Here is a 72,089-nt window from a genome sequence, read left to right as displayed (position 1 = left end):
AAATCACCGCACGTATGTAGGTATGAGGCTGTATGACATATACATTATTTCACCTGTTTTAACCAAAATTATTATGCCCCCCTTCAAAGAAGAAGGGGATATTGGTTTGCACCTGTCAGTCGGTCGGTAGACCACATGTTGTCCGCTCAATATCTTGAGAACCATTCACTTGATCGTAATGATATTTCATATGTAGGTTGGTTATAAAAAAGAAGAGGACCCCTATTGTTTTTCAGGTCAAAAGGTTAAAGGTCAAGGGTCAATCTACTCTGGACATAGGAATATACTGTCCGCTCAATATCTTGAGAGCATTTTGCTTGACAGACATCAGACTTGGTACACTGGTACATCTTAAGGCATAGATGACCCCCAATTGATTTTGAGGTCACATGGTCAAAGGTCAAACTGGACATAGGAATATATTGACCACTCAATGTCTCGAGAATCCTTTGCTTGACAGACATTAAACTTGGTACACTGGTATATCTTTAAAAGATGACCCCTATTGATTTTGAGGTCACATGGTCAAAAGTCAAGGGTCAAACTGTATATAGGAATATACTGTCTGTTCAATATCTTGAGAACCCTTTGCTTGACAGACATAAAACTTGGTACACTGGTACATCATTAGGAGAAGATGACACCTATTGATTCTGAGGTCACATAGTCAAAGGCCAAACTGGACATAGGAATATACTGTCCGTTCAATATCTTAAGAACCCTTTGCTTCATAGACATCAAACTTGGTACACTGGTACATCTTCAGGAGAAGATGACACCTATTGATTTTGAGGTCACATGGTCAATCCACTCTTGACATACATGTAGGAAGATATTGTCTGCTCAATATTTTGAATTGATGATACCACTCTCAATTAAATGATGTGTGTGTATAACTCTTTTCAATTTTGCACCATGGGGGTATATGTGTTTTACAAACATCTCTTGTTTGATTTTAAATCGATGTTTACAAATACCCGCGTCACTCTGCCATTTCAAGTGACAGTCACGTGACCAGTTCAAACTTTCAGATCATCGGTGGTCTTATCTGTGTATTTTGTTACAACAGTACCGTGCCATAAGTTTAATAGAAATAAAAATATCAAATACCTCTTAGTAATTCGTTGTTTTACGCTCTTTCAGCCTTAAAACTAGACAGTTGGTATGAGTTAATACATCATGTTGGGATTCCCTTGACGCGTGTGGGTCTATTTATAGACGTTTAACACTATAATTTATGGGATGATTTATATATGTACCACACTATATTTACTTTCTAATAAATATTCTCACTGTTTTCTTTTACATGCAGATGTTTTCAAGCATGTAATTAAGGAAAAGTTAATAACTTTGTGAAGTAATTAATCTGCTTTAAAGTAATTATATACAACGATAAAAACATGAACATCGGGTCATACAGCTTTACCAAGAGCCAAACTTGGTATGCAGTGTATGTGTAAATCATTTAAAACATCATCTTTGACGCTATTGATATTAAATTGAAACCAAATGGATGTTTAGAATAAGCAGGTAGCCCTTTACCAAAATTGTAAATTCCATGATCCCTTCGGTAGGGGGTTTTGGTATCAGAAAGGGGCCAAAATGATCTGACTACTCAATGATTAAATGTGTTAACAATGGCACAATTTCAACTTCTTGATAACTACCATTCCGATTTTCAAATTTGGTATGAAGCATCTTTGGGACAAGGATGGCATAATTTGAAAATTGCAGGAACCCAGCATTCTCTGGGCCTTAGAGGCGGGGCAAAAATTGACCAATTAGAATATTCTGTTCTACACCTGCATATCTTTAAGGGAACTAAATGCATAGGGATGTAGAGCAGGAAGGCCTCTACCACAATTGTAAATTTCATGATCCCCTGGAGAGTTGTTCGGACTCCATTGTTCATTGTATCTTGCTTAACGTCTCGCTCGAGAATTTTTCACTCATAAGAAGACGTCACCGAGACCGGTGAAGGGCTTCAAATTTAGGCCTATGCTCGGCGCTTATGGCCATTGAGCAGTGGGGGTTCTTTAGCGTGCCACACCTACTGTGACACGGATCATCCGTTTTTAAGGTCATCTCCGTAGACCCGTGACATTCACCCCTGATGCGAGCGTCTGGTTATGGAACTGTCACTACCTGTTTTAAATAACGACTTAGGTCTGTCGCGGCCGGGATTCGAACATCGGCCTTCCGCATGCGGGGCGAACGCTCTAACCTCTCGGCCACCGCGGCGGTGTATTCGGACTCCAGGGTGGGACCAAACTTTGTTTAATTTCGTGGATATGTGCAAATCATTTAAAAGCACCTTCTTTAATGCTCTTGATACTAAATTGAAACTAAAGAGATGTTTAGATAGGGTAAATAGTACTTTAGTACCAAAATTGTAAATTTCATTATTCCCAAGGTAGAGGTTCGGACTCCAGGGTGGGGGTAAACCTGGTATATATACATGTGTAAGTGTTCATGTATAGATCATTCAAATAACATATTCTTTAATGCTATCGATACTAAATTGAATTAAATGGATCCTTAGTATGAGCAGATACAGTAGCCCTTACCACCATTGTAAATTTGTTGATCCCTGTGGTAGCGGGTTTTGGTATCCGCGTTGGGCCAAACTGGGCACTAAGGCCAAATAAAATTATATCTCTGTTTCCTGTTACATGTCAGAAAAAAAATGGGTAGGTAGGTAGGCTTTTTTTTTGTGAATCAAGGAGCGTGTTGTACGGATTGTAGGCACACAGTCCTCTACAAGTGCTAAAATAATTAATACTGGTTTTGTTTTCTTTTAATAAACAATCATTACAGTTTGTAATTCTTATCCAATATGTTCTCAATCTATATAAAAATATCCAACAAGGGATGACACGAAAATGGGATACCGGTTGTAAACAAAGCTAAAAATCACGTTAGTTCCAAGAAACAAATCGAATCCCCCTATCCAAAAGGCGTTAAACATCTCCTAAAACAAGTCCAACCCTTTCATATTTGATTTAATGAGTTTTATAGACGAAAATAATCCAAGCTGTCTGCATTGTCGTCAATCGCGCACAGGAAAAGATAACTTTCGCAATAAAACCTTACTTCCGACTTTCGGAAACTCTCGGGAGTGTCTACAAACAGAATGAAAAACTCCGGAATTTTTTTGTGGTGCAAATGACGGTAAACGGGAATTTTTTTCTTTGGTAGGTAATATTCTATTTCAGCCTGATTTTAAGTGCAAGAAATACAAAATAATTTTTATTAATTGAAAGGAGTTTTAATCACTACGCATTTTAGAATTGGACAATGTCCTACATTTTTCATAACGCTATGCGAGTTATTTCCCCCTGATTACAGAGGGCGCGCAGCAAATTGCGGTCCTCTGTTGACGGTGCCATATAAGGAATAAATAGAAAATTTACAATTTTTGATTGCAATCAATTGCCAGTTAAGGACTTTTTCTAAGAATTAAGTGTAATGACTTTAAAATAGTATAATTGAACAAAATATTTTAGTCCGTAATTACATTTATACGTGTCCCTTATGTGGTTTTCTCTCAAGCAATGTATGGTCATGATGTAATAAAGTATGTAAATATTACCTAGTACTTGGTTTCTTTAGATCAGAATCATGATGTCCTTATTATATCAGCAATTCTTCATTATTATTTTTATCAATATTTTCGACAAACAAAACATAACAAAACATGAAATACGATATGCCTAAAAACACATGTAAAACCAACGCATACCGGTACATGTACATTTTCAATTTATGGTTTCATACTGAACAAAACTACTTGTTGCTAAATGTACACTAGGTGCCAATAAATAAAGCATGTTAATTATCTCGAATTGGTATGTCTAGTGTAATATTTTTGTTAAATTTTAATATTTTTTTTCGCGTGATTTGATTTTTTGAAAGTTAGATTTTGTGTACATTGACTTACACCTCTTCTTGCACTTCAATTACTTAAAGGAGCACAAAACAATCATCAGGCTCCTAGCAACAATGGGTCTGCCTCCTCTTATTATTACATACAAACTTGGTTGTTTTCACATGCAGAGAAAGACCTATAGTCGGATAGCCCCCCCCCCCCTTAGAAAAAGCATTGTCGTGAATGGTAGTGGAAATGTAAAATTTAACGGATGAATGGAACTGAAAAATCAACCCTTGCCGCCTTCCTTCTCGAGCTTTGGATTATTATTATTTTTAAAATTTACTTGTCAACTCTCTCTCTCTCTCTCTCTCTCTCTCTCTCTCTCTCTCTCTCTCTCTCTCTCTCCTTTTCGATGCTATGTGCCTGATTGTATCATATGCTTTCAATTTATGTGTCTACATCGTTTTTAAAACAGATTACTATTAAACTCCCTGGTATTAATTGCATAATTTGGACAGAAATAAACGTCAAATACACCTATAAAAAAACCCTTCCACAACTCTACAATTTCACGAAGTGCATACTTTAAAAAGTTTTCTCCATAAAATCAAAGCAATTAAACCTTATTTTTGTCATAGATATATTACAACCTGTTAAAACTTGATATACTTAAGAATTTGGTAACGTAAGCTATACTATACACTATTTGTTAATGCTATTTATGTGACGCTTAGGACCGCAATCGTAAGCGCGCTCCCAACTTCCGGTGTAAGGGGAGTAACTGCAAAAATGTAGGCCATTTATAAAGGGAAGAGAGGGGGTTGGTTGAACATTATTATAGAATGATGGATACATTAGAATTCATTTAATTCTAATTATTAAAAAAATAATAAAATCTTCCAGTAGATTGGCAACATCATCAATATTAGCTATAGGAGACAATTTAAAGTTTTGCTTTCATAAGTGATTACTTTTGGATTTAAATTTCAATTGACTTAAATCAATAAAAAAAAAAAAAAAAAAACAAAAAAAACCTTCAGTTGCTATTTGAGCTGTAGTTTGTAATTATACTTGTGTCCTTTCTATGTATTTCATTATTCCTAAGGGTTGTTTTATATGTTATTAGGGCAGTTATATCATTACATTAGGCACTAATATTAATAAAATAATTATATAAAATAGTATCATAAAAATGTACTTTTAATTTGTGAATGCTTTTTATTAGTTTATCATATTGGGCCAAATAAAAAAAATATCTTGTTTTTAGTTGTACTATAAAAAAAAATTGGCAATACAAAATAGGGTCAGTAGCCAGTAAGGTGTTGTTTTTTTTGTTGTTGTTTCTTTTTTTAATTTTGAAATTATTTTGTTTAAAAGAGTCGACACCATGTGTTCTAAGTGAAAACAAACCTGACTTAAATTCACTATGTAAAAGTTTGTCTTTTTGTTTCCACATGTATATATATGATACACACTATAATTGAAATCTTAATTTAAATGTCACAAAACAGTTTGTTAATATTTATTTGATCAGATGAAGTTTGACAAATGAAATAGTTCTGGGTTAGCAGAGAAAAATATGGTCAGTCAGGCATGTCAGGTAACCGTGAACAAAATGTTTTCTCTGTGTGTGAAGATGACATACCATTTCGGTGAAAAATAAGTAGACAAACATATTTTCCCTTCAACTTTTAGAACAAGTTCTGCAAAACCAAACCTCTGGGGGAGGCTATCCAAGTCATCAATATCAATATTCACACATGCAGCATGAAACCATTTTTACAGTTATCACACCCAACAGAGTTTTCAGTAGCTTCTCCACAACAAGCACAGCTGGGCCACTTTATCTGTTTTGGTTTCTTTGTCGCTGTTCTTTTCTTTCTAGTTTCCTTCTTCTTGGTCCCAGAGGCTACAATTTTTCTTCTTACATCCTGTCATTTTCTCTTTGGTCTACTACATGTGTCTGGATTGTCTTCTGATCCTTGTGTTGATACATTGGACTGCTTTGCAAAATTCATCCCCTCTGCACTTAAAATGTAGTCACCCAAGTCAATTGCCATATTTTTCTTTGATTGAACAGGATTAAACTTATAATATTCACAAAGTCTGTTCAGTTCTTTTTTTAATTTTTGTAAGAATGTTTTATCAGACAGAAGCTCAGACTGTAGTCTTTTGTGTGATGTCTCTTTATTAGGAGAGTTGTCATTCTGAATTGTTGTAAAATCAAGCATCCCTTTCGTTTGTCGTTGTGCACGCATCTTTATTTGTTTTCTTGTAGCTTCAGTTTTTTTTACCTTTTGTTGCTGTAGGAAATCTTTCCCAAGTTGGGCTACACTCATCTTGAGGTATTTTAGAATAACATCCTCCAACAGAATGTTAAGGTGCTTTGTTATTTCTGTTTTTATAGCAGTGGACTCATATGTCTGGAAAATATTTCTCCATTGAGCAATCAAATTTTCTGAAAGCATTAATTTTTGTGAGAGGAATGTTCCAATATTTTTGCCTTGAACAGCAATATTTCCCTCAGTTTGTAGTTTCTGCAATTCCTGTTCTAAACACAAGAAGTTAAATGCATCATCTGTGATATGCGTTAATCCTTTACGAGCATTGTGTTTCCTAACAGTTTCATGAAGTGTTTCTACAAAAACGGAACTTTCTAGGATACTTGTCTCTGAGATGGCAATAACATGGTCTAGTAGATCTTTCTCCAAAGTTAATGCATTCACCAGTGCGCCTTTCTTGACATTATATGCATTTGTCATTATTCTCTTCATTCTACGGCGTCGTAAAGAAGACAGACACCAGCCACCTAGATACCTAATCTTACCTTTTCCTGCAACAGATTCTGAGAATTGTTTTTGAGATGTATTGGGAAGTTTTAGGTTTCCATCATATTTTATGGACTTTGCATGCTCTTGGATTATTTGTTTCCTTATGAAGGTGGCAAGCTTAAATGCAACATTGTAGTGAACATCTCAAAGGTTCATTACACTTGGAAACAACTTTTTGTGGACAAGGTCTCTGTATGCTTCAAATGTGGTGATTTCCTGAAACTTTTTATAAAAGCCATTCACCGTTTTATTGTTCACAAGCTCCACTGATTGAATAGTGTCACAAAATGCCTTTTTAAGCCTATCCCACAAATAACTCATGAATTGTTCTACACAGTTCTGATCAGTCATCAGCCAGTCTAATGCTTCATTTTCCTGCAGTTGGATGCCTGTCTGTTGAACATCATGTTTGAGAGCGTGCAAGATGTTATGAACATTTATATGGGGTGGTAGATGATGTTCAAATTCAGTTTCCAATGGGTTTTGTATATGCTTATTTTCATTAGATTCTAACAATTGTACCATTAACTCATCATTGTCATCGTCATCATCATGAACATCATTATCATAATCACTGTTGTCGTCACTTTTTCTCGACATCATCTTCTGGTCCTGTTCAGTTATATTAGAAAAATCGGATTGATTGCAGCATGACAAGTCACTTGCCTGAATATTGTTCAGTCCTTCACTGTATAAGTTTGTTATACAGGCTGGTGGTTTCAAAATAAGTCTTCGTGAAAAATTCAACACTCTCAATCCTTTTTTGTTTACTGACCTGCTTATAGCAACAACAAGTTGCCCATATTCGAACATGCCCTTGGAGTCAATTTCCAGGCGGTTTAATGTCATTCCCTGACACTTGTGTATGGTGATGGCAAATAAAAGTTGAAGGGGAAGTTGCTTCCGGCAGTCAACATCATATTTCAAATTTGGATCAAATTTAGAGAATGAGAATGGTATGATGGTCACTTCGCCAATATCATTGAACTTAACTTTCACATAAGCATTCTTCATTTCTGAAACAAATCCTCGAAGACCATTGACTACAGTGTCACTTATATTGGCTATTAACATAACTGGGGCACCAATCTTTAAATGGACAGCTGTCTCTGTTTTGATTCCAACTACATCACCCTCATTTTTGTATATTTTCTCTTCTCCTGTAAATGAAAAATATTCATAATTAGTTTACATGTTATATATATTGTTAGCTAATGCATAATTTCATTGACATGAAAAAATAATGAACATATTCTCATACATGTATACAAGAGTCCCATGGGCCACATCGCTCACATGAATCACCTTAGGTCTGCAGTTGTTCAGGTACTGAGATTTTTAAAAGATGTTTTGCAATTATTATTTTCATGAATTTTTTTAGCCCCATAGTGTCACGACAAAAACATGATACAAAGTCACAAGGTAAAGGAAAATCAGATGTGAAATGTAAGGTTTTTTCATAAGGAATCTATATACAACACATGAAATCCAAACCTCAAACAGTTCAAAGGATATTGCTCAAGTTCACCATTCTTAAAAGTCAGTCAAAATCCAAGATGAAGGATACAACACAATATCAAAATCTTTGGTACCAAAATGCAAAGGCCTTTTCACAAATGAATGCATCATTCAATATTAAAACGTTATGAAAGTTTTAAAATTTATGTCAAACTTCAGATCAAACATCACGGAACAAACTTGAATCCTCTTTACCCAAAGCATGTTTGGTGGCAAGTTTGGCTGAAATTAGCCTTGTAGTTCTGGAGAAAAAGTAAAAAAAAACCTTATTAAAAGTTTACGAACAGACAGATGGACAGACGCCAGAAAAAAAGTGATCATACAATTTTAAACAATTATTTTAAATATTATCCTATGTTATTAATATATGAAGGTTTGCACGAAATTTAGAAGTAGAGGAAGATGGAAAAGTGTTTGCCAAAGACATTATGGACAGGTATGAAGAATTTGTCATGGAATTTACTGGCAGTGTACAGGGCTGTATAAATACCCACAGTGTTGGAAAGTTACTTCCAAGCTTGTTTCCAAATTTAAAGGTCTCTCGAAGTCGCAGAGTGCATAATGATGGCATGAGCAGACCATGTACAGTATATAATGGAGTCAAATTGAGAGACGCCAACAATGCACAATCACAGATACATGTAATTAATCCACTCAACATTGAAAATGTCCTTCCCCTTCAATTCATGTAATGAATAAACATGACGACAATGTGAATTTAGTGATTTTTACAAATATATTAATAAATACAAATAAGGTTACAAAGGATGTAGCGATAGACTTTAAAAATAACACCTTCAAATTTTTCGGAAAGATATGGATTTAGATGCTCTAGGAATGAAAAATGACGACCATGTTTCATCTGTGAATCATTTTAAAGCTATTTTGACAATGATAGAAAAGTTTAAGGACTGGTAACAAGAAGAAAGCAATACCTCAACACATACGCTTCGAAGATGTATCGGAGTATAAGAATGAGACATCAGAACCTAGGATAAGATCTAGATCCTGTATTGGTGTCCTTAGGTGGTTATGTACTCTAACCACTTGTGAAACTTGTCAGAGAAATTTAAGGGATTTTTCTAATGAGGAAAACACCAAGGTTCAAGTGAGCGACATAGAAGATGATTTTAAATCAATAGTAGAAAATATTCTTCCAACTGCACGACTTGCAATGAAAACACTACTTATGGCACAATTTGAAGCATTAGGTGTTTCTGATAAGAGACAACGAAGGTGGGACCAGGACATAATTAAAGTGTCTGAACTTGTGGTCAAGGAGTCCACAGTCTTATGAGGATTTGAAAAACAGTGGAATATTGATATTGCCCTCTGGAAGACAACTACAGAGGTACAAAAATGTTGTTAGCCAGGAAACTGGGATAAATGTTGATGTACTCAGATGGATGGCAAATACTGCAAAGAAACTGAACATTCCTCAGTCAGGATATCATGGAGGATTAATCCACGATGAGTCACGAATACAGCAAGACTTAGCCATAAATTGTAAAGGAAAACAAACACAACTTATTGGTTGGATAGACACAGGGGAGGAAGGCAATAACATAAGATTAACAAAGTCAAAGTCCATTGAAAATGAATTAGCCACAGAGGTCTTCCAAGTCTCCTTCCTAGGTTTCACTGGTTTTCGATTTCCAGTCGCTCATTATCCCACAAATGGAATCACAGCAGCCGAGATATATTCTATTATATATGATTTAATGTCTGAATTAAGTACATATGTAGTTGGGGATTCAAGGTAACATGCATACTTCAAGGTGGGGGAGCACAGGACATTTCAGAGATGATAACGACGCAAGAGACAACAATTTCTGCAGTTTGAATGTTGTAAATCCAACACAAGAATTAGCACATGCTCAAGATTTCTCACACTGTATGAAAAAGTTAAGGAATGCAATTCTAAGTAGTGGTTTTGAGTCATTCCACACTAAACAACTTCAGAAAGGGTCAGACATTATTACATGGAGCCAGTGGATTGCTGCAGCCAATTGGGATGAACACACAAATTCCAGAAGAATTCATTACAAGTTGAGCATGTCTCATATGCACCCAAATTCAGCTGAGAAAATGCGGAATCACTTGGCCGAAGAAGTCCTGAACGAAGATATGCTGCATTTGATGAAAGAATATCAGAAATCATGAAGAAAGGGACAAGAGTTAAATGGGGCAATAGAGTTACTTCAGCAAACCAGTTTACTCATATCAGTTTTTAGGAACAAAGATCCAATCAGGCATTTATGATAAACGCATGCTCACATTAATTTCTGTCAAAGACTGGTTTAGATCTTGGAAGGAAGAAGGTGATATGTCAAAGGAAAGCAAGATGAAGCCGAGTTACAAATGTTTATATGACATAGACAGTTTAATTTCAACCTTTACAGAGATTACAAAGCAACATCTTAGGAATTTTCCAGGATCCGGAATGTACCCCTCCCGTTTAACTCTGATATAATTGAAAACAATTTCTGCCAAGTTAGAGGGTTACACAATGGGAACACCATGAATCCCCAGATATACAGCATACCAGGCTACAACAAGATGTACTGTGAGCAATGCTCAATAAGAATACCCCCCGTTTACCCCAATCTCCCAAAGGGTGTTGTTAATAGGTATAAACTAGGAACACATCATCTCCATACGATAAAAAAAGCCGTTAAAGAATTTAAATGGAAACCATATTGCTACTTCGATGTCCAGTGCGCGTGACCTTTGACCCTTTGACCCCAAAATCGATAGTGAACATCTTCATCCCATGAGTAGTCCATATGTATGATATGGTGACTGTAGGTGGAAAGGATAACGCTTTAGAACCTGGAAACCATATTGCTACTTCAATGTCCAGTGCGCGTGACCTTTGACCTTTTGACCCCCAAATCAATAGTGAACATCTTCATCCCATGGGTAGTCCATATGTATGATATGGTGAATGTAGGTGGAAAGTATACCGCTTTAGAGCCCGGAAACCATATTGCTACTTCGATGTCCAGTGCGCTTGACCTTTGGACCCCAAAAACGATAGGAAACATTTTCATCCCATGGGTAGTCCATATGTAGCATATGGTGACCGTAGGTGGAAAGCAAAACGCTTTAGGGCCCGGAAACCATATTGCTACTTCGATGTCCAGTGCGCTTGACCTTTTGACCCCCAAAACGATAGGGAACAACTTCATCCCATGGGTAGTCCATATGTATGATATGGTGACTGTAGGTGGAAAGGATAACGCTTTAGAGCCCGGAAACCATATTGCTACTTCAATGTCCAGTGCGCTTGACTTTTGGAGCCCAAAATCGATAGGGAACATCTTCATCCCATGGGTAGTCCATATACATGTATATGATATGGTGACGGTAGGTGGAAAGGATAATGCTTTATAGCCCGGAAACCATTGCGTCTACAGACGGACGAACAGACGGACAACCCGATTCCAGTATACCCCCCACAACTTGTTGTGGGGGGGGGGGGTATAATGAACAGTGTTATTTTGGGACAGTCTTCATTGTCCAGGGGAAAGAAATCAATACAGGCATACCATCAGCCGATCCTTTCAATTTTGATGTTCCAACGAAAATACAAAGGAGAGAGAAGAGAAAACCCCTTACAAAAATTGTTGATAATTCACAGAATACTAGTAAACACAAATTTGTCCCGCCTTCTAAGAATAATACTATCATGTGGTAAAAACAAATTAAACATATTGTTTACCATCCATTTCTCGAAGACACTTCGCATTCCACAAATAGACATCCTCTCTTCTGGCCATTATCTTCACTGGACAGGGAGTGGTCTCTTCATTCGCATAAGAAGTGCTTCTGATTCATTGGAAAGTTGGCCTCTAGAAATGGACATTTGATAAATAAGTAATTTACAGGTATAAATTCCATGTTTGTTATATACAAAAGAATTGAAACTTTAAATTTTCATCTTCCTTCAGTACATTGTGTTGATAAATTTGAAAAAAAAATTATGTCTCTTATGGTATGCAAATAAATCCATGCTTTCTTATGAAAATGTAATTCGTTTTTGTTTAAAACAAATGTCTCCCCACCTCTCCAAATTGAAAGTGTTCACAATTACAACCCCTCCCCTTAAAGTAATGCATGGTATGAAGGAGAAAGCATGAGCAAGAACATAGGCATTATGAAATGAACTTTATGCATCGAGGAATTCAACATATATGTGAACAATGTCATTATTGTATATGATACAAAAATAATGACTGTTATGCTGCAGTATCAGTAGGGAAAGGAATATACCCTTATACATGAAAAGAGTTATAAAACATTCCTCCTAAGACCTTGATTCACTGGAAATGGTAGAAAAATATTAGACCCGTGGGTCAGAACAATGTGAACATCATTGAAATTAATGATAATGAAGTATTGTAAAACATTTCAAGGCTATCCAATAAGCCATATATAGGAGGAGTGATCACAAGCTATTTTACACCCTCCACCACACTTAAATACACTATAATTTGAAGGATAACAATTGGATTATGCACATCTGAAAATGGCAATGAATTTCGAATCTACTGGATAAGCCATAGAAATGTTCACAATCTATTTAACATCCACCACCCCTCTTAGATCCACAATAATTTGACTGTTATGAAAATAATTGGATCCTCGTGTCCCGACAATATGCACATCTACAAATGGTAATGACGCATGGTACAAATTTTCAAGCTTATTGCATAGCAAAAGTGTTCGGACGATCTTGTGACAGACAGAAAGTACAAGAACAATATGTCTCCCTCTGGAAGAAGGGAGACATTATAAAAAACAATTAATAGTAAAACCTGGTAATTTCATGGATAGCCTGTACCAAGTCAACTTCTTTCTGTCTATAAACATGGTCCAAATTGACATGGTGAAAAAAACTTCAGAAGTTGACTTTCCACGATACTACTGCCAGGGTCGTCATACTTTGAGTTCGGTACTGGTGGAAGCTGAAAAAAGTATCCACTGAAAATGACCTGAAAGGAAAAAATCGAAATATAAATGATAATTTTCAAATAATACTACAAAACACTATAAAAATGATATACTTACCAATACAAACTTCTGAATAATGTAAAACAAAAAATCTGCTGGTAATGACTACATTGATGCTATCAACATAATTTTCTATAAGGATATTGTGAAAACTTAAACTGTTTACTAAAATTTTCTTTGACAGACCTGACAACCTCCAAATGGCTTTGTGACATCTTTCAGGTGCCGAAAGACATATTCCACCTGCTCAAACAGTCTTTCACTTAACATTGAAACTTCATCTAAAACAATAAAAAAAACCATTATTGATCAATGGAAACATTGAACACAGGAGCTTCTAATCCATTTTGTTCTCAATGCATGTATTAATATATATATATATATATATATATATATATATATATATATATATATATATATATATATATAGATTGAGAACAAAATTGATCAACGCCCTGTGCATTGAACATGTTTTACAGAATTGATTCATTAGGCCTACTATGTCTTGTTGGTTTACTTACCTATCACCAGGACATCACACCTAAGGATATTAATTTTGGATATTTCAAAACGCTCAGAGGTTTGAAGCAAATCCAAAAGTTCTGCATTTTGGTAACGGCCGTCTTTCAATCCACAGAATTTATGTATCTATTTGAAAACAAAAGTTTAATCAAAACAAAATATCTTCTACAAACTTTTCAAAACTGTGTTATTACCACTATTTAGAAGTAGTTTCTAGGTCTTTCATTAATTTGTATCCCATTTTATACTCCTATAATTAACACGTTTCAATACATAAACTTTATGATAAAGCATTACTGACCTTGTTGATGTTCGCTTGGCCTCTGAATCTGACGCAGCAAAGATGCAGAAAGATCTGTAGTACTTGTTAATGTCACCCTTTTGGTCTTCGAAATGTTGTCGACAATAATACCGATTGTGTGACTCTTTCCTGTCCCGGGCAAGCCTGTTAGAAGTACATTGTGCCCCTCTTCTGCGAGCAGAACTACATTTTCTTGTTCTTCCATTGCTTTCAAGTTTAGCTGGAATACCTTGCATTTATCGCTTAAGTGTACAACACTCCCGAGAGTTTCCGAAAGTCGGAAGTAAGGTTTCATTGCGAGAGTTATCTTTTCTTGTGCACGATTGACGACAATGCAGACAGCTTGGATTATTTTCGTCTATAAAACTCAATTAATCAAATATGAAAGGGTTGGACTCCGTTGGACTTGTTTTACGAGATGTTTAACGTCTTTTGGATAGGGGGATTCGATTTGTTTCTTGGAACTAAGGTGATTTTTAGCTTTGTTTACAACCAGTGTCCTATTTTCGTGTCATCCCTTGTTAGATATTTATATATAGATTGAGAACATAATGGATAAGAAGCCCCTGTGATTCATTTATAAACATTAAAGGTCACTTTAGATCAACAACAACATCCAAAAGTCACTCCGAACTGCCGTACAATCTGGCCACGACAAGTTTTTTGCCATCATTTTCACATTCATTAGATAGAGGCAGGACGGTCTTGTACAGTTTTTTAAGTTCTGTTGTTTGGGTCTGCCCCAGTACAGCCACAATGAGCACAGACATCAACTGGTCCTAAGGCAGCGGTGTAGTAGGGTAGTTCAATAGGACTCTGACAGGTAATGTTCATCCGTGTAGTTAGCATGTTATACATGTGATGATCATCTGCCAGCATAATTGTCCCACATGTATAGTCGAATTCCGTGATGGCAACAGCCAGACTGCATAGCTGCATCTCTGTTGTTAGCTGAAAAAGTCAACAAACAAGTTTCGTTTTACATTAAATTACTTAAAAAGTAACATTAGACCATAATGAAGAAAAAAACACCTAAATTCCGATCTAATTTTTCTGAAAATTTGGAACAGGTATGCATTTCATTAAGGGGAGTTTAAATTAGGGTGGGTGGGGATGAGAATCTAAGATTTTTTTTATTAAGACCTTTGTAAACTTTACTATTGAAATCAAATAAGACACATTTTACTACAGGCTAGTATCAATCTTTTACAAACTAAAACAGGCCTCATGCTTTGAAAATTGAAAATGTAACTGTCTCAAATGCAGAAATTTTTGTTTTGGCTATTTCCGCAAATTTTATTTAGATTCTTATTCTTAAGTAACAATTGCCTTTTTCCTGCTATAAACCACACGAGGCTTTCTACATTCTACGCAGTTAATTACTGCTCGTGCATTTTGAAGTCCCGGTTAATATCGGCAATTGTCAGGTTTGGGTTAACATCGAATATAGTATGGTCATCTGCCGATGTTTTGACAAGACTGCAATTTTTGGGCAACACCCCATGTTCAGATTGAAATACATCAAGTGTCGTTCTATCCTCAACCGTCTTAAGCACGGACTTTTCATCTTTATGCTGGCACTTCTTAAACCTAAGAGCAAGCAGGCTGCTCACCGACAACATATGGGCAGCCTTGATGAGCTCCCTTGAAATGTACCGGAAGTTGAGTACAAGCAAGTTCGGAACCGTGATTGCCGATTTCCCGGTCGATCGGGGACATTTTTTTTAAAACAACATTTTCGCCCAGTCAAGGCATCAGTCGGTCGGGTAACAGGAAACAGAGGTATAATTTTATTTGGCCTAATTAAATGTGTTGGTTGATTGAATATTGTTTAACACCCCTCTCGAAAATATTTCTCTCTCTCTCTCTCTCTCTCTCTCTCTCTGCTGTCTGACGTGTTTCATACCGATTGTTAAGCCGTTCTTGGCACATTGATTTGACTGCGGATAACTCCGTTTACCTGATCAGGATATGGGGCGCACGGCGGGTGTGACCGGTCAACAGGGGATGCTTACTCCTCCTAGGCACCTGATCCCACCTCTGATGTGTCCAGGGGTCCGTGTTTGCCCAACTATCTATTTTGTATTGCTTGTAGGAGTTATGAGATTGATCACTGTTCGTTATCTTCACCTTGCATATGGTATTGCGTATGGGATTTATGAGATTGGTCACTGTTCGTTTATCTTCACAACCTAACGGCCAGAGGGCAAACATAATTATACCCTCAAATATTCCCTCTAGGGTTATTAGCAGCTCAAGGTCTAAATGATCGACAACCCTAGAGCTTCTATGCATTTCCGATAGGGCAGAAAATTACTTGGAAATGTGAACGAGTTTAAGCACTTCAATTTGTAGGCATTGGCAAGATTCACTACTTCATGAACGCCACGCATAGGTCAAAATTTGTTACCGTCTTCCTTGGAAGTGCATGAAGTGAAAATTTTCAATTATTTCATTGGTTGAAATGCTCTTCAAGGCAAGGGAGATAATTTTCTGGTGTTCTAATTTTCGTACATGTACGACTTAACAATTTTTCAAGATTTTCAATCTTAAAAAAATCGACAAAACGAACAAAAGAAAAATGCAATTCATGAAATTGACACATTACTTTTGTAAAGCAACTAATACAAAGCATTTATATGGTTACTTCATTTACAGTAATGTTTTCATTTTTGCATACAAACAGAAAAACTCGCCGTTTTTTTTTTTTGTTTTTTTTTTATTGCTTGTGTTTTGGGATAATTTTAATTGACAATCAGTGATTCCAATGCAACCATTTTTGTTTGTATTATCAGTGGCATTTGAGAACTTTGCTAATCTTAAGAAGGAATAGGATAGTAACATTTCATTACATATTATGTTGCTTAAAATTACCCCTGTCTGTATCAGGTAAACTTAAAGTTTTTGTTTTTTTTCAAACATCTGTAATGTTCTAAAACTATCCTATTCCTTCAGAATATTTTTTCCCCTTACAATTGCTCAAATTTGAATAGCAATTATTAATCTTTTCCATCAAACTCTATGTATTTTATGATATAATTTTTGGCAAAACTATTACAATATTCTCAGGTCTTTATCCTGGTTAATTTCTAAAGCAATTGTACTGTACAATATGCAAGAATAATTTTTATGCAAATTTGAGCAATTTAAATCTTTTTAGTTTGTTTTGTTTCATAACTTTGTTAAAAAATAAATATTTTGATATACACACTGAAAATCTCAGTTTCATTTGATATAGAGGCTTTAACCAGTGCTAATACAGGGGACAGTGATTTTGATTTCCAGTACATATACCCTTCATAAATACAAACTTTTACAATGGGAGTCAGGACACAGCTTTGTAGGCATGATGTCCGTGTGATTATCTATTTTAGCTCAATTCAATAATGAAGACAAGGGACATAATTCAACTTCGCTCTATAGAGTTGCTGCTAAAGACGGCAAGCTTTTTTAAAAAGCTTTACTTGTTGTACTACACCTAACGCTGTTGGCGTCTTTATATCGAATGGAACGGAAATCACACCCCCCCCCCCCCCCCATTAAAAAAAAAAAACCCACACACGCACAAAAACAACCTACAACTGGTATTACCCAGTACTTCTATATACACATCATGTGGACAAAAATTAAACATGAGATTCGTTATCTTCACATTTCATGGTAGAGTACATTCATAGATGTTTATTAGCACAAGCATTGTACAGCGCATAGAAACTATATAAGTAATTTTGTGCTTTATAAATGAATAAAAAATACATGCTACTCACAGGTCCAGATCATACTTATCATATTGCAATATCTTTTTTATTGCAAATGTATCAATAAAAAAATATAAAAGAGTATAATTTCAAACTTTAATTCAAATCCTAGAACTTATCTTTCTTACAATAAATAATACTGAACGGTATGCATACTTTATTTCATGTCGAAGTTGAATATACTAGAGACAATTAATTTGCAATAAAATACTGGATCTATGAATTTTTAGGTCACTTGAGTAAACTCAGGTGACCTATTGCAATTGGTTTTCGTCCGCCGTCGTTAACAATTGAACATTTTTAACTTCTTCATAATAACTACCAGTCCAATTCTTTTCAAATTTGGTATGAAGAATCATTGGGACAAGGGGGACATAAATTGTAAATTTCAGGACTCCAGCAGCCCTGGGGCACTAAGGGTGGGGCAAAAACTGCCCAAAATTGAGCAATTTTCAAAACTCTTCTTCTCAAGAACCACTGACACATGTAAGAAAACCTAAATGCTTAGTGATGTAGAGCAGAAAGACCTCTACCAAAATTGTAAATTTCATGATCCCCAGGGTAGGGGTTCTGACCCCAGGGGGGCCTAACTTGTTATATAGCGTTTATGTGTAAAACATTTAAATAACATTTTCTTTAGTGCTATTGATACTAAATTGAAAGTAAACAGATATTTAAAAAGAAGAGGTAGTCCTTTACCAAAATTGTAAATTTCATGATCCAAGGGATTTGGTATCAGGGTGGGGCCAAAATGGTCAGTTATTAAATGTGTGAATAGACATTTTTAACTTCTTGATAACTATCATTCCAATTCTTTTCAAACTTGGTATGAAAAATATTTGGAACAAGGGGAACATAAATTGTAAATTTCAGGATTCCTGAAGCCTTGGGGACGGGGCCAAAACTGTCCCAAAATGACCAATTTTCAAACATCTTCGTCTCAAGAATCACACACATATAAGACAAACTAAATGCATTGTGATGTAAAGCAGGCAAACCTCTACCAAAATTGTAAATTTCATTGGGGTTCTGACCCCAGGGCGGGGCCAAACTTGTTATATAGTGTTTATGTGTAAAACACTTCAATAACATTTTCCTTAGTGCTTTTGATACTAAATTGAAACTAAATGGATAGAGCAGGTAGTCTTTTACCAAAATTGTAAGTTTGATTTTCCTTAGAGTAAGGGTTTTAACCCCTGTGTGGGTTCGAACTTAGTATATAGTATTTTTGTGTAAGTTTGCTGATACTGTATAAAATCTAAATGCATACTTAGGAATAGCAGAAAAGGATGTACAAAAAATGGTGAATTTCACAACCCAGGGTTATGACTTTAAGATGAGTCAAAATTAGTTATATATTTTGATGTTTTAATGTTAATACACCTGTTATTTAAAGCCTTTCATCAGTTTTTACACTTTTGAGGGCAGTGAAGTTTTAAGAAGGCATCTTGTTTTATACTGTTGCTGAACATTAGAATTTATTTTAGATATTCAGAACAAGAATTTTTTTCTAGATTTCGTATCCCATGGAAGTAGTGATACCTTTTCACTAGTATTTAGGTGACCGGTAAGGACGAACGGAGCCCCCTCCCTCCAATTTAGGAGTATGACGTTTGGGCAAAAGAGACATTTTTAGGTTCCTTTTCTGCTCCTCGACATTATTTTAGAAGGCAGTTTCTCCTTCGACTTCCCCTACACTTTGAATAAACGATTGTACGTGTTTGCGTACTATACTCAATTCTTTATTATACCCCCTGGGGGGGGGGGGGGGGTATACTGGAATCGGGTTGTCCGTCTGTCCGTCCATCCGTCTGTAAACGCAATGGTTTCCGGGCTCTAAAGCATTATCCTTTCCACCTACCGTCACCATATCATACATATGGACTACCCATGGGATGAAGATGTTCCCTATTGATTTGGGGGTCAAAAGGTCAAAGGTCAAGCGCACTGGACATCGAAGTAGTAATATGGTTTCCGGGCTCTAAAGCGTTATCCTTTCCACATACCGTCACCATATCATACATATGGATTACCCATGGGATGGAGATGTTCCCTATCGATTTTGGGGTCAAAAGGTCAAAGGTCAAGCGCACTGGACATTGAAGTAGCAATATGGTTTCCGGGCTCTAAAGCGTTATCCTTTCCACCTACAGTCACCATATCATACATATGGATTACCCATGGGATGAAGATGTTCCCTATCGGTTTTGGGGTCAAAAGGTCAATGGTCATCGAAGTAGCAATATGCTTCGGTTTGTCATGCCATTTCTTTTTTACACTCAGAAAAGAAGTAGTTTATACCTATTACCAACACCCTTTGGGAGATTGGGGTGAGCGGGGGGTATTCTTAGTGAGCATTGCTCACAGTACCTCTTGTTGTCCTTGAGTTATACATCTCATCGGAATACATCTACATATGTAGTGCATGTATACACAAGTATATCTAATTGTATAAGATAAACAACAGGTGGGTGGACAGGATAAGATAGGAGGAGAAGAAATTACAAATATAAAATAATATAATGACACAGGTCACATGTAATCACATTATGAGATGCTCATGTTATTAGAATAATACTATAATTACATTATTGACTTACAATGCTAAACTTGGTACTGAGTATTTTCACAGCTGGTACTAAGCATTTTCCCAAGATATTGAGTTCTTTAGTATTGTCTACACCCAGGAGCTTAACTAATTTAAATACACTTGGTTTTGTGCAATAAAAACCCTTCATATATTTCTTTCTATACTAAATCTTTCCAAAATAACTAATCAGCAATACAAATTAAATTGTTTTTGCAATTTGCATCCGCCATGTATAATTAAGAGGCGGCCGCCAGTTAATTTATATGGCTGCATAGATCAGTAAATGCCTTTGAACACACAACTTCATCCCCTTTCATAAGAGCCCTTTTACGCGCTATGTTTATCCTTGTATTCTGTGCTTTTTTAAGAGTGGGGGAAATTACTAAAACAGGCGGTACTAATCAACACTATCTGCAACTCAAAAATATACAAGTAAGTCAAGATATAAACAACGTAAAATATATTGAAGTCAATATCCCACATTTCAAGCACTCTAAAACCAATCATACCACTTTACGCTTGCAAGAGAATACCGGAAACGAGCTTCTTTGTCCCTACCAGGCAGTCGTGCACTATCTTGGTCTTAGGAAACATGCTTCCCACAAGAACCCTTGTTTTCATTTTGTGACGGCTCCCCTATCTCGCGCCAACATTTTACCCAACAGTTACAGATAGCCTTAGCGTTTTGCAAAACTTCCACTTCATAATTACCAAACACATAGTTTCCGCATCGGCGCTGCCTCAACAGCAGCTACTCAATGTTTCACCGAATTGCAGATTCAAACCATGGGTCGTTGGAATTCCAACGCCTTTAGGAAATATATCAGAATCCCTACATTGAATTTGTAGGTGGTTTCGATCTTGAAGGCAGGGGCTTCAGATCAATGTTATTCCAACGCCTTTAGGAAAGGTATCACTATCTTTACATCGAATTTGTAGTTCGGTTCGATCTTGAAGACAGGGGCTTCAGATCAATGGAATTCCAACGCCTTTCGGAAATTTATCATAATCCCTACATTAAATTTGTAGTTTGTTTCGATCTTGAAGACAGGGGCTTCAGATCAACTATCAGAGCCATCTAGTAGCTGACATTACCGGATGATTTTCAGTGTTATCCGTTTCATTTGATTTTTACCACCCAATACCTATGTCAACCCATTTACCAGTCAGGGGCTGTTATTGGGTTTAACTATAAACATTTTGCCATGTGTTCAATTTTCTTTTTTGCCTGTACTCTTATTTATACGTTTATATACTGTTTTATGGGGCGTTAACAAGATAGACTATTTTTGCATATTGTGTAAGGCTCAATTGTATAGCCTACCTTTTTACGGTGGCATGAACGCCCCATTTTTTTGTAAGGTTGCATGCAGATACATGTATGTCGAGTTCCTTTACTATGAGAAATATGTCTAGTCTCTTTACTATGGAAACGTGCCATTGATATTTTTACTTTCTGCAGCACCCATTTTTGAACGTATATATGTCACTCCTATTGAGAGGTATATTATGAGATGATGATGCTTTACTTTTGTACTTTTATATTGGGTGCTAATTCAGGGATTGGATTTTGCTATATATGTGCTTGTATATACGTTACTTTTGGTTGTCATTTATTTATTTAATAAATTACCATTTTTTACTTTTATATGTGTTTGACTTATTTCGGGGCAGGCTGACATAAATAATAAGTGGCGGCCGCCAGTTAAATTAATATTACTTCTATACCCTGGCACCTGTTGGCTAATGAGGTTAGAACTCTGAATTGGACCGACTAGAAATGAAACAATCACCGTGTTTCCACAGCCCACATACATGAATAGTATCGGTATCACTCAACCCTTCCGATGGGACGCTTTAATTGGTTTCGAAGTAGATTAGATTAATTGTATATTTAACGTCCCGCTTGAGAATTTTTCACTCATATGGAGACGTCAACATTGCCTGTGATGGTCTGCAAAATTTAGGTCTTTGCTCGGCGCTTACGGCCTTTGAGCATGGAGGGATCTTCATCGTGTCACACCTGCCCATTTAGTCACCTCTTACGAACAGCAAGGGGTACTGAGGACCTATTCTAACCCGGATCCCTACGGTACGAGGTACATGTCGATTAGACCAATTATACATACTACATAAATCAAGTTATGCTAAGTCTTAGATCTTGTGTTGAATGGTTATTTCAGAATCTTTAAAAATAGCATCAGAGGATACATATATTTCCTTGATTACCACTTAATTGATTGAATCATTATTCGTCTAATAATTACTAATGTTGTTTACTTGTGATTCATCTCACAGGTGTTCGCAGTACCAAACCCTACTGTGTATTGATTATTATAATTTACACATTTTGAAATCTCCTTTTATCACATAATTATCACCCGTTTCATTCCTTGGATACGTAGATACCCCCTGAAAGCATGGAAATAGTTCATCTACAGCATTTATCTTGCACCAAAAAAAAAACCCATATATGTACATCTTCATCACAGTGAATATTTTAAAAGCTGTTTTCAACTTGCTTTTAATTGTTTAAAATCCACTTTTTCTTACATATTTTAAAGAAATCATTGTACAAAGTAAAATTACGTACCTCTTGTAATAGTGGAATTTGTTACAGTATACAATGAATATTTAATTTATTCTTATATAGTACATTTTCAAGATATACTGCATTATACTGTGGACATATTTCATACGACATGCCTGCTGTTGTAGGCACTGTGAAATAAATACAGTACTTATACTTTGGAGTATTTCATCAAAAATGTTTTTACATTTGAATTAAGAATTCGTTATTTTTATGAATGTACACTATACACGCACAAAGATTTATTATGAATTTTTAAACGATAAATCATGCATGTGCTATAATTATGATATTACAGCTTGGAGATAATGAATTTGTATAAAATGTGACGTCGCTTTCGTGATTCTTTTGCCACAATTTATGACGTTATAAGCGCAACGTAAAGTGACACCAGTACCGTGCGCTTAGTGAAAGCAAATATAATATCTTCACGGTGTGGCGATAACAACCGGGACTATTATATTCATCCGCGATATATACGAGCACATTCATTTTTTATTTATGCTTATTTAATTGTGTCATGAATGAGTAACTAAAATAAAGTTAATTGAATTCATGTCTTCATAATAAAATACATGTATATTTATTTTTATAACTTAAGTGGTATATTTTGGCTCAACATTGTTTTGAACGTTAATACAGAGACAGCTAAAAGAAAAACAGAATAAAATATTCATAGCAAGACCATAGACTTTATCAGTCACCTTTTGCACAGGCAATTGCATCGCTTGGGGTCGAATTTACTATATAAAGAGTAAAGGTATAGAACTCTAAATATAGGGTACCCAACTTAGCCGATGTAAAAACAATAAATTAATTGATATAAAATTCTACTTTGTATTTTATTTTATTCATACATAATCAATCTACATTACTAACAAAGTTCATCCCGAAATTCTGTATACTTCCCAAGATATGCAGAAATGAACTCGGAAAAATGCCTATTATTTTTGGTTGACTTTTAGCTGGGCCCTGACACTATACGACTACACAGAGTGTTTGAGCATTGCAACAAGCTATCAAATAGAATGTGCAGCATAAAATATCACTTCTAAAATGAATTTCTTACCCCAATTCATAAAATGAAGTCCGTAATAGCTCCAAGTGATTGAAAATTTTAAACCGTTTCTACTTTCATTTAACACAGTCATTTTCATCGGTGCCACTAACTACCCACATTGACATCATTATTATCAATCGTCAAACACCTGTCATAATATGATTTAGATAAAAATAGACATAATAAGACATTTGTATATTTATAAAGACTTGTTATTAGCATAATTTATGTACTATAATGAATCAATATTGATAAATATTAGTATTTGAGTCTCTAAATCATTATGGGTCCTTCCATCTCTTTTGGGTAATTAGTCATAACTACCGTTCATGGTGGGGATTGTGAAAATACAGATGTTTAAAAATTTATCTGCTATGCGTAGAAGTTTGTTCCTGTGACGGAGGGCTTCTTTCTCGGAAGTCAGCAGTTCGATTGCGGAACTGAAATCCCCTGCAAACAGTTTTTTCGATAAATTGTCTAGCCCTCATAATCTGTCCTGGTTGAAAGTGAATTGGATTTTGTTTCCTTCTCCACGGAAATCCGGATTACTGGGAGACTTGAACTTGACCTGAATTTCGCACAGAATTGCTGATTTTTGCTTTTCAAGAGCCATCTCTAACCTCTTATTGAACAAAGATACGGCGTCTACAGCGTCGAATTCTCCGCCTGAAACTTTAGGCCTGACTTCAAAGTTTTCTGCATGTTCAGCTCGACTGGTATGTATCTCAGGGTCTGACATTACATTGGTGGCTAAGGCATAGCAGTACAAGGACTTCCTTTGTTACTTGTAACGAACTTCGCACTGCCCGAAAACTGACCGGGGCTAGTATATATACTGAGCGCGAAAGCGCTCGTGCATGGGCTAAGAAGCCAGCGAAATGTATTTACGGAAAGTAACGAAAAATGACGAATTGTAAAACGTAAAGAAATAAATTTCTTCACTGCCACTTTCAATCTCACTCGTATCAGGATTTTCACTACCTTGCTCACTTCTTTCAACTGACTATCTCCTCTGACTCTTGCACATCATCTTCTATCTGCTCTATCTGTGTCTCTCTATTCTCTTTCTCCACCAACTCATTTTCAACTCTTTCTCAACATCTGCACTGACTGACTTCTTTCTTTCAGATGGTCTTCTTACCACCTTTAAATGAAAAATGTTAACAACATTTTCAGGTTCAAATTTGCTAACAGATTCTGATAAATATTTGATTGCGAGCACATCATTCAAAAATGTTTGTCTCATCCTGTTTCGCAAATTAGATTTGCTCAATTTTAATTGAGAAAATCCCCTTTCTGCTTGACCACTAGAAGGTGACATGCAGAGAATGAGATCCAAAGTTGAATGATTCATGAAATACACAATTTTAGAACACTAAAAAATCAATATATGCACCCAGGGGTGCATGAGCCGAGTTGCATGGGATACATTGTAAAGTCAGGAATGATGTGGCATATTTATAATTGAGAAGAACTAATTTCAGTTTTAAACTTTTCGAGTTACTGTCCAGAAACCATATTTGTCTGAAGTTTTCAATCTATTTTCGGTCACTGACCTTGACCTTTGTTCTCCAAAATCAATAGGGGCCTTGCTTTGCTGGTATCCAACAATATATCCAAGTTTTATTTGATTCAATTAAAATTTTTCGAGTTATCCTCCGGAAACCAATTTTTTTTTCGAATTTTAAATCTATTTTCGGTCACTGTGACCTTGACCTTTGACCTATTTTCTCCAAAATCAATAGGAGTCTTCCTAACCTGGTACATAACAATATCTTTAGTATCATTTGATTCGGATTTAAACTTTCATCCGGAAACCAAATTTTTCTGAAATTTTCATTCTATTTTCGGTCACTGTGACCTTGACTTTTGACCATTTTTCTCCAAAATCAATAGGGTTCTTCCTTACCTGGTACCCAACAATATCTTGAAGTTTCATTTGATTAGATTGTAAACTTTTTGAGTTATCATCCGGAAACCAATTGTTGACGCCCAACCGCCCGCATCACCAAACCAATAGCCGAGTTCAACGTCGTTGCAACTCAGCTAAATATCAACCTTTCAAGGAGTCCCAGGATATTGGCCAGGCTTTGAGGTCAGCTATCCTCGTAGTTGTCTCAACATCAAGATCTGAGGTGTCTGAGAACCGTTTAGAAATCGCAGAAGTAACCTCCTGTAGGGCTGACTTTTTGGCATGTTCAAAGATTCTTTCCTTTGACAATTCCAAACCTTCGAAATACTTCACATCACTACAAAAATCAAATATCAATTAACTATGTTTCAGTTTTTCTGACACATTGCAAATATTTGATATAATTGGTAAGTATGGATATTAAAATTAATTGGAAACTATTTTTAAAAAATTTAATACCTTGTCTTCAGTTTCTCAGTGCCCTCCAATGTACTTTCTATCATCCGATGTTGAACTGCTAAAACAGCAGTTTCCTCTTGTAGTACCAAAGACATGTTTTTCAAAGGTGTAAGCAAATCCATCATGAAAAGAAGAAATTAAATTACATCCCTAGACTTTAGAAGATGTGGGAAAAAAACCCATTTAGCATTCATATTGGAGTCGTCTACTTCTGCTTCATACTTAGATATTTTGTTGAAAGTAGACATTAACGGGAAACTGACAACTCAACTGTACGACAAACGGGATGAGTTCATCTTCTCTATCGTCAACTTCCCATATTTATGTAGCAATATTCCAGTATCACCTGCATATGGTGTTTATCTCTCAACTGATTCGATACGCAAGAGCTTGTTCTGCGTATAGTCAGTTTTTAAATCGAGGCAAGCTACTGACAAACAAGTTGATAGTACAGGGGTTTCAACAGTCTCGGCTGAAGGCAGCATTTGGCAAATTCTTTGGTCGTTATAACGATCTAGTTCGTCAATACAACCTATCATTGGGTCAAATGCTGTCTGACATGTTTCATACTGATTGTTAGGCCGTTCTTGGCACACTGATTTTGACTACGGATAACTCCGTTTACCTGATCAGGATATAGGGCTCACGGCGGGTGTGACCGGTCGACAGGGGATGCTTACTCCTCTTAGGCACCTGATCCCACTTCTGGTGTGTCCAGGAGTTTGTGTTTGCCCAACTATCTATTTTGTATTGCTTATAGGAGTTATGAGATTGATCACTGTTCGTTATCTTCTATAATCAAGTTGTGAAAAATTGCTGAATTTTGTCTTTAATTAAATAAAGTGTTCCAATTTCTCATCATTAAAATCCTAACAAATTAACAAAACTTGGTACCTGTTCCATATGTGCCACAATGAATTTGTAAGAAGTAATGACATTGGTAACAGCCAAGATGTCCAACCCATCTTGTTCCATCACATCTTGTGGGAATGCGTAACCTCTCCCCATTTGTCATCAATGCAGATAATGTTCTTAGCATAGAATTGTTAAGAGAACTGTTATGGTAAAAGTAATATAAACCCTTTTAAAGTAGTGTTCCAACTGTCTTCTGGTACAGGGGGACTTTCCTCACGGCATTCTTTAAAGAAAGCTCTAAACGATGGGCCTTACAATGCAAAGTGATGATGCTCGGTGGCTGTGTTTTGAGAAGGGCTCCGACACCTGACGTCTTACCTGTGTTTACTGATGAAAGGTGATGCACCATCACAAAACAATGCCATTAATTTTTCACTAAATTCACGCCAAGGAAGTCTGATATTATTCTCCACAACATGTTCTAAACCTTTCACGATATTCTCTGCTTTGCTCGTTCCGGTGCATATATACACCAGCAAACTGCACATTAATAACTCCTGCTACACATGTTCGTACAAAATACATTTCTTGTTCCTTAATGCTGGAGCTATCACTAAAAACACATGCAAAATTTTCCTTGCTGACACTTGAGGAGACTTTCTGAAACTGCATGTGCTATACATTTTACAAATTCTACAGCCGAATCTCTGGTTCTGTATGTATTACCTAGCTCGATTCCCTTTCTCTCATCTAAATCACACATCCAAATAAGTATGTTATTATACCCCCCGCAACAAGTTGTGGGTGGGTGGGGGGGGGGGGTATACTGGAATCAGGTTGTCCGTCTGTCTGTCCGTCCGTCCGTCTGTAGACGCAATGGTTTCCAGACTCTAAAGCATTATCCTTTCCACCTACCATCACCATATCATATATATGGACTACCCATGGGATGAAGATGTTCCCTATCGATTTTGGGGTCAAAAGGTCAAAGGTCAAGCGCATTGGACATCGAAGTAGCAATATGGTTTCCGGGCTCTAAAGCGTTATCCTTTCCACCTACAGTCACCATATCATACATATGGACTACCCATGGGATGAAGATGTTCCCTATCGATTTTGGGGTCAAAAGGTCAAAGGTCAAGTGCACTGGACATCGAAGTAGCAATATGGTTTCCGGGCTCTAAAGCGTTATCCTTTCCACCTACAGTCACCATATCATACATATGGACTACCCATGGGATGAAGATGTTCCCTATCGATTTTGGGGTCAAAAGGTCAAAGGTCAAGCGCATTGGACATCGAAGTAGCAATATGGTTTCCGGGCTCTAAAGCGTTATCCTTTCCACCTACAGTCACCATATCATACATATGGACTACCCATGGGATGAAGATGTTCCCTATCGATTTTGGGGTCAAAAGGTCAAAGGTCAAGTGCACTGGACATCGAAGTAGCAATATGGTTTCCGGGCTCTAAAGCGTTATCCTTTCCACCTACAGTCACCATATCATACATATGGACTACCCATGGGATGAAGATGTTCCCTATCGATTTTGGGGTCAAAAGGTCATAGGTCAAGTGCACTGGACATCGAAGTAGCAATATGGTTTCCGGGCTCGAAAGCGTTATCCTTTCCACCTACAGTCACCATATCATATATATGGAGTACCCATGGGATGAAGATGTTCCCTATCGATTTTGGGGTCAAAAGGTCAAAGGTCACGCGCACTGGACATCGAAGTAGCAATATGGTTTCCGGGCTCTAAAGCGTTATCCTTTCCACCTACAGTCACCATATCATACATATGGACTACCCATGGGATGAAGATGTTCCCTATCGATTTTGGGGTCAAAAGGTCAAAGGTCACGCGCACTGGACATCGAAGTAGCAATATGGTTTCCGGGCTCTAAAGCATTATCCTTTCCACCTACAGTCACCATATCATACATATGGACTACCCATGGGATGAAGATGTTCCCTATCGATTTTGGGGTCAAAAGGTCAAAGGTCACGCGCACTGGACATTGAAGTAGCAATATGGTTCGGTTTGTCATGCCATTTGTTTTTTAAACTCAGAAAAGAGGTAGTTTATACCTATTACCAACACCCTTTGGGAGATTGGGGTAAGCGGGGGGTATTCTTAGTGAGCATTGCTCACAGTACCTCTTGTTGGTCTAACATTCATCATCAAAGCATGGCATGACCTAAACATTCTATTCAACTTTTCAGTGTTAATTTTGTTTAAAGTCATCAATATTTTTGCAGTTTTCTACAGATTTTCTCTCTTCTATGGACTTTGATTTAAATTACCCGTTACTTTCTTCGTGTTTCACCACCGCGTCTAATTTGTATGACATTCACCCCGTTATAAAATTAATTTAGCCTTACTGTCGTGTAAAATGCACCAGTGGCAAAGCATTCCGCTTAAAGTGTCCGACAGCCATGGCCGATTTATCATTCATTTCTGTGAAAATGATCTCGAACGTTTGCTTCGTATTCTGGAAATACTGCTCTCTGTCAGCATTCCTCTTCTGAGGCTTTGAAACTCCTTCGAGATACTGCCACATTGTTTACACGCTGTCTCTATAGTCTTTATCATGTATACGCTTGACGTAACCTATTCATAGCATCTGCTTTGCACACGACACGAATACTCATGATTAGTATAACGTTTTATTGAAAACGAAAGTACATCATAAAATGAAAATGTTCCGGAAAAAATTTGGTCGCCATGTGGGCGAGCCGAATTTTAATATCTAATCGCCCACAGCAAATATAACTCGCGTTGGCGAGAGCTTATCCACAACCCTGTGTATCCTATAGTCTTCTGCATCTTAGGATACCCATCGCTGATTTCGTATTCTACTCACCATGATGAGTAGAAGACGAGATCAGCCATAGGTATCCGACGATGAATTTTCTGTTAGGTAAATATATTTCCATTCAATGAATCTTTTCTCTTCTATTTCTTTTGAAATTGACATTGCTTTCATCTGGGGACAATGAGTACATGTTTGTTGCAAACTACGTGTAAGAATAACTGCATACAATGCACTACTTTTTAGATCTACTTTACAAATGAGAATAAACTTGTTTAGCAATGTAGATAAGACTTCGATTAAAATTTTAGATATCAACTACTCATTTTGGTTTTGTTTTGAACATACAGTTGTATGCATAATCATCTGCAATACGTCTCAATATGAGGGGAAAATTCTCGACGAGACGTAAAAACAATCAATCAATCGTCTGCAAATGTGATGTTTATTTAAATTTATTTATTGAATATTGTTTAACGTCCCTATCGAGAATATTTCACTCATATGGAGACGTCACCACTGTCGGTGAAGGGCTGCAAAATTTCGGCCTATGCTCGGCGCTTACGGCCTTTGAGCAGGGAGGGGTCTTATCGTGCTACACCTGCTGTGACAGGGGATCTCGGTTTTTGCGGTCTCCTCCGAAGGACCGATTTAAATAAAAAGGCAGAAGCTAAAAAGAATCAGGAGTGGGGTAATTTTGATTTGAATGTAAATAGGACTGAATTCGATTGATTAAGATTTTGACCTTGTTACTATGTAACTTGATATTGAATATATGGGGCAATAGCGGATTTTCAGTTCTACCATTCCGTGTTTAATCTGCATTTAGTCACTATTACGTCATATTTTTTTAAGGCATAGTCATTTCCGATTTATCGTCGTTAACGTAAATACACAAGTCTATCAAATTGGATGTTGATTCTATGCAAATATTGAACTTATAGATGAGAGTTTCTTGTTCCTTTTACCGTCAAGGTAACCTACAAAGGCTATGTAAGCTAGCGATTGGTATGAATTCGGAAATTCTTTTTGAAAATGTTGGTGTATTACATACAAAAAAATTTGATCTCAAGCTCTTGAAAGTCAATCGCCGAACGGTATAGAAAAATGATTGAATTGTTGGAAAGCATCAATAAAACTGTGGTTAAGAAATCAAGATATACCAGCTATTGAAAGTTGCGACGTGATTTAATATCTTTACAAATATTGGGCACCATTGGAATGAACGGCGACGTTGGCATTACAAATCCGATAATGGATTGGATATAGGGTCTGTAAGTCTCGGCACGTGATCTGCGAGAATTAGCGATAAATTTCACTTCCGGGCAGTCGTAAATGTGAAAGTCATGGCGCTTTCTATAGCCTACTAGGCGTTGTACGTAAATGGCCAGAACAAGCTGACCAAAAAGAGCGAGGCTGCAGTAGAAAGTGGAAGGGTGTTGAGGTTTACCTTCGACCATGAGCTGCGAGTGATAAACTCGTCGGTGAAGGCCTCAATGCGAGATACATCGTACAAAGTTCAAGTAAGGCCAGAGTTCTTTTATTTTCTGTTTAACGGGAAGCGCCGACCCAATTTTATGAAAATACCGAGAGAAAAAATAAAAGAGACCAAACTCACTTTTATTTTTGAAATTCCCGCCGACTGTGCTGTTGTTTCGAAATAAAATCGGGATCGTTGTACATCATTTTTTATTATAAATCATGTGAACGCTTGTCTATTGGGAAACTTCGTCAAATCATTTACAAGCATCTTACTGATGGCGACTGTGTAATTAGCATTGACACTTGCGCGGGAATGGAGGGCCACATGTACATTAAGATCGAAATTAAATGCATCGATTCATCCATTTGCCGAAGCAAAATTGTCAAGACAAAACTAAGCGACAGTGTGGGTCACGTAATATCAGATCTACTGGAAGAATCCGACGGAACAGCTCTTCAGATATCAAGAATCGAAAGTGAGGGTACAGACCTTGAACTAAAGACACCTGTTAATGTCTTAAAAGATTTCGGTTAAGTCTTTCAGTAGTCTTTAGTAAACTTTATATTATAAGAGGACGATGTTTAACAGTAATTTGCTGTAATTTACTCATCTCGATGATAATTTTCAAATCTGTAGAAAAGTTAGTATTCGTTCATCAGCTGAAGTATAAAGCTTAAAAGAATGGATATTACATTCCGAGCTGTTAAACAGATGTCCCAGAAATTTATGTTGATTGAACAATATTTTAGATACAAATCTTTGTCAGCATGGGTAATTAAACTGGACCAGGACACTAACAATAACAAAACTCCCCAAGAAAAGAACATGTTTGATGTTTTGATGTCAGCAAGCAGAAGTTATGTACATTATCCTGCACAAAGGTACATATATTTCACTAGAAATTTATTTTCAATATGTATTTGAAATTGTGGATAAAAAAATCAGGTCTTGACGGAATCTTCCATATCTTGTTGTAGAAAAGAAACCACTTCAAGGGATAGGTTGTACAATGATGTTATCTCAATACTAAAGAATCACAGCATTGGGTTTACCAGCCACCAAGTAAGTGGTGTAGGCAACCACATAGTTTCTACAATAACTCAGGCACTGTGGTACCTAGATCCACACCATGAGAAATTCCAGAAAAGAGGTCTCCAAATGCCCAAACTCTTCAAAGAGATGTGTGGGTACCGTGATCTTAAAGTGCAACATAAGAAAATTCCACAGGTATTCACAAAATCAAACAGACACACTATTGAATATGTGTTTTATTTGTAATACATTATAAAAATACTCTTATTATTTACATGTATATCAATTTATTTTCAGGTTATTTCTAGTGACCTAAGGGAAAATATTGAAAACTTGTCATCACTTCTGACAATACCATGGACAATGAATCCCCAGTTTACGAAATTTTACACGTCATTAGAAGACTTAATTTCGTATTTTAAGAAGTATGAGGAATACTTAAGTGCATGTAACAAGAAGATGAAAGTGAATCACAACAGTACTGTCCCCGTTCGAGATTTTAATGACAACTGGATGCTCAGAGTTGTAGAGCCTGTGGAAAAAGTGACGGTAGAGTATGAGGCTTTGGACTCGTGTGTTAAAGATTTGGTAGAATATCAACCTATTGATATTATCGATTTTGAACCTGATGATAAGGAGACAAGAAGAAAATGGATTACAAACTTATCATTATCAAATTCTGTTGCATTATTTTCATTCCAATATGGAAACTATCTTGGAAACATGAATGTTTTGTGGAAAATTCCTGGGTCAAGTGAAAGGGATACAGTAAAACAAGTACAAATTATCAACAAAGTAAAAAAGAACATAATGAAGTTTTCAACAAGAAAGATGCAGAAGGAATTTATAGATCGATATAAAACCTGTACTGGCCTGCAACCAGTAATTTTAAGGAACATGTATTTATATCTTACAGATTTTGAATATCAGGCAAATTCTGCAAATGCTGCAGAGATTGATGAACGGTTTATGAAGTTTTTGTTGGAAAGTGAAGATTGTGACTTGATTTTTGATTTGCGAAAAAATAATTGTCGACCTACAGAAGAGAAGTTTAAGCCATTCTGGAAAGAATTGAGTAAATTTTTTATGAAAAGGCTGCTGTTCATGAAAGGCGATCAAATGACAAACTTTATTACCATTTGCCATTTCAGTGGAAGATCTCAGACGCCAAATACTTGATAGACTGCCAGAGGGTTCAGAAGCTCCATCTGTGTCTTGACTAAAACTGAACTTTAGTCCCGCAAATGTGTACAACACAACTGTTAAAAATTACACTGGACAATACAACGTACGGTTTGCAGTTCAGCATCTTGACCCTCATTATTGCGCTGTGTTATTTTTAATGCTGAAGGAATTTGCATGTCAGATGTGAGAGTATTCAACTTTTCAATGCATGGATGATAAGGTTATTGTACCTTTGGGTGAACCTGGTCATCCAGTTTCAACTGGAGTACGTGCCCACCATGGAGGCCTGATAGGAGGGTGCATGAAGGTGGTAGCTTTGGACCTTGACTTTCATGTTGGTGGGATCATTCCATCTGTCTGTTTCATGAATGATATACCGGAAAACCCAAAAGACTCGTTTTATAACGGACATCTTTATGTTACTGTTAAAGACAAGGTTTTCCAAGCCTCATCTCCACTGCGACATTCAACTGAAAGTGTGTCTTTGATGCGACAGTGCTACTCAGATGATGATGTAAATCTTCGAACTCCGGTGCTCATCCGTTACACTGATGGTGGACCAGACCACAGGACAACATACAAAAGTGTGAAAATTTGTGCTCTAATGGAGTTCATTGCTCTTGACTTGGACATGATAGTGTGTGCACGAACGGCCCCATGTGGCAGTTATGCAAACCCAGCAGAAAGAACAATGAGTCTCCTTAATTTAGCTTTACAGAACGTAGCATTGGAGCGAACTGCAATGTCTCCAAATTGCGAAATGCAAATTAAGTCAGTAAATTCACTCAAAAGTCTACGAAACTTGGCAAGTAAAAATCAGAGAATTAAAGAAGAGTACACACAAGCAGTTGGTGCAACACTGAACATTTTGAAAGAAAGATTTAAACGTCTAAGTTGGAAAGGAGAAAGTGTATGTGTGCAAGAGGCAGCTAGTCAAGAAGAGATGAATGCTTTGGTGGAGATACTGAAAGTGCTGGATGAGAATATTCAGTCAGACTCAAATTTGTCAAATCTGCAATCTAAAGCAGTTGATGCTTTCCTTGAGTCCCATTCCAGAAGTCGTCAATATATATTTCAGGTATGTAATTAAACAGTTTTCATATTATGCAGGAACATATAACATGTCAGTATAACTCAAGATCTTAATTAAGAATACAGTGTAACATGGTAACTTTGATTTTTTTATAATTTATCTTTAGATCAAGAAGTGTTTGACAGACAACTGTGGGTATTGTGTACTTAATCCTCCCCGGCTTCCAGATGAAGTATTCCAGGGCCTGCATTTTATGCCAGATCCAACAAAGGATGAAAACGGGCAGTACAAAGGCTTTAAGGATCTGTATGGGACAGAAACTAATGATATGGACAGGCCAAGTCTAAAAGGGAAATCTGGAGAATCATCAGAAAGAGACAAGAAATTCAAAGCTGTATTGGTAGGAAGTAAGTACACATAATTACATGTAGTTTTTTTTTTTTTTTTTATATATTATTAAAATATATATTGCAGTAACAACTCTTGTAACTTCTTGCAGCAAAAGTAAGGGGATTTGTGATCTGCACTGAGTGTGGGAAGAGAAGGGGCATTTATGCAAGCAGAAAATTGAACAGAATGGAGGAAAGAGCGGTGGAACGGGTTCAAGAAGAATTACTTTATATATGTGGCAGTCCTTTATTTCCTGGAGGCCAGTATCAGGACATCATTCTGTGCAGACAGAACATCGATTGTTCATCTCCAATTGAGACACAGTATTACGCAGGTATCAATGTTAAGAATTGAAGATGTACACAGTCTCAACTTCATATTTTTTTCATTTCCTACTCTCTGATATTTACTATTTGACTTTTATTATTACTGTTTTATTAAATAGGAGCAACACAGATTTTTGATGCTGTTTGCTTTCACTGTGGAGACTCGGATGTTTCTAACTCTGAGGAATTTAGGCGATTGCAAGAAGATTTCGCCATTGTCCGGCCAATATGCCAAGCATGTCTTCACGCAGGAAAACAAATTTCTACCCGGAATGCAAAAAAAACGCAGAAAATGATTTATACTCATACACTGAATCCAAATAAATGATAAACAAAATTTTACTGTGTGATTGATTTTCATTTTTATCATTTTATTAAAAAAAAAAAAAAAAAAAAACCTCTTTTTGTGAATTATATATTTTTTATTGTCTCGACTCAACATATTTTTAGCTTCTTTTTTTTTTAATTTTATTTCGCCCCCTCGACTCAATATTTTTGGAAAAATTCCCGTTAAACAGAAAATAAAAAAAACTCTGGCCTAAGTGTATATCAACCATTTGACATTGTCATTTTAGGCCTAGAATTCAGTTTAGGGTATTGAATAATAGTAGAAATCTTCTCAGGATAACTATTTTTTCTTCAAAGACATGCGATACAGTCATGTATTTTATTAAAATTTTAGTGGAATATCCCCACCGACTATATAACATGTATAATAGTACTACATACATGTAAAGACGTACACATGTATCGTGTGAAATTTCAAATTACCTACCTAGGTTTTCTATCACTATTTGATATTTCCTAATGGTTTAACACTAACACAGCATTTCATTAAGCAGTAACGTCTTATAAAACAATAGTCAATTGTGTATTCATTATTTATACATGTACATCATGTGTTTTTCAATATTAGGTTTTTCTGGAAGAAAGTGACAATGGTATCATAAAAGATGCTTCTTGCCAGTGTCCAATGGGAGAATTTAAATGTCACCATGTGGCAGCAACACTAATGTTTGGGTAAGTTTAGATAAAAATAATGACTTGTTTACTATGTACCTGACTGTAATTGTGTAATGAGATTTATAATACATAAACCTTAAAGAGACACTACAGCTCATTTTCCACATTTTAATGAAGTGTTTTTTAAACCATATATTGATAAAATGATAAAATTCACATCGATACTGACAATTTTGAACATTTGGGATGCATCAATTTACTCTCAACTGCGCGTTGAAGATCGTCCGGAATTCAAAGGTTTCTTCATGCTGACTCGGACTTTTGAATGCTTATTTACACCACGTGGTTTTGAATGACAGCAAAGGTGTTGTGTAGGAAATTATCTAAATTCCCCTTCAAGGGGGTCCACACTCACCTTTCAAGTACATAAGATTATTCCCTGCTCGTTATAATAACTATTAAATTATAAATAATTATTTCAACAGAAACCCTTCCATGTTCCCATTGACCGATGTTTTTACAACTAACACGTGTCGTGTTCAGATTAAAAATAGCACGTACTTACTTTTAAACGTAGTATCTTCGCAGCTAGTCTCAATGGCAGATTTAGGGGGCCAGTATCCCCCTCCCTTTTTACGCCACAGATTGTGAATGAAAATCAAAATTTTGCACCCGAATGGCCGATTACTTTGGCTAATCTTTGACTTTCACACCCCTCTTCGGAAATCCTAGATCCGCCACTGAGTTACATGCGTTTCTCCGAGCTCTCTGTTTTCCAACGGTCATACTGATCCCTAGGTAAATTTTATTTCACGCATGAGTTTTATCTCATTCTATTTTTAACTCTTTTCTCACAGAATCTGTCAAAATGCTAGATCTATCAACTACAATTTCTCTCACTGGACGACATGCTGCACTGTTTACTGTCTATGCGCATGCGTCTGAAGACTAAAAGGAGGAGACTCGATATTTTTTGTATAGGCCATCAAAAAGTATTAATTTTTACGTTAAAACGATAATTTTTAACTTTAAATATAATAAGTGTTATTTTCGTAAAGTTCATACTTTCAACAATGCAACAAAAATTGAGAAAGCGCTGGGAAAATTGTCATTTCATGATTTTTGCGCAAAATGAGCTGTAGTGTCTCTTTAAAAAGTGCCAACGGGATATTCTGGCTTGTTGCTATTTTTTACTTGCTTGCATGGTATATATACATGTAGGATCTCACATGGTTTGTGGTTTGATATGATTTACTTTCAACGAGTTGTGTTTTCTATTCCCGAGCCTTGGCGAGAGGAGAGAAAGCACAAAACCAGTTGAATTTAAATCAAATCAAACCACAATCCATGGGAGATTCTTTTTATCACATGTTAACCCCACCTTGGTTATTCATTTACCTTACAGTACTGTATAGTTGGGAATTTTGGTTCGTTCTGACATTGTAAACAAATTACGTAAAACTGACGTTTGTGATGTCACTGGATAAAGGAGTAAACATGTGATAAATTGTAATATGACATGTATATTACATGAATTTATATTAGCATTTTTCTACTCATGAAAAATTTACACATATTTGTAGTTATAAGAGGGCAAGTAAAACGGACGTTAAGTGTAGTTGGGTCAAACATCCCAAGTCAGCGCCACCTAAGGAAACAGTAACTATGCAGGAGCTGTATCCATCAAATCAGCCTAATTACACGTACATATTTCAGTTATGTTTTTGATATTGATTAAAATTATGTTCTCCATTAAACAACTAGTATCATTTGCAGATTGCTCAAGCATTACTTGAATTTTTTTTTGTAATCGAAGAAGTCGAGTCTGTCTGATCCCTTAAAAAAAAACAAGAAAGTTTTAAGTTATGCTTTTTTTTTTATTTTTATTTTTTTATAAATCAGAGCACTCAAAAGAGTTGTAATGGATGACGACAGGTTATTTTTGCATAATCAACTCGGCCAATTGGGGCACTTTACAGGTTGTTTTCATCTCTCTGAAAACAGTTTCCTTGTTTATGAGCAGTTTTCCTGCTTAGGACTGACCAAGAGTTTTGCATGTCTTTTTTTAATAGTTATTAATAAGATTTACTTGACAGATGTTGTTGACAGATTTTAGTATTGATTGATTTTAATATGTATGCAGTATTTGCATTGTTTATTCCAGAATTATTGACATGTTTTATTTTCCATTATTTGAAATACTTTAATAAGAATTTCACTGAAAGTATTGTATTTGGAAGTAATAGATGATTTGAACATATCTTATTTTATAAATAGACAAATGGATTGGTTACAAGTTCTAGCAACTTAGAAGTAAATGGGGAAAAAAACTCCTTGTTTAGTTTGTAAAGATAAATACATTCAATTCTCTACACAATATTTTCATGAACATGTATCAAAATTAAAAAAAAATTCATAAATGCAAATGCATTTTTCAATGTTCTTTCTTTTCTTAAAAGCTCTGCATTGGATTCTGTCAAAGGAACCCGAGATTGAGGCACTACCTGTACCAATTGTTGAGGACCTTCATTTGTGCCAGGAGTACCTTACAGCAAAGGAGCCACTCTCATGGCTGAGGCAGCAACTGATCGTTTCACCTGATAGAATAATACAAACAGCCTTCCTCACAATTGGACAGAGAGATAATGCTACCTGGGCAGCAGTAAGGAAGCATAGATTTACTGCTTCTAATTTTGGACCAATCATTGCAGCTGCAAAGCGCAATAGGTAAACATACCTTTATGGTGAATAGAATTGGCTAACATTTCAGCCCAATTTTAAAATACATTCAGCTGAAAAAGAATCTTATTGGTAATGGCATATGCTTTCCTTTCCACCAGGTTAAATGTCTCCTTAAAGAAAAGGTTATTGAGTGCCTACAACTTAGAAAAAAGAGCCCCCATCCAGTGGGGGTGTTACACATGAGAGTGTTGCTATAAAGGAATACTGCAAAGAAGGAGGTGTAACAGTATTGCCAACAGGTATCTTTATTGACAAAAATTTTTGTTTACATATCATTGATATTATTCTTCTATGAGGACAATAAAGAATGTTTAATTTAAGAATATATTATTTGTAGGTATATGGCTTCATGAGACAGGAGTCTTAGGGGCTTCACCTGATGGTTTTGTGCAAGGAACTTTCAAAGACAGTTTGAATGTGCACCTCCAACATCCTCAGAGGAAAACGTTGCCCGACATAGTGGAGGTCAAATGCCCTTTTTCAGCTAAGGACAACTGTTGCAGATGCATGTAGTACAATCAAGGATTTTTACTTAGGTATGGGTATACACTGTAATTGACTCAGATTAGAGACATCATCTGTATGACATTTAATGACTCACAAACTGTCATTACTTTTTAGCTATTGGTTGTTGTCTGTCGTCATGTGTTGACAATTACACATTTTTAAACTTCTTGATTTGACCAATGTTAAAAAATCTTCACACTGCACATGTGTAAGAAAAACTAAATGCATCTAGTAATGAAGACCAGGAAGACCTCCACCTAAATTGACAGTTTTATGATCCCTGGGGATGGGGTTCTGACCCCAGGGTGGGGCCAAACTTAGTATATATTTTTTGTACAAGTTTGCTGACACTGTATAAAATCTAAATGCATACTTAGGAATAGCAGAAAATTATGTACAAAAAATGGTGAATTTCACAACCCAGGGTTTTGATTCTAGGATGGGTCCAAATTAGTCATATCTATTGATGCTTTAATGTTAATACACATATTGTATTATGTAAAGCATTTGATCATTAAGGTCTTCCGTAACAACGGAAGACCTTCTACTGATTGTGCTGGTTAAGATTATTCTTGTTATTCTTTTTTTTTTCCCTTCTTTTTCTTAGACGCTAACTTTGAAGCTTCATATCTCGCTCATTTCTGCATGGATTTTGCTCAAATTTTCAGGGTTTATAAACTTTACAGAACATTTTTAAAATCATGTACTACATTTCAGAAATACCCTTCTGTTCACGAGTTATTCCCCTTTGAATGAAATTTTAGGGGCTTTGGTTTCCAGACAAAAGGCTCCGAGACTGTAAAAGCTAGAGCAGAAAATGCATTGAAAATGAAAAGTAGGAGCATTGTAGTTGTACACATCGTTTTTTGTTTTTTGATTACAGTGTTCGAAATGGTGGTTGACAGGGTTCAAAAATAAGGACGCCCAAAGGAGCAAAAAATTACACATATTTTCCTTCGTATCTTTTAAACTAAAAATATTTTGTTAACAGATGTAGAACAAAAGTTGCGCAAAATGTTAAGAGCTTTCTTTTGATATCCCTAAATAGGGGCTGGTCCCTTCAATTAGGGATCTGGTGATCTTCAAAGTTTTCGTTTTATAACTCAAAAACGGTAAATATTTCGATATGGCTTTCGCTGGAAAAGTTGTTTTTTAACATCTTATTGATCTCATAAACATAATATTTTGCTCAAGTATTGTGTTATATATGAGTAAAAAGCTTGACCCGCAAACAGGTAACCGTATCATTAAGTAGGTGAAGGGGGGAAAATATGTGTATAACTTAAATAAACTTGCTTTAATTGATAAATCTGACTTCATGAAATGCTAATATTCTTTTAAAACAAGGTTTTAACGTGATCTATAGTTCCTTTTAAAATCATCTATCGACAACTTTCTTTTGTTATTATTTAGTAGCTTTAATATAAACAATCGTTCCAAAGAAAAAAGAGGAAAAGGTTATCTCTTCTACGTTTATTATTAAAACAACGATATATTTGATTGAAAAAACAAACCTTCAAGCATAGAATAACTCAGTCATTAACTGAAAGACAAACAGATAGCGGAATTCAGTTATAAGTTATTGAATAACATATTATGTAATAATGCATATATTAGCAAATGGAAAAAAGATGTAAAGAATGAATGTACACATTGTAAGCAAGTTGAGACTACAAAACATTTGTTCTGGGTATAGTCAGTTTTTAAATCGAGGTAAGCTACTGACAAACAAGTTGATGGTACAGGGGTTTCAACAGTCTCGATTGAAGTCAGCATTTCGCAAATTCTATGGTCGTTATAACGATCTAGTTCGTCAATACAACCTCGCATTGGGTCAAATGCTGTCTGACGTGTTTCATACCGATTGTTAAGCCGTTCTTGGCACACTGATTTTGACTGCGGATAACTCCGTTTACCTGATCAGGATATGGAGCTCACGGCGGGTGTGACCGGTCAACAGTGGATGCTTACTCCTCCTAGGCACTTGATCCCATCTCTGGTGTGTCCAGGGGTCCGTGTTTGCCCAACTATCTATTTTGTATTGCTTGTAGAAGTTATGAGATTGATCACTGTTCGTTATCTTCACCTTGCATACATGTAACTTTTGCATTTTTGTTAAGGTGGTATATTTTGGCTCAACATTCTTTTAAACGTTAATACAGAGACAGCTTCAAGGGGTAAAAGAAAAACGACGAATATATTTATAAAAATTCTGTCTCACTGAGGAAATAATTTCTATATCCAACAACAAAACATTGAATATCCTTTAAATTAATCAGTGTACAGCGGAGAAAATGTAGTTTAGCTCCATAAACCCACTGTCCCAAAATTGATGTTGTATCCACATGTATGAAAGGGGAAGATAACGAACAGTGATCTAACTCCTATAAGGAATACAAAATAGATAGTTGAGCAAACACGGACCCCTGGACACACCAGGGGTGGGTTCAGGTGCCTAGGAGGAGTAATATATGTTATAGGGTTTAAATTAAGCAAAAATAGACAATTGGAAATATTGTTCTGACAATTAAAATACATTTCACATAAAATGGTATGCAGTCTGGGGTATATATATATATGTAGTAAAAGCGCTCCCCAATTGCGAGAGTGAACACGAACATTTACTTGGATATTATCAGAAATATACAAACGAACTCAAATATCCAAGAATGACTAGTGTTTCTTTATTTCATGTCCCTTTAAAAATTCCTCATGAACAGAGAGACGTCTTTAACTGTAGGTGACATACACATGTATGACAAATCTGATCTATGCACGATGCTCAGGGCCGTAGCAGTGAGGGTTCTTTAACGTGTTAATGTCTGCCTTGAGACAAGTGATCGGGGTTGAGACTTTACTCTCACTTTTAAATTAAATTAATTGCTTCAATTACCTGCTTTTACGTCTTGGTTCGGACACAAAGTAAGAAAGGGGTTCAAACCCACGACCTCCTGGTCACAAAGGTGACGCTGTAACCACAACCACCGTTGGTTTTAAAAAATGTTTAAATAAACGTTTTACGTACATGTAAAGTTTGATGCATAATGTTGATATATGGTATGACAGAAATATGCGGTCTTCTATTAGAAATTGTAGTATTGACCGATTATCATTAACTTTGTCTATCTAAAATCCTTGTTATCAGTTTCAAGAAAAATGTCTTATAACATTGTCATAAAAAGTACATTTTTAAAGATGCATTCCAAATTTCTTTCGCTATGATTAATGTATCCGAATAGAAATGAAATTTTCAACTAGAAAACTGACACGGTCAGAAAGGGCCCCGCTGATGGTTATTAGAGGAAAGTGACATCTGTATTTGATATAGCAATGTTTGGGGATGGTATATATTTTAGAATTAATAATATTCAAAGATACATTGGAATGCAAATTTGTGAAAAAGGAATCATGAATCATGTTTATGAGGGACTGATGCAAATTTAAATTACTTCTGTTTGACACACACTCATCCACTCAAACACAATAAATGGTACAAAATGTGGTACATACTATTCGAATAGGATTATGAATCTGACATATTGATGTCTAGGAAAAGGAAATTCTGACATCGGGGGTATAAGTGTTTTCAAACACATTAAATTTGATAGAAGTGTTCTTCATTTTTGAAATTATAAATCTATAGAACATATCTTTACATACATAGGTGAGACAGTTTCCATTGTTCCTAACAGAGACATACCATGTATGCGCTAAAAAATCCATAAGCAAACATCAAAATACTCACGAAACAAGAGATGTTTGTAAAACACATATGTCCCCCATGGCGCAAAATTGAAAAGGGTTATACACACACCTCATTTAATTGATAGTATTATCATCAATTCAAAATATTGAGCAGACAATATCTTCCTATGTCAAGAGTGAATTGACCATGTGACCTAAAATTCAATAGGGGTCATTTACTCCTTATGCTGTACCAGTGTACCAAGTTTGGTACGTGTCAATCAAGCAAATAATTTTTAAAATATAGGAGACAATATATTACTATGTCCAGTTCAACTATTGACTTTTGACCTAAAAATCAATATGGGTCATCCTCTCCTGAAGATGTACCAATGTACTAAGTTTGATGTCTGTCAAGTAAAAGGGTTATCAAGATATTGAGTTGACAGTATAATACTATGTCCAGTTTGACCCTTGACCTTTGAGCATAAAATCAATAGGAGTCATCTTCTCCTGAATATACACCAGTGTACTATTTAAAGTTTGATGTCTGTCAAGCAAAGGGTTCTGAAGATATTGAGTAGACAGTATATTCCTATGTCCAGATTGACCCTTGACCTTTAAACATGTGACCTCAAAATCAATAGGGATCATCTTCTCCTGAAGATTTACCAGTGTACCAAGTTTGATGTCTGTCAAGCAAAGGGTTCTCAAGATATTGAGCAGACATTATATTCCTATGTCCAGTTTGACCCTTGACCATGTGACCTCAAAATCAATAAGGGTCATCTTCTTCTGAAGACATATTGGTGTACCAAGTTTGATGTCTGTCAAGCAAAGGGTTTTCAACGGACAGTATATTCCTATGTCCAGTTTGACCCTTGACCATGTGACCTCAAAATCAATAAGGGTCAACTTCTCCTGAAGACGTACCAGTGTAACAAGTTTGATGCCTGTCAAGAAAAGGGTTCTCAATATACTGAACGGACAATATATTCCTATGTCCAGTGTGACCTTTGACCATGTGACCTCAAAATCAATAGTGGTCATCTTCTCCTGAAGACGTATCAGTGTAACAAGTTTGATGTCTGTCAAGAAAAGGGTTCTCAGTATATTGAACGGACAGTATTTTCCTATGCCCAGTTTGACCTTTGACCATATGACCTCAAAATCAATAAGGGTCATATACTCCGTAGAATGTACCAGTGTGCCAAGTCTGATGTCTTTCAAGGAAAGGGTTCCTCGAGATATTGAGCGGACATTATATTCCTATGTCCAGAGTAGATTGTCCCTTGACCTTTTGACCTGAAAAACCATAGGGGTCATCTTTCACTCATAACCAACCCACATATGAAATATAATTATCATCAAGTGAATGGTTCTCAAGATATTGAGCGGATAACATGTGGTCTACAGACCGACCGACCGACAGTTGCAAAACAATATGCCCCCTCTTTTTCAAAGGGGGGCATAAAAATGTAGACCTTACCGTCAACAAGCTCAGTGAAACACGTCATTTCGAGACTTTCACCGAAGAAAGTTCGGTAACAGTAATGAAAAAGGTACACTCATTTTGTATCTTTCTTTATTAAAAGGAACGGGTTTCTAAGGTGTAACGTGCAATTAGTACATAATTCAATGATTATGAAGCAGTTTCACTTTGCAACCGGATATAAGAAATTTTATTTCTTATTCCGATCCCGATCGAGAGTTGTTGACTGGGATGGACGTGTTAATTTAATATACATGTAACACCAAGCTTTTTTTTTTATATCACATTTTAAAAAACCAAATATACACATACACAATGTTGTAGAATTATTTTTTGTAAATTTTCGACATCAATACAATACATATTACCATAATTCAAATTGAATTATCTCCCTTAGACAGTGGTAAATGGATAGTTATAATAAGAAAGATGATGGCATACAAACAGACAGACAAAGTGACATGACCCCAAAATATATAGGTGTTTTCCTCTTTGTCGAACTCTTTCGCATTTTATGACGTATGGTGGGTAAACAATGTATACATTATATCGTAGAATGGCATTGTACATAACGATTACGTACGATTAATGTAATAAAAGCGTAACTATTGTTTATATCAATCACTGGTATGCATATTCTGGCCATATCAAGCATAATCTGTTTGAATAAGATTATCAAATTGGCTATTGAATCATTATTCGTTTCCTCTTCTACATGAGTGACGCTTTTATCAAAGAAAGATGGCAATTAACAATATTTGTTTGAGCCATTTTGTTATCCAATACTATAAACTCACTAAAGTTGCCTTTTCCCTGAGATAGGATGGTCTCAGAAACTCTGGATATCATCTTTTAAGAAATAATACAACAATAGTAATTAGCAAATGTACCCACTGTCATCATATTGTACGTCATAATTTACGGAAGAGTTCGACAAAGGGAAATAACTCTTAGGGAACTCGGAACTTTCGTATTGTAAAGTATTTCTGTAAAAAATTTGAAAACTGTAAAATGAAAAATGTTCGAGTTGTCGTGTCACAAAGAAAGTGTTCCTAATAACAAAATGACATACAAAGTGAAATGACCCAAAAATCTATAAGCGTCTTCCTCTTGTAATTTATTTTTTGGACAAAATTTGAAAACTGTACGATAAAAACTGTTTGAGTTATCGTGTCACACAGAAAGTATTAATGGACAGACGGACGGACAATGTGATTATTACAGGGCTTCCCGCATTTCATGCGGGGCACTAATTATCAAATGGATATGCTTCCAGCAATGCTTCTACATGTATCGAAAAAAAAAATGAAACATCTTCATCAGGTGTCGGAAAAATCTGCTTTACACTAAACAGTTTGTGAAAACAGCAATCAGATTACATGCAAAGTGCTGCTACAGCAGCGGAGTGTACCAAATGTTATGGAATGTTGCGCACTTGTGTCGATGATGACATATATATTGCAAAATTTGCAAGCATGTACTTTTGTATAAATGAAAGTTTATTCGAACTTTCAGGAATATATTTACGTGTTATAAAGTCAATCATTTAACCACAAAGAAAACCCACTAAAAGTAATTTAGCTAAATCTGGGGAACCCAATAAAATATTACGGTAAAAATGGAAATTTTGTGGAATGTGATAAATATATATGAAAATTATTAATTCAGTTTTAATATTCAAAGTCATTCCAGTCAGAAAACGACGACCAATGAACGCTTCAACCTTAAAAAATATCATCTATTGCTCTTTTAGCTTTACTTTGACTTGTGATAACATCAATAGGTTTTTTTATACCTCCGTCCTTAGATATGACTTTTTTTTTTTTTTACAGCGATGTCAATACGTCCGTCCTTCCATCCGCTTGGGGTTTAGTTTCTATTTTTGTTTAAATCTGAAACTAACCGCCGCAGTGGTCTAGAGGTAGAGCGTTCGCCCCGCCCGCATGCGGAAGCTCGGGGTTCGAATCCCGGCCGCGATAAACCTAAGTCGTTAAAACAGGTAGTGACGGTTACATCGCCAAACGCTCGGCATCAGGTGTGAATGTCACTGACGGGTCCTCTGAGATGACCTTGAAAACGGATGTCCTGTGTCACGCTAAAGAATCCTCACTACTCAGTGGCTAAAAGCGCCGAATATAGGCCTAAATTTGAAGCCCTTCACCAGTCTTTGTGACTTCTCCATATGAATGAAATATTTTCAAGAGGGACGTGAAACAAGATACAATTATTCAATTAATCTGAAACTTGCTGCTTGTAACTTCTTTGTTGGTCACTCTGTATCATGTTGAATTTTTGATCTGTTTTGACATCCCTTTCAGTAATCTTGCCATTTTAAATTAATGGCCATTAAATGGAGGGTACATGATTTGTCGGACCAGTGTTTTCGTTAGGAACCGGCCGCCGGCCGAATTGACCGCCTCAGACAACTAAGTTGCCGGTTCAAATCGTGTTTGAAAAAAAAAATTGCATCTTTTTTTTTTAACTTGAAGTTAATTATTATTCTCATCGAAATAACCAGTACTTATTAGTTAAAATAGACTGTGTTTACTAGTTAAATATAGACGGTGCATATCACTTCCTCGTTGTTGAAAGCGGTACGTATCGCGGATTTTCATTGGTTGCGAATATCGTGTATTATCTATGAAGGATTTTCATTGGCTGTAAATTCCGAGTCGATGTTGCGTTTTGAATGAACGGGAATTTTCCCAAATGTACCACGTTGACCCACAACACTGATAAAAAACTTAAAAGATGAACGTGAAGAACTGGTGATGAAAAGAACAGTTAAAGACTATTTTCAAATCCAAAGCAAGCAAACGAAGCGATCTAAAGGTTAAAAATAAAATTAATTCCCACTTAATTTGCATGGTTATTCGTTCAATTAAGTTTACTGTTTACCTGTAGCATGATTGATTGCAGATTTTTTGAAGACTGTCATGTGTTTTTAAATATGCCGCCAGAATAGAGGATTTTGCGTTCCTGATTTTCAAAATTTTCTGGGACTTAATTGATCATGATTCTTTTTTATTTGAAAACAAACTTTTTGTTATAGATCTGAATTTGAATGCTGACGACTGAATGTCATATTTTATGCACTTTGCTGAAATACCTGAAAAAAGATATATAATTTCACTTATTTTAAACAATAAATTTACCCTCAGAATGCGCCAGAATGCAGGATTTTGCGTCCTGATTTTCAAAATTTTCTGGGGGGCAACCCCCCCCCCCCTAAATTTTTTTTGGGCCTCCTCAAATCCTTTATAGGCCTGTTCAATGAAAAGGAAGTGAAAACCCTGAGTGGGGATCCGGGTTAGAATACATGTAGGTCCTTAGGACCCCATGCTTGTCGTAAGAGGCGACTAAATAGGAGGTCCTTCGGATGAGACCGCAAACACCGAGGTCCCGTGTCACAGCAGTTGTGGCACGATAAAGACCCCTTCCTGCTCAAAGGCCATAAACGCCGAGCATAGTCCTAAATGCAGACCTTCACCGGAGGTGGTGACGTTTCCATATGAATGAAAGATTCTCGAGAGGGACATTAATCAATATTCAATCAATCAATCACCATACTTAGTTTTAAAAGGGGGAGTGGGTGGGAATTTAGTTTTTCGTCAGACATTGAACTTCTGATCTCGTTCCTAAGAAGACCCTCACTTAAAACTGCAGGAATTAGACGGAGAACAGGGTTTTCACTTCCTTTTCATTGAACAGGCCTATAAAGGATTTGAGGAGGCCCCAAAAAAATTTAGGGGGGGGGTTGCCCCCCAGAAAATTTTGAAAATCAGGACGCAAAATCCTGCATTCTGGCGCATTCTGAGGGTAAATTTATTGTTTAAAATATGTGAAATTATATATCTTTTTTCAGGTATTTCAGCAAAGTGCATAAAATATGACATTCAGTCGTCAGCATTCAAATTCAGATCTATAACAAAAAGTTTGTTTTCAAATAAAAAAGAATCATGATCAATTAAGTCCCAGAAAATTTTGAAAATCAAGCCGCAAAATCCTGCATTCTGAGGGTAAATTTATTGTTTGAAATATGTGAAAATATTATCTTTTTTCCAGGTATTTCAGCAAAGTGCATAAAATATGACATTCAGTCGTCAGCATTCAAATTCAGATCTATAACAAAAAGTTTGTTTTCAAATAAAAAAGAATCATGATCAATTAAGTCCCAGAAAATTTTGAAAATCAAGCCGCAAAATCCTGCATTCTGAGGGTAAATTTATTGTTTGAAATATGTGAAAATATTATCTTTTTTCCAGGTATTTCAGCAAAGTGCATAAAATATGACATTCAGTCGTCAGCATTCAAATTCAGATCTATAACAAAAAGTTTGTTTTCAAATAAAAAAGAATCATGATCAATTAAGTCCCAGAAAATTTTGAAAATCAGGAACGCAAAATCCTGTATTCTGGCGGCATATTTAGAAACACATGACAGTCTTCAAAAAATCTGCAATCAATCATGCTACAGGTAAACAGTAAACTTAATTGAACGAATAACCATGCAAATTAAGTGGGAATTAATTTTATTTTTAACCTTTAGATCGCTTCGTTTGCTTGCTTTGGATTTGAAAATAGTCTTTAACTGTTCTTTTCATCACCAGTTCTTCACGTTCATCTTTTAAGTTTTTTATCAGTGTTATGGGTCAACGTGGTACATTTGGGAAAATTCCCGTTCATTCAAAACGCAACATCGACTCGGAATTTACAGCCAATGAAAATCCTTCATAGATAATACACGATATTCGCAACCAATGAAAATCCGCGATACGTACCGCTTTCAACAACGAGGAAGTGATATGCACCGTCTATATTTAACTAGTAAACACAGTCTATTTTAACTAATAAGTACTGGTTATTTCGATGAGAATAATAATTAACTTCAAGTTTAAAAAAAAAGATGCAATTTTTTTTTTTTCAAACACGATTTGAACCGGCAACTTAGTTGTCTGAGGCGGTCAATTCGGCCGGCGGCCGGTTCCTAACGAAAACACTGCGGCCACGGGATGAAAATATGATGAATGTTGAAACCAATCGATTGACGAGTAAAAATACACGATTATATTTATATTGCAAATCGCATTTCCCTCCATGATCCAACCAATTTCAGCGCGCGACACAATCCGTTCACATTGACTATTATGTGAACGGATTATGAACTAGCTTAAAGCACGCGACTGAGAGAGCGTACTGGTTTGAAAAAAAAATAGAACATCTGTTACAAAGATCTCGCAAGTCACACCTTTGGATTAGGATTGTAAACTTACGTGGGTTATCATCCCAATTTTGCGGTCTCCTACCTCCAAAATACAGTGCACCTTGCAATGTTGATAAAAGGCAGGGTGAGACGAAATGTGACGTCATGTCTATGTGTTGACGTACATCACAATAACTACTGTGACAGAGGCTAGGAGTTCGTTTTATGCAACAAAATAGAAGCAATGTAAACAAACGGTGTTTTAGAAAAATGAATATAAATATAAAAAATGAACATCACTTTTGAGCTGTTCATGGTCAATATGAACGGATTTGGATTTAAGGCAAATTCTCTGTGAATCGCTAGCGCGATTCACAGAATTTGCCTCAAATAACACTGTATACCTTTTATACTGTTTATTCACAAATGAAAGTGTACATTGAAACTATTAAATGTAATATCACGATGTGGTTTTTAACAGTCGCTTGTCTTTTATCGTTTTCCACTAAAGTGTAAAGTTGGATGGCAGAAACTTGCAGGAAATTGTATCCCCTATCCCTAACTATTTGATTGATTGATTGTATTTTAACGTCTCACTCGAGAATTTTTCAGTCATATAGAGACGTCACCAAGACCGGCGAAGAGCTTCAAATTTAGGCTTATGCTCGGCGCTTACGGCCATTGAGCAGTGACGGTTCTTTACGGTACCGTGCCACACCTACTTTGACACGGGACATCCGTTTTTAAGGTCATCTCCGAGGACCCGTGATATTCACACCTGATGCCGAGCGTTTGGCGATGGAACTGTCACTAAATGTTTTAACGACTTAGGTCTGTCGCGGCCGGGAAACGAATCCCGACCTTCCGCATGCGGGACGGACGCTCTAACCTCTAGACCACCGCAACGGTTCCCTAACTATATGAATTTAGAATTTTATCCGACTTCGGTCTTTTGATCGCGCGCCTTATTTCACAGAATGTTGGTCTTGTTATAGCTGCAGAACTGTAGCTCTCTGAAAAAAATATTTTGACATAACAGAGAGCTACAGAGCCACCCCTTATGAAAACCGACGATTTACTGCGCACGGTTGAAGCCTTACATCGGTGTATTCTTAAGTTGCTGTCTCATAAATTTAATATATTTTCCTACTATACAAATACTCATTAAAGCCCCATACGACCTGAAAACTCCCAGCTTCAAATAATTTCGTTTGTTGACGTAGCCATGTTAGGTAGCTTTAAAAATATTCTCTGTGATGAGGATGGTCATATATGGTTTTTGGGGCGAGATAAATGCTGTAGAGGAACCATTTCCATCCTTTCAGGGGGTTTCTTCGTATCCAAAGAATGAAACGGGTAATAATAAGTGATAAAAGGAGAGATTTCAAAATGTGTAGATGATAAATAAATGACTAATTCACAGTAGGGTTTGGTACTGCGAACACCTGCGAGTTGAACTATGAATAGACAATATTAGTACTTATTAGAGGAATGATAATTCTCTCTTAGTGAATGAATCATTATTAGCCACCCACTAAGTGGTAGTCAAGGAAATATATGTATCCCGTTATGCTATCTTTAAAGAAGTAACTATTCAACATACATGTAAGATCTAAGACTTAGCATAACTTGATTTATGTAATATTCATAATAGGTCTGATCTTCCTCGAAAACAATGAAGATCCATGGGGTGTGTTGAGTGATAGCAATATATAAATATAAATAAAGAGATTCATTCATTAAGAGAGAATTATCATTCCTCTAATAAACTTCTACTAATATTGTCTATTTATAGTTCAACTCGCAGGTGTTCGCAGTACCAAACCCTGGTGTGAATTATTTATTTATCATCTACACATTTTGAAATCTCTCCTTTTATCATTTATTATTACCCGTTTCATTCTTTGGATACGAATATACCCCCTGAAAGAATGAAAATAGTTCCTCTACAGCATTTATCTCGCCTAAAAAGCCATATATGAACATCCTCATCACAGTGAATATTTTTAAAGCTATTTTCAGCCTTCTTTAAAGGGAAAGGCAACCCAAAAGATTTTTACATGATAAATGATAGGATTAATCATATGATAAAGATTTGTCATACAATTCTGTTGATATATGGCCTAGATATGCTTCAGTACTAATTTGAAAACGTCAAAAATTGAAATTACCGCGATCTATAGAGGCTGCCATGTGTAACTCTTTTGTATTCAAGACCACAAAAATCAATAATTTTGACGTCACACCGTCTGTTCCGGTTTTGCTGAGATTCTAAGATCATCCACAGGTGCTTGGGTTCAGCCACCCCCCCCCCCCCCTCCGAATAAGCTACCTGAGTTCATTTAATTATTTTTGTCTTGAAAATATTTCTAATGCATGTCAACAACGTCTTGCATACCCATAAAGTCCAAAATAAGTCCTTTAAAAAAACCTCACCTGTTATTATTAATCATAGTTGGGCAAACACGGACCCCTGGACACACCAGAGGTGGGATCAGGTGCCTAGGAGGAGTAAGCATCCCCTGTTGACCGGTCACACCCGCCGTGAGCCCCATATCCTGATCAGGTAAACGGAGTTATCCGCAGTCAAAATCAGTGTGCCAAGAACGGCTTAACAATCGGTATGAAACACGTCAGACAGCATTTGACCCAATGCGAGGTTGTATTGACGAACTAGATCGTTATAACGACCATAGAATTTGCGAAATGCTGACTTCAATCGAGACTGTTGAAATCCCTGTACCATCAACTTGTTTGTCAGTAGCTTACCTCGATTTAAAAAGTGACTATACCCAGAACAAGCTCTTGCATATCGAATCAGTTGAGATATATAAACACTATATACAGGTGATAATGGAATATTGCTACATAAATGTGGAAAGTTGATGGAGAAGCTGAAATCATCCAGTAAAATACAGTTTATATAATCTCATACTACAGAAACAGTGGCAAAGTTCAGGTTCATCTTCTATAAAAAAAAAAAAAAAACAATATGAATTTGTCTGATATATAATCTAGATATATTTATGCGTTTGAAAAGTGCGGGGACCAGTTTCTGTCTTGTATATTAACGGTATGATATTTATAAGAATGTGGACAACCCCGGTAATTCGCTGATGACTCCCAACACCTTTCAGGTTAAAGATTTTTATTCTTGTCTGTGTATATCAATAAATATTCACCTGATTACCCGCATGAACCTCAACTTTTGTTCACAAGTAGGGCCTCTTGCTGTTTTCCAAAAATAAAGTGTTATAGGATTATTGAACTTATATTGGTGAATATTGGCACGAGTTGGCTGTGAAAATGCACGAGCCTGTGAAATTTCACCCCATGATTATTGTGCATTTTACTATGGAAACCCTTAACCTAGTTGCGTAATTCTAATTAGATTGATGTTTCCTCAGTGTATATACATATCCCGTGGGGATTAAATGGGGCGGTCCTTCGGATGAGACCGTACAAACCGAGGTCCCGTGTCACAGCAGGTGTGGCACGATAAAGACCCCTCCCTGCTCAAAGGCCGTAAGCGCCGAGCATAGGCCTAAATTTTTGCAGCCCTTCACCGGCAGTGGTGATGTCTCTATATGAGTGAAATATTCTCAAGAGGCAGGGTTTTCACTTCCTTTTCATTGAACAGGCCTATAAAGGATTTGAGAAGGCCCCAAAAAAATTTAGGGGGGGGTTGCCCCCCAGAAAATTTTGAAAATCAGGACGCAAAATCCTGCATTCTGAGGGTAAATTTATTGTTTAAAATATGTGAAATTATATATCTTTTTTCAGGTATTTCAGCAAAGTGCATAAAATATGACATTCAGTCGTCAGCATTCAAATTCAGATCTATAACAAAAAGTTTGTTTTCAAATAAAAATGAATCATGATCAATTAAGTCCCAGAAAATTTTGAAAATCAAGCCGCAAAATCCTGCATTCTGAGGGTAAATTTATTGTTTAAAATATGTGAAAATATTATCTTTTTTCCAGGTATTTCAGCAAAGTGCATAAAATATGACATTCAGTCGTCAGCATTCAAATTCAGATCTATAACAAAAAGTTTGTTTTCAAATAAAAAAGAATCATGATCAATTAAGTCCCAGAAAATTTTGAAAATCAGGAACGCAAAATCCTGTATTCTGGCGGCATATTTAGAAACACATGACAGTCTTCAAAAAATCTGCAATCAATCATGCTACAGGTAAACAGTAAACTTAATTGAACGAATAACCATGCAAATTAAGTGGGAATTAATTTTATTTTTAACCTTTAGATCGCTTCGTTTGCTTGCTTTGGATTTGAAAATAGTCTTTAACTGTTCTTTTCATCACCAGTTCTTCACGTTCATCTTTTAAGTTTTTTATCAGTGTTGTGGGTCAACGTGGTACATTTGGGAAAATTCCCGTTCATTCAAAACGCAACATCGACTCGGAATTTACAGCCAATGAAAATCCTTCATAGATAATACACGATATTCGCAACCAATGAAAATCCGCGATACGTACCGCTTTCAACAACGAGGAAGTGATATGCACCGTCTATATTTAACTAGTAAACACAGTCTATTTTAACTAATAAGTACTGGTTATTTCGATGAGAATAATAATTAACTTCAAGTTAAAAAAAAAAGATGCAATTTTTTTTTTTCAAACACGATTTGAACCGGCAACTTAGTTGTCTGAGGCGGTCAATTCGGCCGGTTCCTAACGAAAACACTGAGAGGGACTTTAAACAATATTCAATCATATATATATATATATATATATAATCCAAATAAAAAGAGTTGATATCACAGTCAAAATAATTCAATAAAAAAAGCAGGAAAATATACAGTTCCAAAATATATTTAAATCACTAGCGCTTTCTGGATTTTAATATCCATCCTCAGGTGAATACAAATTAATTTCTATTCACCTGAGGATGGATGTTAAAATCCAGAAAGCGCTAGTGATTTAAATATATTTTGGAACTGTATATTTTCCTGCTTTTTTTATTGAAATATATATATATATATATATATATATATATATATATATATATATATAGGTAAAAAATAAAAATGCTTCTGAAGATTTGAAATGAAAGCGCTAAAGCTTTACTGAACGTCTTCGTGTTTCATTTTTATTTTTTACCTATACTTTTACCGATCATTGCGAAAAGTAACTATTATATATATATATATATATATATATATATATATATATATATATATATACATATATCCAAACTCTCTTTTGTAGAAGAATAAAAAAAACATTAAAACACTTTTCGAAATATTTCAGCTGTTTTACCGGCCCTCATCAGTCGTGTTTATTAAAATGCATGATAGCAACTAACGATGAACAACGTATTATGGCGTCACAATGTACATACACCTGAAAGGCAAGGTCATGTATCAAAATTGCGCCAAAAACATCCGAAAAATTGCGAGAGTTACTATAATATCTATTTAAATCATACATGTAAGTGGATTCTAATTGGTGTAAAGTAAATTTTTGCATATAAATAAACATATATTTTTTTAAAATTTAAATAGATAGTACACATATACATACACGCAAAGTTGTTCATTAAGATAGTTTATAGACAGTAATGTTCCCTTTTGTTTATACCAATTGGTACATATGTATTAAGCTTTTTCTTCCATAGATTTTCTCTATATTTCCGGTAAATAACATTCTTGTACAGATTTTCAATGCCTATTATGCTATAATCATCTATGGTGTGAAAATCGGAATAAAAATGAACAGCCACAGGGTCATTAGTTTCCCTTCTGATGAGTGATAAATTCAAGACATGTCTCTGATATAAAGTCCCACCAGTTTCTCCCACATACACAATCTTTTTACATTTTTTTTTTTTTTACAAAAAAACTCCATACACTACATTGCAAGATTTACAATTAATATGATTTTTGATGTGATAAATGTTTCCATTATCATCCTCAAACTGGCTTGTTTTGACAACATATTTACAAAGAATACATTTCTTAAGATCACACAGCTCGCACATATTTCCTTTCTTAAAAAATAAATTATTATGTTTTTATGAACTAAAATGTCTTTCAGATTTTTGTCTCTTCTAAAGGCAACAATAGGTTTTTTAGACGATCAGAATTTTCCAGGATTTGGTGACGCTTCTTTAAGATGTTGTGAATATTTGGAAGTCCTTTTGAATAGGTAAGTAGTACTAAGGGAACACGATCACATTTTCTTTTTATTATATTTCAGCAGATCTGAACGATTTAGTTTATCTACTTTTAAAAGTTGTTTTTCCACTTCTTTGTTTGAGTATCCGCGTTTCTTTAAATTTGTTTTTACTTTTTCTCGTTGGTGACGATACTGTCTGTCGGTGGAGCATATTCGGCGTCCTCGTAGGCCAAGACCGAACGGAATTGCGATTTTGGTGGATTCGGGATGGCTGGAGGTTTTGTTGAGATAGATGTGCTTGTCGGTAGGTTTGCTGTAAATGTCTGTTGAAAGGAATCCCCTATCAAAAGAAATTAAAACATCAAGAAACTCTATTTTGATTTTTGAAAAACATTAAGTCGAGTTGAATACGACGAACTACACAACACAGAAGACGAACTACACAACTTTCATGCAGCTGCCAATAGTATACACCCCAATATTCAACTCGACTTAAGTTTTTCAAAAATTTTGATACATGACGTTGCCTTTCAGGTGTATGTACATTGTGACGTCATAATACGTTATTCATCGTTAGTTGCTATGCATTTTATTAAACACGACTGATGAAGGCCGGTAACACGGTTGAAATATTTCGAAAAGTGTTTTAATATATATATATATATATATATATATATATATATATATATATATATATATATATATTAGAAGTTGATTCAGCACAGTTGTAAATATTGAAAATCAGAATGACACATTCCATAAAAAACAATCATAAATTTTTTTTACTGCTAGCGCTTTCTCCATGGTTCATCAGGCAGTTCAAATATGTATACAAAAATTGTTTAGCAACGTCTTTGTTATGACGTCAATTAAACGAGTCCTTTATGACGTCATAATAACGTTACCCGGTAGCGTTTGGTAATGCCTCTCTTCCGCAATACCCCGGAATCTCGGTTATCAGAGTCCGCTCCGGGTTTTACTTTATACCCATTTTTCACTTCCGGGGAGTTCATTGAAGTGTTTAGTGTAAACAACGCCTCAGGTACAACTTTTAAAGGCAAACAGTTATCAATAATCGTAAGTATTTTCACATTTTATTCTTATTTATATAAGTAACAACCATTATCAATGTAAATTATTACGTATTGTACACTTAATGCCAGACCCTCGGTGCATAGGCCTCTAAATTTCGCGCAAGATGTGTAGGTAAACTAAGGTATAGCTCTAGTACTATACTACGAGTAGTCCCAAATGGTCTTACGGCGTATTGATAGAAATTGAGAAGCCTTTGCTCGGTGACATGTTTCCCCTGCAGCTTTGGATTAGTTTGGTTAAGCTAGGCCTAGTTTATATTGAATTTCTTAAGTGCAATGGCATAGCCAAGTGTAATACTATTAAAACTGTTAAAGATTATTTATTTGGAATGGAATGATAAAACACAATTAAAGGAAATTAAATGACAGTATGATAGAAGATCTTATATTGATTTATGATAGAGCTGTCATATTTTGTATATAGATATCGTATGATAAAAAATTCATACAATATGGAGATTTTTAAAAAATCAGGGACTAAAGGCGTAAAGCTCGATTTATAAGTATAAAATCAAATGACAACAGCTAGTCTTCTAGTATTTGTAGACTTTTTACGTTAAATTATTGTTATATGACACTTTTCTTACATGGATGAAAATTATTCATCAGGGGTCTTGTGCTTAGATTTATGGAAACAATAGCTTCCTTAAGCACAGCATTGTTGACAAATGCTGAAATTGTATGATTATATGTTTTAAGTCTTTTTGTTAAAAAAATATGGGATTGCATGTTTTTACAGGACATGTCTAGTGACAGGGATTCCTCAGATGAAACGGACAGAAATGAACTCCTTCCCAGTTTAGCAGATTTGGAGAAATGGTGTGTTAAGGACTTGAAAAATTGGCTACAGGAAAGTGATCTAAAAAGAAGTGGATCAAAATCCATTTTGGCTAAAAGGGTCTACCGTGCACTACGTACTATATGTAATTCTGACTCAGACGATTGTGATTCCAGTTCTATATATTCGAACCGCCAAATATTTAGTTCTAAGTACAGTGAGCTTAACTCCTCATGGGAAACAGCAACGCAAGATATATTACCACAGATGTCTGAAAAGGGGGTTGAAAATTACTTCATGTTTCATAAAGACCCCTTTTCTGCAAGAAATGCCAAATTTATTCGCCATTTCCAAAAAGGAAGAAAACTGTGCAATGAAAATTATGTAAGCAACATAATGTACCACCCTGTTGATGATAGTTCAGATATCTGTTATCTGAAAGCAAATTGCAAACCATCGATGCGGAGTCATGTTCAAGTTGGTAAGGGGAAAATGGCTTCCACATACTCGCTTTACATCTGCCTATCCAAATCAACCGGACATATCATATTTGCTTACTGTGATTGCAAGGCTGGTGAGGCTGGACTATGTGCACATGTCGGAGGGCTTCTTTTTACTGTATTAAAGATTAAAAATGCCTGCACCTCACAACAATGCAGATGGGAAGAGCCAAGGCCAATACAACGAAAACCTAGTCCGAAGAGAGTACATGAAGTCAGATTTTTCAATCCTGAAAATTCAAAAATTCGACCCTACCCCGATGTGTACCAAGCGTCTGCTTGTAAAGACCCAGATACATTCCTGATAGACATACTAAGTGGGCTTGAGAATATAAATCCAAACTGTGTTTTATTTAAGACATTAAAATCAGAGCCTGCTGACATTTCACCATTTACTGACCTATTTATTCCTGAATTTAGTTATGCCGATCATGTGAATCTTGCTTCTGAAGAATGCAAACTTAAGTTTAAACAATTTATGGACAGCATTGCAATAAGTGAGAAAATGTCAAAAAATGTTGAACTTGGTACAAGAGGTCAAGCTTTAAATGAAAACTGGATTGACGTCCGAAAATGTATTTTGACAGCATCAAATTTTGGTGCTATATGTAAAAGAAGAAAAGTGGAGCCAGATGCACTCGTTTCAAATTTAAGGGGATATAATGACATTCCAAATAATGTAAAGAGTATTTCACATGGACGCAAATATGAAAGACAAGCATTAAAGGAGTATACAAAGAAACACCAGCAATTATGCAGTGGGTCTGTTTCTGTTGAAGATTGTGGTATATCTGTTAATTCAAGATTTCCATTTCTAGGAGCAAGTGTAGATGGAACAGTTTTGTGTGATAGATGTGGGATAGGTAATGTGGAGGTTAAGTGCCCTTATGGATCAAAACAAACAGCTAATTCCAACCCATGGAGGGACATTCTACCTGAAGAATGTGCTACAGATAAACATTTTTACTGCATGTTGGAAGATGGCAAATTAAAACTGAAAACGGACCACAACTACATGTTCCAGATTCAAGGACAACTTGCTATTAGTGAAAAACCTTGGGTAGATTTTGTTGTATGGACAAAAAAAGGAATATCCATTGAACGGATATCATTTAATGATGAAATGTGGAGTGAAATACTTCCCAAACTTAAATTGTTTTACATGCTATCTTTTGTGCCAGAATTATTCTCACTCAGAGTAAAAAGGGGGTTAAAACTTTATTGACATTACATGACATAGAATACCGTGTACTTTAGTGGCCAACATTTGTGATTGATATCAAGTTATATCGACAGTTGTTTCTTAAATATAGAATGGCTATTTGTGAGTTCTCTGTGAAAACTACATGAACATTTGGCATGTTCTATATATAATATAGCAGTAAATTTTCATATATTGGCATAATTCTTAAAATTGCAAGTTTTGTAAACAATTTATTAAAAGAATTTTCATATTTTATTTAACACTTGTATAAATAAATGTATTGTTGAACATAATCAAGACATAAAAAGAAGAACACAACAGAAATAGTACTTGTATCAAATGTACATTAACCATAAACACAAATTCTATAAAATGAAAACAATTTTGTGAATGTTAACAAATGCAAGGTTGTGAAAAATCTTGTATAAGCACATGATCAAACTATACAATGAATTATTTGATTTATTGTGACTAAGACCTGGAGTGTGTGTGTGTGTTGAAAATATATACCTTGTATTTTATGAATTAAATGTTTGTACATTGATAAATACTGATTAAAAATACCATATGTACCAGCAGTATTAAAATTCTTAATTGTGTATTGTAAGATGTAAATTATATTTTATTGAAGTGAAAGAGAAATTTGAATATTATATTTTAATCTTTTTTACTTTTCAAATAATAGCATGACTAAAAACTTAATTTACTGGCAAAGATGTATCTACATCAACATGTAGCATAACAAATTTATTTCATTAGAGGAGGGAGGAGATTGGTCCAAGCAATGCATATGAATACCATTTGTTCAGCAAGATGTGCCTCATTTAGTGGAAGTGTGCCACCAAGGATACGGTAGTTTTTCACTTGTTCCATTTTCATTTCAACTACAATACGAGCTGATGCTATTGCTTGAGTTTTAAAGAATTCACTGGGAGTCATTTGCCTATTACCAGGGATTCTTGGTGGTATGTTGAGGTCAACATCAGCTGGTAAAAGATCCTCAATGGTGAAACCTTTATCAGCCATTATCATGTCTCCTGGGCTCAACTTTGGTAAAAGGCCATCTTGTTGTACTATGTGACGATCAGAAGCATTACCACACCATAGCCTAGATACAAAAGTCACAAGTCCATTCGGTGCAACACCAATAAGAATCTTGAAAGTGTTGGAGTGCTTGTACTCGGACCATGTTAACCACTGAGCAATCAGAGAGGAAGGTTTCTCTGTATACAATTCTGTACAATCAATAACAATGCGACAGTTCTTGTAATCACGACATCCACTTGGGAGATTGCACATTATTTGCTCTCTGGAGGGCCATGGTATTAGTCCTTTACAATGGTCATATAAGAAATTCGTCCAAGTGTTTATGATCCGAGAAACGGTTGTGGTAGATATACAAAAGATATCTGCTTGGTGCTCTTGCAATAGACCGAGTCTGAGTCTCATACACACCAAAAGAAATTCATCTGCTGGTCGGAGGAAACGTTTTCTCCCTGGTTTGTGTCCATCAGTTTGGTGATAAGCTGGTATGGGTGTGTTAGCACATCTTTGTTCTCCTTCCCAGTAATAAAGTTTGTCTGCACCATGTTTAATTAGTGTGCTCAGATAATGCCAGAACATAGCAAAAGATACAAAACCAGTGTAAAATCTTGTTTTCTCATCGTTGTATCTTAGATCCTCTGGTGAGATATATGGTAAGGAAACTTGTATACAAGCATCTCGCATCACTGGAGAGGGTTCTCCAACTTGGATTTCTTTACTCTCAGTTTCACTCTGTTCAGTGTTGCATCCTTGATGTATGAATTTTGAAGGATGTTGAGCACTTTCACTTTTCCCCGACACAATAGGAACGTTTTCTTTTGTTTCGTCTGTGGAGTCGTCCAATACAAATTCCTCTTCAGTGTTGCATGCAGTTTCTGCAAGATGTCTAACGACAGGTCGTCTTTGCTTTACAACTGCAGGTTGCTTTGATGGAAATATAGTAGGTACTGATGAGTCATTAAACTCTCCTTGGAAATGCTCTGAACAAACTCTAGTACTGTCATTAACAATTAAATTTGCACGCACATTTCTCAGCCTGCGAATCCATTATTGTTTTAGTTTGGTTTTTTTCTCTGACATAGGTAACCGATGGAGAACAATTTTTATGCCTTCCGGGGTAACTGTTGATGATGTATTTGAACATCCTGGAACACAGCAGTACTTCCTTCCCATGCTGCAAAAATGGAAACAAATTAAACCTTCATTGAATAAACGATGTGTCATAAAACTTTGCTGAAATGGGACAAAGCTGAGACTTGAAAGGGGGGGGGGGCATAAAGACCCATTTAAGTTAACACCCCCAAATTTTACCTGTACCCTGATCGATGGTAGGCCGCCTGTCAATCAAACTTTTAACAATAGATCTCAGGTGGAGTGATATCTGCAGAGACTGTGTTCTAGAGGGACCCCAGAGAGGTGTTTTGATAACAATAACAACCAATACTTACCAGCATCTTTAGATCTTAAGAAAGCCCAATCTACCTGAGTTTTGATAGCATGGACCTGTCCACAACTGCTTCTTTCTCATAATTCAAAATTTAAAAAATACCCTCCCTGAACAATGCAATTTTGACATAATTGTATCCCCCCCCCCCTCTATATATACATGTATTATAAATTACACAATCAGAAATCAAAGAATAATTTGCACATTGATTTCTAAAATTTGTAACTTATTGAAATAATTTATATTATCAATTTATGATACCTCAATATTTATAAAAGAAATTATTCATTGAGTCAATAACTTAGAAGAAAGAGGGGGGTGGGTGTAGACTGTGTGTCAGCTACCACTAGGAATACAACCATTATACAATCACTATGACCACAGAAACTCTGCAGACAGCCCTGAGACATGTCCTGTGTATACCAAAACTATATACAACACCCTGCTCTCTTGGTCATGTAAATTTCAGGTAAATAACAATGACCATAGATGAGCTCCACCCACATCCAGTGATCCATGTAGAAACCATATGGTATTTTTGGGGGGGGTCTTTAAGGGATGTATGCATTCCCCCTAAAATTGACCAACCAGAGGTTGATTTTTGATAAAGTGTGAAACAGCCATTAAATGCATGGTCACAAGATGTTTAACTTATTTCTGAGTCCAAAAAATGGGTAGTGAAATGTAAGGGCCTCGCTCAGCGAGTCCCTACCCACCACAGGCACCTGAAGTATGGATAGCTTGTATAGATCTTATGTACATACTCCCCCTTCTAGAATGAAATTATTTTATACAAAACCACAAATGTATTCAAAATATGTTATTTCCCCAATGTTCACCCTCATAAGTCATTCAGAATAGTCTGCTTCTACCTTCTGTAAGCTTTTGAGATGACCACTTGTGAGATACTAATATTTCCCCACCGAAAAGCTCGGTTCGATTAGATAAATGGCAGAATAAGACAAATAAAACGGATGGCATGGGATTTAGACGAAAGACAAAGTAGAACTACATTAGCCTGATGACTCAAAGATATTTGCAGTCATATTTTTCAGTCCCCAATCATTGTTACCAATAACTCCAATCAATCTAAATTGTATTATAATCAAAACTTTGTTAAATACATGTATGCTATGCATGTCTGTCTCTTGTATATGTGTTAAATCATAACTGTTCTTTGTATTTTTGCCCCTTGTGCATCCATAATTGGTCAATAAATCATATCATAACAGTATCTCACAAGTGGTCATCTCTAAAGCTTACAGAAGGTACAATCTGACTATTCAGAATGACTTGTGAGGGTGATCGGTAGGGAAATAACATATTTTGGATAAATTTTTGGTTCTGTATAAAATAATTTCATTGTAGAGGGAGGGGGGGGGGGGGGTAATGTACATATTCAATTTCAATTTACTTATTGATTCACCAAGTATGTTGGCATACAATCATGTTGCACATTATGAGATATATAATGACAATAAACTAAATACTAACAGTTCATTTACATATATATGTAAATACAAGGGGGGGGGGGTTCATTCACCAAGCATGTTGGCATACAATCATGTTACACATTATGAGATATATAATGACAATAAACTAAATACTAACAGTTCATTTACATATATATATGTAAATACAAGGGGGGGGGGGATTCATTCACCAAGCATGTTGGCATACAATCATGTTACACATTATGATATATATAATGACAATAAACTAAATACTAACAGTTCATTTACATATATATATGTAAATACAAGTATATATTTGACATGTACCTGTGATATTAGACTATGTATGCAATGTAGTATTGCATATTACATAAATTTACATATTAAAGATATCAATACAAGCTATCCACACTGTAGGTGCCTGTGTCCCTACCTGGGCTCTGCCCAAGACCCATTGGGAACCTAGGCCACCTGCCGTTTTGCAGACTCTCGCCATTTTTACGCCATTCTCTAACTCAAAAGCTGAATATTCCCCTAGTGTTATCATAGATAAAATGGCGCGGGGGGGGGGGGGCAACAAAGGAAGCCTATGATTATGTACTATTGTGGCAAAAAGTACTGTGCATTTTTCTAAGACCCTGTTACTCCCTTTCAAACTGTGCACAGTAAATTGTAGGTTTTTAAAGTTTCCTAAACAGTGAAACGGCGACTGTGATTTCGCTCAACGTTGACATAATACGTACAGTAGGGGGCCCCCAAGATCCCGGTGCTTAACGTAACGATTCCAGTTGAAAATATGATACACAACATCTTTTTATGTAAAATAAAATAACTATATATCGTCGCACAACACTATAAAACTAAAAAATAAATAGAACATTACCTGAACTGGTAGTACCGCACGATTAATAATCTCAGTTGTTTGCTTTAATGTCGTCTACGCCTGGTCCTTGAACTCCCCGGAACTTACGATGGAATTCTAACTATTAAAATGTTGACGGAATTATTGTATTCCGCGGTGTTGCGGAAGAGAGGCATTGTCTATAATTCCCACATATTTTGTAAAAATATTATGCTAAATTGTAGTTCAATTGTTCAAATAATTATTTTCTATTAAGGCTTGGATTAAAAAGTTTAATAAAATAGTCCTCTTTGGCTTTGCGAGTTATTTCATTTTCAGTCCACATTTTAAAGAACGGGGACACTTTAAATTTACCACCCCCACATTCCGCATAATGTTCACTACATGGGGTGTTCCGCACACTAGGATCTTTAATTTGTTGTTTGTGCACCCTCACTCGCGCATTAAGTTTGTCCTATGTAGTTTTCTCCACAAGTTGGGCAAGTGGCACAGTAAATAAGATTATCAGATTTACAGTTCATGTTGGCATTGACTTTCAATATTTTCCCGGATTTTAAAGTAATGGAATCACCCTCTTCTATGTATTCGCACGTCCCGCAGCGTGGGTCACCACATTTTTTGACGTATTTGATCTTATTCAGGGAGAAATTGGCTCTAGTTAGTAGTTTTAGGCATGGTGCCTGACGTCGGCTGTTAATAATTTGAGATGAATATATATATGCAAGGCGAAGATAACGAACAGTGATCAATCTCATAACTCCTAAATAAATATATATATATATATATATATATATATATATATATATATACGAACAGAATTACATAATGTGGCCAATATCAACAGAGAATAATAAAACTACATATAAATACATCTAGCACTACAACTACCCTAATCTATAAACGTATTTACAACGCAGACGACATGTTTCTTGGTTGTTAGGCTTGCCAATCAATGTTAAAAGCGGAGCGAATTAGGACATGCCTTATTCGTCCAAAGAGCTGATCCAAAATATACGAAGTGATAAAAATAGACTTAATTTATAATTACTTTTTTTTTCATCTGGGAATACATACGATACCACATGGAAATATGGCATCTTGATAAAATATCTTATTATTGATCTTGCAGGACATTTACCACACTTTATTAAGATTTTTATACGTCCGTCTTTAGACGGGACGTATTATGTTATGGTGCTGTCCGTGCGTCTGGCTGGACGTCCGTCCGAGGTTATGTTTGCCGGACCTTTTACCTTAACAGTTGCATGTACGACTTCGAAATTTGGTCACAATTTCTCCCTCAAGAAGTGTAAGAGTGAGTTTGCATTTCAACTGGATTGGTCCGTCCTTGACCTACTTCAGGGTTATAAATAGGTCAAACAGTTTTCCGGACTTTTTTGTTACAGATAGATATTGTCCTGAAATTTACACATCAGCTTCCCCTCAGAGGAATACAATTTCAGTTTGCATTTCAACTGGATTGGCCCATCTCATCTGTCCGTGGCCTACATTAGGACTAAAAGTAGGTCAAACAGTTTTCCGGGCTTTTTTTTTTTTGCGTTATAGGTACAGCTATTGCCTTATTCTAATCACAGGCTTCCTCTTGGAGGAATACAACTTCAGTTTGCATTTCAGCTGTATTGGAGTGTCCTTGATCTACTTTTGTGCTCAAAATAGGCCAAACAGTTTTCCGGGGTTTTTTTTCATTATGGATACAGATTTTGCCCTGACATTTAGTCAAAAGCTTCCTCTTGGAAGAATACAAGTTCAGTTTTCATTTCAGCTGTATTGGTCGCGCCTTGACCTACTTTTGGGCTAAAATTAGGTCAAACAGTTTTCCAGGCTTTTTTTTTTTTTTATTACATGTACGAATACAGATATTGCGCTGAAAATTTAGTCATAGGCTTCCTCTCGGATGGGAGACAAGTGCACTTAGCATTTCAGCTTAAGGTTGATCGATCCTCATGTGATGGCATAGGTTTTTGCAAAAATCTTTATTAAATTAAACTTTGTGCATGATAGAAATATATCCATCACAGGGATTTTAATCACTGTATGAAAAAAAAGGGTAATCTATTGATATTGAAAAAGTTTATATTTTCCATAGATAATCAATTCTTTATAATTAAAAAAAAAATGTAGTCAAGGGCAATAACTTCTATGCTGGTATTTCTTCTACTGCATGTCTATCATACATGCTTTCCCTAATATCCACAATTTTCCCGTGGGGATCCGGGTTAGAATAGGTCCTCAGTACCCCCTTGCTTATCGTAAGAGACCGCTTAAACCGAGTTCCCGTGTCACAGTAGGTGTAGCACGATAAAGATCCCTCCCTGCTCAATGGCCATAAGCGCCGAGCATAGGCCTAAATTTTGCAGTCCTTCACCGGCAGTGGTGACGTCTCCATATGAGTGAAATATTCTCGAGAGGGACGTTAAACAATATTCAATCAATCAATCAATCAATATCCACAATTAATTGATACATATTCATGAATTAACAGGTTGTTTTATTTTAAACTGCTGGCATTTAAAATTAGTCATTTCAACAATTTTTTTTACCTATTTTAATTATTCTGTGTAACGCAAATGTGTGATTTTCTGATGTTAACATATGCTTCCGTTTTAATATGTCTGACATCTTTAAAAATGTGGCAACATACACATTTTCTTTGGTTATTGATTAAATTGAACTATTTTGAATGGAAATGAATACAGTTGTTGCACTTTTAACCATTAATATTGATAAGTTACATGATGATCGATCCACCTTAATTGGCGCACTACGATCTTCTTTAGGGGTAGAAGTAAGTCAAAGGTTTCCTTATTTCTTTAGGTATGGTCACAGGTATAGCTCTGAAATTTTGTCACAATCTTTCTCTCAGGGAACTACATATTAAGTTCACATTTCAAATTAATTGGTGCACCATGACCTACTTTAGAGCTAAAAGTAGATCAAATAGTCATCAGAGATGTTTGATGTTTAAACATATTTTATTGAGAAACTCAATAGGATCGGGCAACAGGCATAACCAATGTAGGCCATCATAGATAGATATTGCACCGACATTTTGTTACAATCGTCCTCTCAAGAGAAATACATAATCAGTTCATATGACAGATGGATTGGTGCACCTTGACCCACTTTAAGGCTTTTCTATCCAAAATGTGTGTTGTATCAATACAGAGTGCACAATATGATTCCAGGTTGAATTTCACTTTCCGACGGGCGTATATCGTACTGTTTGCGGTACTCTTGTTAAGTACATATAATAGACATTTCAATGTACACTAAGAAATGGGAGTTTCACAAGGAAATATTTTATCGGTTACATTATCTAGTATTAAAATAAAGTCTCGCTGAGGTACGTAGAAACGACTTTCATGGAAGCCTATATGTCGATGACTGTTTTCTGTTATAAAATTAGCGAAAACTATGGTTATACCTACACAAAATCCAAAATTGTGCTGATGTAAATGGTATCAAGTTTACCAGAATTAAACCGCATGTATGCATTTTTGTTCTAAACGGAAAGCCCACAATGATCCACAGTTGCAATAAGATGCTACAGTGTACTCTAATCAAAGTTGTTACAGAGGGCAAGTTCTTGGTTGTCATTTTTTTTTTTAAATAATAAACTTTTCTGTATTCCATATATAGCTAATAGATGCTGGAAGCGATATGTACACAAGATATTGATGTAACTGAAGTTGTTGCAAGTACAAAATGGGGAGCAGATAAAATACTCTTCTACATCTACCTCTGTGTCCCTCTCTAACCCAGGCTAAACTAGATTATGGTTATATCGTATATGGATGGACAACAACATCTGATATCAAAGTTCTCAATGTAACCTACCATCAAGGACTTCAACTGTGTATGGGAGCTTTTCGGACCAATCCTGTAAATATTTTATATGTTGAGGCGAACGAACCACCTCTCGACCTACGTAGAATTAAACTAATCTTACATGTACAATACATCGTTGATTGATTATGGTTTTACGCTGTTTTGGTATTATTTCAGTCATTTTTCGGCGGTTAACTAACTGAAATATGTTTGTTTGTGAGTATAGGGAGTTTCCCTGACAGCCCGCCAATGCGCCTACCCTTTTTCGAAAACCAAGGAAACGGATCTTTTGCGTGCCAAGGAGGTTGTGATCCCTGACACGGGCACCCTTTAAACGTCCCATCCGACAGACATAACAGTTAAAAATACATAGTTAAATTTAAAGCCAATACTGAAAACCCTGCATTTGACTGCGTTTTCCATCCACAGTTTGTACACTGTTTAACGTCCCTCTCTAGAATCTTTCACTCATATGGAGACATCACCATTGCTGGTGTAGGGCTTCAAAAGTTAGGCCTATTCTCGGCGCTTATGGCCATTGAGCAGGGAGGTATCTTTATCGTCCTACACGTGCTGTGACACGGGGCCTCGGTTTTCGCGGTCTCATATGCCCTATTTAGAAGCAATAGGTACTGATGAAGACCTATTCTAAATCCGGAACCCCACGGGAGACCGCAGTTTGAAGATTTATGACAACAACAAGACATGTATAAAATCGATTGGTCTACGAGTTATAAAAAAACGTATACACGATTCTAACTTACCTTTGGATATTGTAAAACGCTCATCACGTTCTGAAATACAGTAAAACTCGAATATAGCGAACACGGTTATAGCGAAGTGAAAACGATTTCCCCGGCAAATTCTTTGTATATTCAAATAAAAATCTGCGTTTATAACGAACACGGATATAGCGAATTTACGGATATAATGAAGTAAATTCCTATTCCCCATGAATTAAAAATGAACGTAAAAATCACCTTTTATAATGAATTTATTCTTTTCATTTTAAACTCTTTGTGATTTTTAACAATCGTTTTCCATTGACATAAAGGATCCACCCTTATTACAAAATTTCTGTTTGTATTTTTTCCAAAAAAGGTTGTTAACGCAAAATAATACTTACACATACGTTTAGGAAATATATTGTCGGTATTGTTTACTATTCTCGTTAATTAAATTTGAAATTTGATTGCATTTATTTTATCGTACACTCCTTTATTTGTGTAAGGCAACAAGTAAATGACAATTGCAATAGACTGTACATGTATTTATTGTGCAAAATTGTGTTGATATTTCTCTCTCGACATGTTCTTACATGACTTAATAATCCATCAAGATAAATTATCATATGGAAATCATTGTGTATATTTCTTGTATAAAATTATTTCTTCTCGAAAATCTATAGGCTTCAATATAAACGCAAGTATATCAATTGCTGATATCTTATAGAACTGATATACATGCAGATCAAATCAGTTTTATAACGAATTCGTTATATTTGAATCATGAATTCGCTATAAACGTATAGCGAATTAGGCTTATAGCGAATTTTTATAGAGGGTCCCCAGAAATTCACTATATCAGAGTTTTACTGTACCACCATGGTCCCGAAGTAGATACATCCCGTCGGATTACAAAAAATGTAAAACAAAACTAGAGATTGCTTCATGTAAAACAGTTGTCTCCCCAGCCCCCAAATTGGAAGTACTCCAAATGAAACCTCCTTAATGTACTGCATAGTATAGAGAAGGAAGCATAAGCAGGAACATAGCCATTATAAACTCCGATAAGAAACACAGGAGAAACTATTTTACACTCTCCAACCCTCAAATCCACTATAACTCTAAGGACAACAATTGGATCCTCTTGTCCCTGAAATATGCACATTTGCAAGTGGCATTGAAGTATCGTATAAAATTTCAAGTCTATCGGATAAGCCATACAGGAGAAATAGCGTTCACAAGCTATTTTAACATCCTCCACCCCTCTTAAATCCACTATAACTTTTAGGAAAATAATTGGATCCTCCTGGCCCGACACTATGCACATCTACAAATGACGTCCCGTGGGGATCCGGGTTAGAATAGGTCCTCAGTACCCCTATGCTTGTCGTAAGAGGTGATTAAATGGGGCGGTCTTTCGGATGAGACCGCAAAAACCTAGGTCCCGTGTCACAGCAGGTGTGGCACGATAAAGATCCCTCCCTGCTCAATGGCCATAAGCGCCGAGCATAGGCCTAAATTTTGCAGCCCTTCACCGGCAGTGGTGACGTCTCCATATGAGTGAAATATTCTCGAGAGGGACGTTTAACAATATTTAATTAATCTACAAATGACAATGAAGCATTGTACGAAGTTTCAAATGTAAAACTTGTTTGATGCACCAGATGCGCATTTCGACAAATAATGTCTCTTTAGTGATGGTCAAGCAGAAATATTGGAAATCCGAAATAACAATAAACTTGTAAGAATTTCAAAAAAGAGTGCCAAAGACTGGAGTCAAATTCGTCTAAGGATCAGAGCTATGCATGAGGGAGATAATCCTTAAGTTTGAAATGAATTTCTAAATTTTATCACAGCAATCAAATACACATTCGTATTTTCAAGCTAGTAACAAGTATTTAGCTACTGGGTTCTAGAGACCCTCGGAGACTAACAGTCCACCAGTAGAGGCCTCGACCCAGGAGTCGTAATGTAAAACTTATACGGTACCAATTTTGAAGCACCGGATGCGCATTTCGACAAATAATGTCTCTCCAGTGATGCTCAAGCTGAAACATCCAATAGACCTTAAAGGAGAAGTGTTCACAATCTATTTTACATCCTCCACCACTCTTAGATCCACTATAACTTAGGAAAATGATTGGATCCTCCTGTCCCACCAATATGGACATCCACAAATGGCAATGAAGCATTGTACACAGTTTCAAGTCTACCCGATAAGCCATATAGGAGAAGTATACACTAGATATTTTACATCATCCACCCCTCTTAGATCCACTATACCTTTTAGAAAAGTAATTGGATCCCCCTCTCCTAATAATATGCACATCTACAAAATGGCAATGAAGCATTGTACAAAGTTTCAAGTCTATTCAATAAGCCATATAGGAGGAGAAACGTTCACAAGATTTTGTGACAGACAGACGGACGGAGAGGACAAAAAACATGTCTCCCCCTGAAAAAGGGGAGACATAATTCGTTGTTTTCATGCAAAAAGTATTCGAAATAAAACAATCCAAACATTCTACAATTGATATTTATACAGATGGTTCAAAAGACTGTTGAGTTTTTTTGGTGTTGTATTTATGCTATGTAAAACTCTACTCGTGGGTCTTTCCAAATATGTATACCAGGCAAAGGATAAAACGAGTCAGAATTTGTGAAAACATAATTATTTTCAATAAACAAAATATATCTAAATGTGAAATCATCAATTTCAACTGTTGTACATCAATTATTTCCAACTATGCAAACATTTACATCCATGCAAAAATATCCATCCTTCGCTCATTCAGGCCTTTACCATTAATTTCATCCAACATAATATGATTATCAACTTTATAATTCAGC

At 35.9% G+C, this 72,089-nt stretch overlaps 2 protein-coding genes and 1 pseudogene across 2 annotated transcripts; 2 read left to right on the top strand and 1 right to left on the bottom strand.

Moving 5' to 3' along the window:
- The first annotated feature begins 34,134 nt into the window (after positions 1 to 34,134).
- LOC125679479 (uncharacterized) lies at positions 34,135 to 38,881 on the top strand. Its single transcript, XM_056157120.1, has 5 exons — positions 34,135 to 34,879; positions 35,001 to 35,241; positions 35,334 to 35,558; positions 35,670 to 36,570; positions 38,097 to 38,881. Exons 1-4 carry the CDS (start codon positions 34,166 to 34,168, stop codon positions 35,876 to 35,878), a joined length of 1,389 nt encoding a protein of 462 aa, XP_056013095.1. The 5' UTR covers positions 34,135 to 34,165; the 3' UTR covers positions 35,879 to 36,570; positions 38,097 to 38,881.
- Positions 38,882 to 38,932: 51 nt separating this feature from the next.
- LOC125680033 (uncharacterized) lies at positions 38,933 to 60,162 on the top strand (annotated as a pseudogene).
- Positions 60,163 to 60,605: 443 nt separating this feature from the next.
- LOC125676414 (uncharacterized) lies at positions 60,606 to 64,299 on the bottom strand. Its single transcript, XM_056153446.1, has 2 exons — positions 64,237 to 64,299; positions 60,606 to 61,826 (listed from the first exon to the last, which is right to left on the bottom strand). The coding sequence occupies exons 1-2, from the start codon at positions 64,297 to 64,299 to the stop codon at positions 60,606 to 60,608; spliced, it is 1,284 nt and encodes a 427-aa protein (XP_056009421.1).
- Positions 64,300 to 72,089: the final 7,790 nt, after the last annotated feature.

The sequence above is a fragment of the Ostrea edulis genome, chromosome 2, assembly GCF_947568905.1.
Source record: "Ostrea edulis chromosome 2, xbOstEdul1.1, whole genome shotgun sequence".
Taxonomy (NCBI): Eukaryota; Metazoa; Mollusca; class Bivalvia; order Ostreida; family Ostreidae; genus Ostrea; species Ostrea edulis.
The sequence above is the reverse complement of the archived record's forward strand: the minus strand, read 5'-3'. Positions and strand labels throughout refer to the sequence as shown.

Bases quoted from the DNA above. Each gene is read 5' to 3' on its own strand.
- LOC125679479 (XM_056157120.1), top strand. From the start codon at position 34,166: ATGAATGATATACCGGAAAACCCAAAAGACTCGTTTTATAACGGACAT. The intron at 34,880-35,000 runs GTATGTAATTAA...ATTTATCTTTAG, and splicing joins GTCGTCAATATATATTTCAG to ATCAAGAAGTGTTTGACAGA. The intron at 35,559-35,669 runs GTATCAATGTTA...TTTATTAAATAG, and splicing joins TGAGACACAGTATTACGCAG to GAGCAACACAGATTTTTGAT.
- LOC125676414 (XM_056153446.1), bottom strand. From the start codon at position 64,299: ATGGCGAGAGTCTGCAAAACGGCAGGTGGCCTAGGTTCCCAATGGGTC. The intron at 61,827-64,236 runs GTAGGGACACAG...TTTCCATCAAAG, and splicing joins GGGTCTTGGGCAGAGCCCAG to CAACCTGCAGTTGTAAAGCA.